General features: G+C 42.7%; 1 protein-coding gene and 1 pseudogene across 6 annotated transcripts; both read right to left on the bottom strand.

The window, feature by feature from the left end:
- Positions 1 to 14,614: 14,614 nt before the first annotated feature.
- On the bottom strand, positions 14,615 to 63,486 carry GSPT1 (G1 to S phase transition 1). 6 transcript variants are annotated; one of them, XM_025371166.1, is made up of 18 exons: positions 62,243 to 62,795; positions 55,021 to 55,034; positions 48,347 to 48,360; positions 46,980 to 46,985; positions 44,413 to 44,454; positions 44,261 to 44,302; positions 42,984 to 43,211; positions 41,363 to 41,396; positions 38,045 to 38,122; positions 34,237 to 34,417; positions 33,450 to 33,604; positions 33,144 to 33,284; positions 31,816 to 31,909; positions 29,698 to 29,778; positions 24,137 to 24,310; positions 22,510 to 22,599; positions 22,185 to 22,353; positions 19,171 to 19,662 (listed from the first exon to the last, which is right to left on the bottom strand). In XM_025371166.1, the coding sequence occupies exons 1-18, from the start codon at positions 62,540 to 62,542 to the stop codon at positions 19,610 to 19,612; spliced, it is 1,896 nt and encodes a 631-aa protein (XP_025226951.1). In that variant the 5' UTR covers positions 62,543 to 62,795; the 3' UTR covers positions 19,171 to 19,609. The 6 variants fall into 6 exon arrangements, with proteins under 6 accessions (XP_025226952.1, XP_025226947.1, XP_025226948.1 ...); XM_025371165.1 differs by lacking the exons at positions 44,413 to 44,454; positions 46,980 to 46,985; positions 48,347 to 48,360; positions 55,021 to 55,034 and adding exons at positions 56,825 to 56,832; positions 57,358 to 57,380; positions 60,322 to 60,333 and having other exon boundaries at positions 62,165 to 62,795; XM_025371164.1 differs by lacking the exons at positions 46,980 to 46,985; positions 48,347 to 48,360; positions 55,021 to 55,034 and adding an exon at positions 57,752 to 57,757 and having other exon boundaries at positions 62,173 to 62,795.
- On the bottom strand, positions 50,350 to 50,567 carry LOC112614539 (annotated as a pseudogene).
- Positions 63,487 to 70,361: the final 6,875 nt, after the last annotated feature.

Raw genomic sequence — 70,361 nt, 5'->3', positions numbered from 1 at the left:
TAATTTTTTTCTTTTTTTGTGTGTGTGTGTGTGTAACAGTCTCGCTCTGTCGCCCAGGCTGGAGTGCAGTGATCTCGTCTCACTGCAATCTCCCCATTTTCAGTTCAAGCAGTTCTCTTGTCTCAGCCTCCCGAGTAGCTGGAACTACAGGCGCACGCCACCACGCCCGGCTACCTTTTTTTTTTTTTCCTAGACGGACTTTCACTCTTGTTGCCTAGGCTGGAGTGCAATGGCGAGATCTCAGCCCACCGCAACCTCCGCCTCCCGGTTCAAGCTATTCTCTCCTGCCTCAGCCTCCCCAGTAGCTGAGATTACAGGCATGCGCCATCACGCCTGGCTAATTTTGTATTTTTAGTAGAGACAGGGTTTGTCCATGTTGGCCAGGCTGGTCTCGAACTCCTGACCTCAGGTGATCCACTCGCCTTGGCCTCCCAAAGTGCTGGGATGACAGGAGGGAGCCACTGTGCCCAGCCATATTTTTTTTTTTTTTTTAAAGAAACAGAGACTGGCTCTGTCACTCAGGCTGGAGTGTAGTGGCGTGACTATAGCTTAACTGCAGTTTGGAACTCCTGGGTTCAAGCGATCCTCCGGCTTCAGCTTCCCGAGTAGGTAGGACTAAAGGTTCTGGTCACCATGTCCTGATATCTTTTACAGTTTTTTTGTAGAGATGAGGACAGGGAGGAGTCTCACCATGTTGCCCAGGCTGGTCTCGAACTCCTGGCTTCAAGGGATCCTCCCACCTCAGCCTCCCAAAGTGCTGGGGTTGCATGCATGAACCACTGAACCTGGCCAAACTTACTTATTAGAAAAACACATATAGTAGCCTGGTATACCCATTGTTCCACACCTTGCTTTTTCTTCTTAACGTACCTTGGAGATTGTTCCAAGTCAGTACACAAAGCTCTGCCTCATCTTTTTAAACGGCTCTATGGCGTCCCACCATGCAGCAACACTACAGTTTATATAGGAACTTTTTTAGGCGCCTTCAGGATGGTTTCAAACTTTTTACAACTAGTCAGGTAAAGTTTTAAGAGATGGAGGAATGAGAGTAAGAGGCTTTCCCTCAGTTGCTTTCAGAAGGTGTTCCTTCCATGAAAGGATATTCTGCTAATCTCTAATAATAGCCTTGTGTTTAATCAACGTATAGAAGAAATGTTCTGAAATCATTGGCACCTGCTTCCCTTTGTGTATTCTAGAATCTAGTGTAAGAGTGGTTTCCTTTTAGCACAGTGTAATGAATTGTTACACTGGGCTTTGTGGATCCGTGTTTTGTAGTAGTATTAAGAGTATGGAGACTGTCAGATGTTCTTTCACCTGAACTTAAGTTTGAGAACCATGCTTGTAGGCCAAGGAAACAGTGTGAATGCCGGTGAACGAGTATGGAAGTGTTTGGAAGCAGTATGTAGCTAGAGCAGGAATGTGCAGAGGGGAGGAATGGGAGATGCAGGTTGGAAAGTAGGTAAAGGAATGAATTCATTATCAAGCTGAGGGTTTATACTCACTTTGGAGAAATTGTAAAGATAAGAGGTTTTTGAACTGGCAGTAGAGAAGAAAAGGTAGTGATGATTTATGCATTAGGTAAGTTAATAATGTGGTTGTGATATTGTGGTTTTAAAGATGTGTCCTATCTACTCATTGTTTGATAACTGTCCTCTCAGCTAATGAGGCTTCGTTTCCCTCCCCTTGAGTGTAGACTGGACTTAGTGGCTTGCTTGTGTCAAACAGAATATGGCAGAAGTGATACTATGTCACTTCTGAGATTAGGTTATAAAAAGACTGTAGTTTCATCTTTGATGTTCTTTCTCTCCTTGTTTCCCTCTCTCATTTACTCCCTCCCTCATTACTTGTAAGGCAGCCCTAGAGAAAGGGAAGCCAGCTGCCATGTTGTGAGGACACTTGGGCAGCCACACGAGTGAGCTTGGAAGTGGATCCTCCTTCGGTCCAGCCTTGAGATGACTGCAAACTCAAGAGGCCCTGAGCCAGGCTAGGCTGCTCCCAGATTCCTGACCCATAAAAACTGTGATATCATAAATGTGTGTTGTTTTGAGGCACTAAATTGGGGTAATTTGTTACCCATTAGTAGATAACTAGTGTAGATTAGTAGACTTCCTGTCTTTGGACTCATTGACACATTCATCTGTCTTCACTTAAAAGTCCTATTAGGACCTCATCCTCGGCAAGTCTCGTCATGAATCATCATCTTCTCAAACCTGCTCCTCTTGTGTGTGTGTGTGGTTTTTTTTGTTTGTTTTTGTTTTGAGATGGAATCTTGCTCTGTCACTCAGGCTGGAGTGCACTGGCACAGTCTCGGCTCACTGCAACCTCTCCCTCCCAGGTTCAAGCGATTCTCATGCCTCAGCCTCCTGAGTAGCTGGGATTACGGGCATGTGCCATGGTGCCTGGCGAATTTTTGTGTTTTAAGTAGAGATGGGGTTTCTCCATGCTGGCCAGGCTAGTCTCGAGCCCCTGACCTCAAGTGACCCACCTGCCTTGGGCTCCCAAAGTGCTGGGATTACAGGTGTGAGCCACCGCTCCCGGCCCCTTGTGTGTTTTCTGTGTCCATCATTGGTACCACCAAGCCAAACAGGGGAGTTATTCTTAACTCTTTCCTTCTTATCCCCCAAACATAGTCAATAACAAAGTCTTGCTTATTCTTTTTTTTCGAGACGGAGACTTGCTCGGTAGCCCAGGGTGGAGTGCAGTGGCGCAATCGCATCTCACTGCAGCCTCCACCTCCTGGATTCAAGTGATTTTCCTGCCTCAGCCTCCCGAGTAAGTGGGATTACAAGTGTGTGCCACCATGCCCGGCTAAGTTTTGTAGTTTTAGTAATGACGAGATTTCACCGTGTTGGCCAGTCTGGTCATGAACTCCTGACCTCAAGTGATTCTCCTGCCTTTGCCTTCCAAAGTGCTGGGATTACAGGCATGAACCACTGCACCAGGCCCTTGTTTATTCTTTTTAAATGTCTCTTGCATATATCCAATTCTTTGAATTCCTGCCACATGGTGGTAGAGGACATTATCATGTATTTGTTTTTTGTTTTTGCCTAGATTACTTAGGTTACTCCTCCACTTTTGCATCTTTTATTTTTATTTATTTTAGTTTTGGGACAAGGTCTCACTCTGTCATGCAGGCTGGAGTGTGGTGGGGTGATCACAGCTCATTGCAGCCTCAACCTCCTGGACTCAAGTGGTGGTCCCACCTCAGACTCCCAAGTAGCTGAAATTACAGGTGTGTGCCACCACATCTGCCTAATTTTTTAACTTTTTTGTAGAGATGGGGTTCTCCCTATGTTACCCAGGCTGGTCTCGAACTCCTGGACTCAAGTGATCCTCCCACCTAGACCTCCCAAAGTGTTGGGATTATAGGTGTGAGCCATCACTTCCAGCCCAATTTTGCATCTTACAGTCCATTCTCTACCCTTCAGATGGCGTGATCTTATTAAAATTCAAATCTAATCATATCAAACTATGCTGAATCACCTTCATTGGATTATTGTCATTGGAATGAGGTATATTCCTTAATTTGCCTTGTATGTATCACAGTTTGCATCTCTTGTCTGGTGTCCTATGTAGTTTAGTATTTGTCCAAGAAAATAGTGTTCCAGTTTGAAAGGTAAATCATATGGACCGGGCATGGTGACTCATGCCTGTAATCCTAGCACTTTGGGAGGTCAAGGTAGGATTGCTTGAGCTTAGGAGTTCAAAGCTGCAGTTAGCTGTGATTGTGCTACTGTACTCCAGCTTGGGTGACAGAGTGAGACCCTGTCTAAAAAAATAAATAAGTAAAAAATTTTAAAATGTAAGTCACATGGTAATTCTCAACACGGTAGTTACTCTTCATCTGGTCCCTTTCTTTTTATCTTCCTAACTTCATACCCTGCCACTCAATCCTTCGATCTTTAAGTCCTAGTTTCAACTCTGCAGTTTCTACTTTTCTTCATACCTTCCAACGTACTATCACTTCTTCCTGGAACACTATCGCCTTGTACCTCCATATGCCATCCCCACATTTATTAACTCATCCTTCTAATTTCTGCTTCAGATTACTTCTGGAGAATTGTAGCTTAGATAATCCTGTCCTCTTACCCCAAAATATTTATGGTTTTCCTACTGTAATTGCCTCTCCCCTGTTTGAGGATAAGCTCTGAGAGGGTAGGAGAGAGCCAATTAATGGTAGGAAAACTATAAATGGTATCTTCACTATTTATCCTTATTTATTTACTATAAATGACATAAGTAGTATTTCTTTAGAATGAGCAATGCATTAGAATGGCCTGAAACAGGGCTTAAGGAGATGAACATGGGAAACTATTGTGGTTTTTTAGGTATCAAGATCTGATGGTAGGGTGATAGTGAGGACAGGGTACCTATACTGCTTGACCTGAGCTTGGAGATAGAAGGAGAGAAGTTTAGATTACTTCCAAATTCTGAGAGCCTGAAAAACTGGGCAAATGGGTGGTATTAATAGAACTGGGGAAGAAAGGAGGAGCAGCAGATTTAGAGGGAAAACATGAGATTCCTTTTCAATAGAGTCATGTACCACATAATGATGTTTCTTTCAACAACAGACCTACATACATGGTCACATAAGATCATAATGGAGCTGAAAAATTCCTGTCGCCTAGTGATGTAATAGCCATCATAATGTCAGAGCATTCCTCACATGTTTGTGGTGATGTTGGTATAAACAAGCCTACTGTACTGCCCCCAAGTATGGCAAATATAGTTATGTACAGTACAGAATTACTTGATAATAATAAGCAACTATGTTACTGGTTTATGTGTGTACTATACTGTGCCTTTTTTTTTTTTTTAATAGATGGGATCTTACTACATTGCCCAGGCTGTTCTTGAACTCCTGAGCTCAAGTGGTCCTCCTGCTTCCTGCCTCCTGAAGTGTTGGGCATGAGATTACAGGGATGAGCCACCATACCCTGCTATACTGTACTTTTTTTTTTTTTTTGAGACAGAGTCTCACTCTGTCACCCAAGCTTGAGTGCAGTGGCATGATATCAGCTCACTGGAACTTCCACCTCCTGGGTTCAAGCGATTCTCCTGCCTCAGCCTCCCGAATAGCTGGGATTACAGGCGTTCGCCACCCTACCGTGCTAATTTTTGTATTTTTAATAGAGACAGAGTTTTGCCTTGTTGGCCAGGCTGGTCTTGAACTCCTTGCTTCAGGTGATCTGCCTGCCTCGACCTCCCGAAGTGCTAGGATTACAGGCATGAACCACCACGCCTGGCCTATACTGTACTTTTTATAGTTATTTTAGAGTATATCTCTTCTACTTATAAACAAAAAAAAAGTTAACTGTAAAACAGCCTCAGACAGGTCCTTCAGGAGATATTCCAGAAGAAGGCATTGTTAGTTATCATAGGAGATGACAACTGCAGGTGTCAGTGTCCTTGAACACCTTCTAGTAGGACAGATAAGATGTGGAAGTGGAAGACAGTTGATATTGATGATCCTGACTCTGTGTAGTCATAGACCTAGGTGTGTGTTTGTGTCTTCTTTTTATTTTATTTTAACTTACTTTCTTTTCTTTTTTTTTTTTTTTCAGTAGAGACAAGGTCGCATTCTGTTGCCCAGGCTGGTCTCAAACTCCTGAGCTCAAGAGATCCTACCACCTTGACCGTCCAAAGTGCTGGGATTACAGGTGTGAGCCACTGTGCCCAGCCTGTGTTTTCTTTTCTTTTTTTTTTTTTTTTTTTTGAGACAGAGTTTCGCTCTGTGGCTCAGGCTGGAGGGTAATAGCGCGATCTTGGCTCACTGCAACCTCCACCTTCCAGGTTCAAGCGATTCCCCTGCTTCAGCCTCCTGAGTAGCTGGGACTACAGGAGCATGCCACCACGCCTGGCTAATTTTTTGTACTTTTAGTAGAGACAGGGTTTCACTGTGTTAGCCAGGATGGTCTCAATCTCCTAGCCTTGTGATCCGCCCACCTCCGCCTCCCAAAGTGCTGGGATTACAGGCGTGAGCCAACGCGCCTGGCCTTTCATTTTTAATAAAAACGTTTTAAAAGGGTACGGTGGCTCATACCTGTAATCCCAGCACTTTGGGAGGCTGAGGTGGGCAGATCACCTAAGGTCAGGAGTTCTGAGACCAGCCTGGCCAACATGATGAAACCCTGTCTCTACTAAAATTACAAAACTTAGCCAGGAGTGGTGGCGGGTACCTGTAATCCCAGCTACTGAGGAGGCTGAGGCAGGAGAATCGCTTGAACCCAGGAGGCAGAGGTTGCAGCAAGCCGAGATTGCCCCATCGCACTCCAGCCTGGGTGACAGAGCAAGACTCTGTCTAAAAAACAACAAAACTTTAAAAACGAAGAAAAGGCCAGACATGGTGGCTCACACCTGTAATCCCAGCACTTTGGGAGGCCGAGGTGGGCGGATCACGAGGTCAGGAGATTGAGACCATCCTGGCTAACATGGTGAAACCCCGTCTCTACTAAAAATACAAAAAAAAAAAAAAAAAAAATTAGCTGGGTGTGGTGGCACGCACCTGTAGTCCCAGCTATTTGGGAGGCTAAGGCAGGAGAATCACTTGAACCCGGGAGGTGGAGGTTGCAGTGAGCCGAGATCGCGCCACTGCACTCCAGCCTGGGCGATAGAACGAGACTCCGTCTCAGTAAAAAAAACAAACAAACAAACAAAAAAACGGAAAAAAATAAAAAATTTCAAAAATAGAGAAAAGCTTACAGAATAAGTATATAAAGAAAAACATTTTTGTGCAGCTGAACAATGTGTTTGTGTTTTAAGCAAAGTGTTACTACAAAAGAGTCAAAAACTTAAAAATGTAAAAGTTTATAAAGTAAAAATGTTACAGTAAGCCAAGGTTAATTTATTATTGAAGAAAGAAAAATTTTTTAAAGCCAGGCTCAGTGGTGTGTGCCTATTGTCTTAACTACTCAGGAGGCTGAGGCAGGAGGATTGCTTGAGCCTGGGAGTTCAAGTTCAGTCGGGACAACATAGTGAGACCCCTGTCTCAGAAAAAAAAAAAGAAAGAAAAATTAGTCTACCTAAGAGTACAGTGTTTGTAAGTCTGCAGTGGTGTACGGTAATGTCCTAGGCCTTCTCATTCACTCATTCACCCAGAGCAACTTCCAGTCCTGCAAGCTCCATTCACGATAAGTGCCCTATACAGGTGTGCCATTTTTAATGTTTTATACTTTTTTTTTACTGTATCTTTTAGGTACAGTTGCCTACAGTATTTAGTACAGTAATATGCTGTACAGGTTTGTACCCCAGGAGCAATAAGCTGTATCACATAGCGTTGGCGTGTAGCAAGCCATACCATTTAGGTTGGTGTGAGTACACTGATACTCCCACAACTATAAAGTCACCCAAAGGCGCATTTCTCAGGATGTATCCTCATCATTAAGCAACCCATGACTGTATTTTGAGTTTGAAGTTCCAGTGGTACATCTAAATGGATCTGGAATGTGGGAGAATATTCCTGAACTAAAAAGAAGGAAATTAGAAGTCATTTTCGTGGAGGTGATGATTAAAGCTTTGTAAATAGGTGAGATTGCAAAAAAAAGTCTAGAGGAAGAATAAAGTTGTAAAGAAACCTTCAGTAACAAATGAGGAGGAAACAGAAATAGTTGAAGATGTAAAAGAAAACCAATTTAGGAGGCTGAGGCAGCCAGCTTGCTTGAGCTCAGGAGTTCAAGACTGCCCTGGGCAACATGGTAAGATCCTGTCTCTACAAAAAACAGAAAAATTAGATGGTTATGGTGGCATATGCCTGTGTCACAGCTACTCGTGATGCTGAAATGGGAGGATTGCTTGAGCCCAGGGAGTTGACGCTACAGTGAGCCACGATTGTGCCACTGCACTCCAGCCTAGCCAACAGAGCAAGACCTTGTCTAAAAAAAAAAAAAAAAAAAAAAAAAGAATGAAGGCTGGGCGTGGTGGCTCACGCCTGTAATCCCAGCACTTTGGGAGGCCGAGAGGGGCAGATCACGAGGTCAGGAGATTTGAGATCATCCTGGCTAATACAGTGAAACCCCATCTCTACTAAAAATACAAAAAGTTAGCCGGGGATGGTGGCGGGCACCTGTAGTCCCAGCTACTCAGGAGGCTGAGGCAGGAGAATCGCTTGAACCCAGGAGGTGGAGGTTGCAATGAGCTGAGATTGCGCCACTGGTCTCCCACTCCAGCCTGGGAGACAGAGCGAGACTGTCTCAAAAAACAAACAAACAAAAAACAAAAAGAATGAAAACCAAGAGGGTGCCAAGTTACAGAAGCCATGAGAGAGTGGAGGTATCTGAAGCTGTGTTAACACTGTTAAATATTGAAGTTGAGAAGAATACATACTGATAAAAGACCATATTGTCAGCACCACAAGACAGAGTGAAAAAATTAAAAAAATAAATAAATAGGCCAGGCGCGGTGGCTCACACCTGTAATCCCAGCACTTTGGGAGGCTGAGGAGGGAGGATTGCTTGAGGCCAGGAGTTCTAGGCTAGTCTGAATGACATAGCAAAACCTCATTTCTACAAAAACCAAGGTAATTAATTTCAATTAGTGAGTACCCAGTTCTCACTGATATCGTGAATACTATTAAGTTGTTTCTCTTGGAAGGTACTGAGATATGTCTCTTCAAACTTCTTGAAATTCTTTTTTGTAGTTAATTTTATGAAGGATTTTATAAATCAACTAATTGTAAAGAGCATTTGAATATGTTGCTGAATGGTAAACATAAAGTTCAAGAAACTTCACACTTAATAATGGAACTCATATTCTAGTTCAAAATAAATATTGTTACAATCAACTAGTAACCTTAGAAAACTATTAGACATCCATTTTTATATAGCACTGTTAACTCAGAGTTGTTACAAATGGCAGACTAACAAAAGAAATGCCACATAGTCAATTGGTGATGTCTGGATTATCTAAAGGTAATTTAATACTCAGCATATTCTTGGTACTGAAATCTGCTAAGTAATATTAACCTAAACATAATGGAATCAAGGGTGAAACAATATTGCCCAAATGTAGAATGTGACATTGTAAGGAAGGTACAAAGAACATAGTGTTTTGGGTCAGAAAGATCAGTCTGAATCCCAACTCCATGATTTACTAGTTGTTTAGCCTTAGACAAGGTGGCTAATCTCCCAAGCCTCAATGTCTTCATCTGTTAAATAAAGCTGGTTCCCTCGGATTCAATAGAATCTATCTTCACAGTGTCCATCTTGTGCATGATAGCACAAGGTTAGTTCTCTTCCCCTTCCCTTTGCTGAAAATAATGTAATCATTATTAAATGGATTGGAAAATGAAATTGTGCATCTTAGGGGCCAAAGAAGGCAGGAGGCAGCTTACCTGCATTCAAACAGGGAAGAAATAGCCAATCAGTAAATAAATTGATATTTGATTCTAATTTGGGGGCAGAGGGCTGGGGAAGAGAAACAAGAGAACAATGATATTACCGGAGAAAGAAATGTAAAGAGGTTTTCCGTAGAAAACCTAACTTTATTAACTTAAGTTTGCTGTTTATTTTTAACTCTTTGTCCTCATACAATCTATGTGGGTATCACAAGTACACCATTTTGCTGCTAGGTATCATAGTGCACACCAACCCCACTCAATACATGATTAACAAACAGATTCTTAATCCAGTCAACCTGTATTTAGAGTTATATTCCCCAAGGAATAGAATATTAAGGCCAATCTTAGAAGTAATTTCTACATTTAAAAAAAAATAGGTTAAATAGCATAAGGTTAGTTCTCTTCTCCTCCTTTTGCTGAAAGGGATACTATTAGTCTCTTTTTATCAATGACAATACCAGCTGATAACTTGCAGGACTGTGGTCTTCTAGCCAGTCCCAGTACATAACTGGTAAATGTTATAACAACTCAAAGTGCTACTTTATTCAAATTAGGAAAGTTTTTTTTTGTTTTTTTTTTTTGAGATGGAGCCTCTTTCTATTGCCCAGGCTGGAGTGCAGTGGCGTGATCTTAGCTCACTGCAACCTCTGCCTCCGAGTAGCTGGGATTACAGGTATGTGCCACGATGCCTGGCTAATTTTTGTATTTTTAGTAGAGACAGGGTTTCACCATGCTGGCCAGGCTGGTCTAGAACTCCTAACCTCAGGCAGTCTGCCTGCCTTGGCCTCCCAAAGTGCTGGGATTACAGGGGTGAGCCAGCGTGCCTGGCAGGAAACTTTTAAATAGCTACTATACTGGCCGGGCGCGGTGGCTCAAGCCTGTAATCCCAGCACTTTGGGAGGCCGAGACGGGCGGATCACGAGGTCAGGAGATCGAGACCATCCTGGCTAACACGGTGAAACCCTGTCTCTACTAAAAAATACAAAAAACTAGCCGGGCGAAGTGGCGGGTGCCTGTAATCCCAGCTACTCGGGAGGCTGAGGCAGGAGAATGGCGTGAACCCGAGAGGAGGAGCTTGCAGTGAGCTGAGATCCGGCCACTGCACTCCAGCCTGGGTGACAGAGCGAGACTCCGTCTCAAAAAAAAAAAAAAAAAAAAATAGCTACTATACTGTAAAGTATTATGCTAGGTCATCAATAAGGATCTATAAAAGGACTTAGAGAAAATAAGTTATTCATACACAGAATTGAATAAATCTACCAAAAAAAGAAAAAGAAAATGATTTAGCCCTGAAGTTTAAAAACAGTTATTTAGTAGAGGTGCAAGTCAGGTTAGTTCTGTAAGTTAGCTCTAGCAACATGAAAGTCATAGGGACAATCCAGTTTTAGAACTGGCCCATCATTTAGAAATGGCGCCTCAGGCCAGGCACTGTGGCTCATGCCTGTAATCCCGGCACTTTGGGAAGCCGAGGAGGGTGGATCACCTGAGGTCAGGAGTTAGAGACCAGCCTGGCCAACATGGCAAAACCCCGTCTCTACTAAAAAAAAGTTTAAAAATTAGCCAGGTATGGTGGCACGTGCCTGTCATCCCAGCTACTCAGGACACTGATTGTTTGAACCTGGGAGGTGGAGGTTGCACTGAGCCAAGATCCTGCCACTGCACTCCAGCCTGGGCGACAGAGCGAGACTGTGTCTCAAAAACAAAAAGGAAAGGAAAGAAATGGTGCCTCACAGGCAATACAGGGAAGACCCTCTTTAGGATTGGAAAGGGAGATGAGAAGGGAGCTCATGTTATTTCACCACCTATTAGGATCATTACATTATGTTTATTCTTGGTGAGTTTTATAAAAGTAGATGAAGAAGAGGTGAGACTTTTCTCTCTGGTTTTACTTCCTTGCATTAGAGAAATTCAGAAGAAAGGTATTTGCATTTGCAACTAACCTGTCAAAGAATGCTAATTGGAAAGCAAAATCAAATCTCCCTTCAAGGATAGATCATTTGAATTAGAAAGTATTCATAAAATGGAGTATTAGCAAAAAAAAAAAAAAAAAAAAAGAGAGCTGCTGATACACACAACATAAGCTCTGAAACGTAATGTGCCAAAGATGACAAAGTTGAGTTCAAGCTATGTGATTCCAGTTATGTAGAGTTCAAAAACAGACAAAACTATTATAATGGCAAACCAGTGAATGCCTTGGCAAGAGGGGATTGGTTGGAAAGTAGCAGAAGAGAGCTTTCTGAGGTGATGTGTTCTGCATGTTGATGGGGTGTTTACACAGTTGTATACACTTGACAAACTCATTGTAAAATTAAGATCTGTGCTTTTCACTGTATGCAAATTTTACCGTAATAAAAAATCCTCCTCTTTGTCATATAACATCTGTCTTCTGGAACTTCCTTACAAGTCATAATTACTCCTAAGAATCTAAATCTTGAAGATTCATTTTTTATCCTAAAACCTGATGTATTTGCCAGGGAATTAACAAAGATAGTGTTGTCGACTGCTTTTAAGTAACTTCTGTAGTTTTAAAAAATTGATTCATAATAGAGGTACAAATTTTCAAGGTGCATGTGATAATACATTGATATAATGTGTACCAATCAAATCAGGGTAATTGGGATATCCATCGCCTGTTTATCTCCGTGCTGGAAACATTCAAATTATTTCTTCTGTTTGGAAATGTAGAACTTGTGTAGTTGATAAGCAAATACAAAGTCGTTTGGGAGTGCTGTGCCCAGTTAAGTGGGATGAAATCCTCATTAAAAATTTCAACCTAAATATAACTACAAGGTACAAAACAAATGTTTTTTTTTTTTTCCATTATGCCCTCCTAATTATTTTTACCAGTAGCTTGACTCTTGACTAAGCTCAAACCAGAGAACAGAACTTTTAGTGAAAATGCTTTAAACATGTAAACTAATATTACTGTGTTTGATGATGATCATTTCCATAGAAGGCAAATGTTTAGGAATCACATGTGGGCAATGGGATGTTAAGAAAATGTGCAGCTAACATTAAATGTGACTCACTGCAGATAGGGGAAATTTTTGGCCGGTTTTTTTTTTTTTTTTTTTTTTGAGATGGAGTCTCACTCCCATTGCACATGCTGGAGTGCAGTGGTGCCATCTCGGCTCACTGCAACCTCCACCTCCCGGGTTCAAACGATTCTTCCTCAGCCTCCCAAGTAGCTGGGATTACAGGCTTGTACTACCGTGCCTGGCTAATTTTAGTATTTTTAGCAGAGACAGGGTTTCGCCATGTTGGCCATGCTGGTCTTGAACTCCTGACCTCAGGTGATCCACCCACCTCGGCCTCCCAAAGTGCCAGGATTACAGGCGTGAGCCACTGTGCCCGGCCTGGCATAATTTTTAACAGAAGGATGATATTCCAAATAATTCAAAAAGTACACTCCTCAGCTAGAGGAATTTTACTTGTTGTAGGCAGTCTCTTATTCCTAGCAGAAAACATATGAAAATATTTCTTGCATGTAATATGGGTGCACAAAGCCTTCAGAAGCAATTTGAAGGAAAGATTGACAGTAACAAGAATTTCACTTAAAAACAAAACAAACAAAAAAAACCAGCATCTCATTATGTTGCCCAGGCTAGAATGCGTGGCAGTTCACAGGCGTAACCATAACCCACTGCAGCCTCGAACTCCTGGGCTCAGGTGATCTTCCCAACTCAGGAGTAGCTGGGAGGACAGGCATGTGTCACTGCATCTAGCAAATTTCCCCTTTTTTTTTTTTTTTTTTTTTTTTTTAAAGAGTCTCGCCCTGTTAACAGGCTGGAGTGCAGTGGCGCTATCTCGGCTCACTGCAACCTCTGCCTTCTGGGTTCAAGTGATTCTCCTGCCTCAGTCTCCCCAGTAGCTGGGACTACAGGTGTGCGCCACCATGCTTGGCTAATTTTTGTATTTTTAGTAGAGACAGGGTTTCACCATGTTGGCCAGGATTGTATCGATCTTTTTACCTCATGATCTGCCCACCTCAGGCTCCCAAAGTGTTGGGATTACAGGCATGAGTCACCACACCCAGCTGGCAAATTTCACTTTTAAGACCAACACATTGAATTAACTCTAAAGAGGACAAAGTAAATATAAGTAAACAAAAAAAGGATGTTACATGACTTTTACAGTTCCTAATCCAACATCAAAATGGCCATAAAGGCTTAAAAATTGTCACTAATGGTTAAATAATTTTCCAGGATTTTTTTTTCACATGGCCAAAGAGGCTAAACTTGTGTTTTAAGACACTTTTAAGTTTGGTAAGCTTTAAAATTCTATTTTACTGTTGTTTGGTCTTTATTCTAGATTGAGATATACAATCTTTCACTATAGATTTACAGCATCCAAGGTATTAATGGCTATTTTTCGTGTTTTTTTTTTTTGAGATGGAGTCTTGCTCTTGTTGGCCAGGCTGGGTGCGTGGCGCGATCTTGGCTCACTGCAACCTTCGCCTCCTGGGTTCAAGCAATTCTCCTGCCTCGGCTTCCCAAGTAGCTGGGATTACAGGCGCATGCCTCCACGCCCAGCTAATTTTTGTATTTTTTAGTAGAGATGGGTTTTCACCACGTTTGCCAGGCTGGTCTGGAATTGCAGACCTCTTAAGTGATTTGCCCTTCTCGGCCTCCCAAAGTGCTGGGATTACAGGCATGAGCCACTGTGCCTGGCCTGAACCCCTACTTTAATAGCAAGCTTGGTCCCAAGTTTTAAGCTATGATTGGTTTAATGCCAGATACCTAGAGGCTGACTGCCAAAACCTCAAAGTGATTCACCTAAAGACAGTTCAAACAGGACCTTAGTGAGTACACAGGAATGAACTGCTGTCATTCAAGTAGCCACTGTATATATTACCTTTATCATTAATTTCTTCTTGCCCTTGCACATTGAATAAAATGGGCAAGCACTATTTGGTCTCTTCATCTTTATTAAAAATCCCCAATGTAGAGGTTCATAGTTCTGACAATTGACGTTTCCCCCAACTCTGCTATTCACATAAAACCACATACTGTGATCTAGTTATTATTCACCATCTCTAACTTCCTATAGGGTTATTTTTTGTTTCCTAAGGTTGTTGTATACATTATACAAAAGACTTGCATACCATATGCAAGCAGATGACGTTTGTGAATCCCTTATGTGACAGAGCTTATTAGATCCATCCAACAAACCTGTTGGTAGATGGTTCCAATAGCTGATACAAAAATAAAAGGATTGTACAGAAAAGGGCATGGATGGCTTTTGCTTGTTACAACACAGGTAATTACGAATGACAAATCCTTCAAAAGGGAAGATGACAACTTTTATTGTTATTACAAAAGCAAATTTAACTTGTCATTTGAATAATTGCAAGAGCAGACTAAGGGCTTAATCCTCACACAGGCACCAAGTCAGGCACAGTAGGTAGCTACAAATCATAAGAAAAAAATTTCTGTCCTACCTAGAGCACTCTTCCATGCTTTGGAATTAGGCTAAAAAACTCGCAAACCTGATCAGCTCCCTTTAATCCTTTTTTTTTTTTTTTTTTTTAAAGAGATCTAGGTATTAACCTACTGTCTAGCGAAAACTAGTCACTTAGTCACTAAGTCCTGGCCTGAGATACCCACATTTCCTTTAGAACAAACAGAACTAACAGGTGTGTACATTTCTGAGAGCCCGATGTGTGAGTCCTTAAAATGTAGACCTTGCAGGAGGCTCAGACCTCAGTTTCACCTAACGCATGTGGAAGAAATGGAGGTGAGAATAGTCACCTGAAGAGTGCAAGCGCTCCAGCTCCAACACACTCTTCCCCAGGCAGCAGGAAAAGGAGGTAGCAAGGACTTGGGCTGACATCTGAAGCACTAAGCTAATGTGCCTGGTAGAGGGGAGCCTCAGGAAGCACAAAATGTCGTTCCACCTGTGCTGTCCACAAACCTGAGGTTTCCACATCGTTTTAAAGGGCACAGTGGCAAATGTGACAAGGCAGAAAACAATAACCATTTCAAGGATCACTTAAGGAATCCTGGTGTTTTCTGCCTAATCAGACGTAGTGCCAATCTGCTTTTCCCTTATATTGGAGAACATAAAGGTTTTAATCTCCACTCCCACACCTTCAGGCCCTTGTAATAATCCTTAGTAAACAACTCAGCTAGCATTATTGTTTCAAGGAAGCATAGGATTAGAGGTATGTGAGAAGTGTATTTATTGAAGGGAAGGGAAGACTCAGTAAGTTCTAGGATATTAAAGTCAAGAATATCCTAGAGCCAAAAACCACCAAAAGTTGAACCAAATCTACCTGAACTGAATTCTGACAGTAAACTGGGTCAAATGGAATCCACATTATTACTACTAGAAAATAAAAACACTTCCTATTCCATTTACTATGAAACCTAATCTAACCACAACTGACTGCTATAAATGTAAACCTAGTTAAGTCTTTTGTGCTATGTGATTACACTTAACAAGTTGCTGCCATGGCGAGATCTCTAAAGAAAGAAACAAGATCAAGAATGTATAGATGGCATCTGCTAGAATCACTGAAAAAGTTAGCTGGAAGAAATAAAGCCTATTATTTGGAGACAGATAATTGTCCCCTAAAACCACTGGTTGCTCTCTCTACCTTACGTATGTCTGTGAGAGGATTAATGGCACAGTTTGTTGTGATAAGGTAGGCCAACAATGAATATAACATTTAAACCATCCTAAAATCAGAGCTATAGTGCTATAACCAGATTGTTCACAAAGGGTTTTAAAGTTGAAAGTTGCCTGATGGTAAGAGCTGTAATAAAACTGCATGTTTTCCCCTTGACTACCTTAAATCCCTACCCAAAGCAATTAAGCTATCATCCATGAAGTAGCGGTCCATGAGGAAGTCCATGCCAGTAAGGAAAGGTGCTAGAGTGCTGTTATGTATAATAGTCATCAAAGATCACGGAGTAATTACAGTCGTTACTAGTGTTCCTGAAGATCGCCAAGGGAGTTTAGCTGATTTTTTTCCAGAGTTCATCTTGGGATAAGTTTTTGACCATAGGTTCAACTTTTTTCTTGGGTTGCAAAACTGCATCTGGCTGCAAGTCTGACCCAAAATATTCGCAGCACATCAGCTGAGAGGATGCCGGCAACTGTTGAACTACATCACAGTTCAAAGTCCCATATTGTGAGAGCAGTACTTGTAGTTTATGTAACCAGCAAATGTGAGTTACCTCTTGTTACAGTGAACAACCTGCACTGTTAGAGTTTAGGAACTTTTGACATTCAGTTATCACATATTTCAAAGATTTTCAACTCAAAACAAAACAAAAAAAAAATACATGGGCTTAATTATTCAGTAACACTTTACTATTTGTCACTTAATCTCAAGACAATACACACTCAGTCCAACTCTTTTGGTTTGATTTTACATAGATTTTCACTTACTTTTGCAAAGTAAAAACAAGAAATGAGTGCTGTATTTCCCCCCTCCCACAGTAAGAAACAAGGGTTTAAAATGGCAATTACTTAGATGTTTATTTCAACATTTCTTAAATTCACTTTATTAATTTAAAAAACTAATTAAATAATCTAGCATGAAAGTTATATAAAGAACATCATTAATGTGAAAAGATGCAAGAAAAAAATCATTCTAGTAGAACAACGTTAAAGATAGAGAACAAATGCTTAGGTGATACCCTAAATATGCAGCCAACTACCCTATTTTTGCACTGTCGACCATCTAAACACGTTTGCATTTGCAGAAGACAGAATGACAGCACAGGAATTTGTATTGCTCTATAAAGGTCCAACGTCTCCACATAATGCCAAGTTCACCTTAGACATTTTAACTTCCTTATCCAAATGAATAGCCCGTGTAAGCAGGATTTGAAAATGCATCAACTTTAAAAAGATGAGAACAATTTTCAAAGCCCATAGAACTTATGTTGCTGGTTAATTTTAGCATTGAAATTTCTTTTGAATAATCTAATCTTGCAAATATGCAAGAATCCAGTGGAATTTTTACAGTTACATTTGTATTTGTATGACCTGTTACTTTTTAGAGGTAGGCCTTTCACAGTTGATATCCAAGTTACTTAAGAGTCTTGGCAACATGCACATAATATTCTAACAGTGCAAATGTTTTAGTAGCAAACATAACTTATTTTTTAAAAATGTGTTCAATTTAGAAAGGGAACTCTTATCTCTGGAAATGATTTCAGTGGCTCTTGAACTTTTAAATATTCATTAAAATTCAAGCAATTATTAGTATTTGTTTTTATTAACATGGAATTACAAAAAGAACTATTATGTTTTGATTAAAGCTCCTATATTTTCCAGAAAAATAAAAGCCCAGATATTTGCAGACATAATAAAATTTATTTAAATTTCATGCAATTTAATAGCCATAATTATAGTTTCAAGAATCTGTAGAACAATAACTTTGCTCTGTCCATAAGATGTAGCCTCATTCATGAAATGAATGGGAATTTCACAGTTAAGAAAACACTAGGCCAAGCACAGCGCCTCACGCCTGTAATCCTAGCACTTTTGAGAGGCTGAAGCGAGTGGATCACTTGAGGTCAGGAGTTTGAGAGCAGCCTGGCCAATATGGTGAAACCTCGTCTCTACTAAAACTACAAAAATTAACTGGGCCTGGTGGTGGGCTCCTGTAATCCCAGTTACTCAAGAGGCTGAGGCAGGAAATTGAATCCGGGAGGTGGAGGCTGCAGTGAGCCGAGATCGAGCCACTGCACTCCATTCCTAGGTGACAGAGTAAGCCTCTGTCTCAAAACAGAACAAAACACCCAATAGATTAAGTTTTATGTTCTGTGACTGGAAATACAGTCTGTCCAGGCTTTTCTTTTCTGAGGAGCAAAATTACAGGGAAGGGACTTGTCATTAAATATACAGTTACAAAGTACCTTATTTAGACAAAAATCACAATCTAAAAGAGGCTCTCTTTGATAAATGGCAACACTCAACATCAAGGGGGCTTCAGATAAACCTACAAATTGCCTCCATTCCTCATTTTTCTCATGAAAAATTTCAGAGTCATGATAATTATAGCACAAAGTCATTCAATCTAAAACCACCATAGTGCTGCACTGTGGTTCATCAAAAACATGGTGAGCAAATTTCAGCTTTACACTTAAGAAAACTCAGTGCATTTCAAATTGAGATAAAACTTACACTGTGCTTGATTCTACTTATCGATGATAATTTTAGTCTGTGCAGATTCTGATGACTCGAAATATGTTTATTTAGTTGCTGGGTTGAGATTTAGCTTTAACCAGCAAGGATCATCCAAACTTCAAAGTTATTGGTAAAAAGAGTAAACTGGGTAACTTGTAGAAGTGGCACTTGCAACTGATACGGTTTTCATACTAGAAGCATGCAGCTCTTATAAATACTAAAAGAGGAATTTTTGCCAGGTCTCAAACATGCTTTATTTGTTGTAAATTCCACTAATTTAACGAGTTAATGGAATTTTCTCTCGGGGTACAATTTCATTACGCTTTACTTACAAAAACTACAGTATGCTGTTCATTTTAAAACAACTTACTGTGTTTAAGAAATCATGTTACAATATAATTGGAAAAAAAAATAAATAAATAACTGAAAGACCTAGTAAAGCAGTGTCACATTTGGATAAAGGGATTTAACTGCATGTATGCATTAACAATCAAAAGAAGGGGTCAAACTAATCCTTTCCTTTAATACAAACTTGAACACTGTGAATGCCTCATTTATAGTGGGTCGGGAAAGAGTTTATAAAAGTCCAAGTAATAAAATGTATTCAATTACTTGGGAAAGTTAAAAAGCTAATGCAACAGTGTTACATCCAGATAAAAAACATTATTCAAAAGCAATTCAAATACCGAAAAGGATTTCAAATTGAATATTTTATTAACATGGTAGTTGCCTTTGTAACATGTGCACACACACTCGCACACTCAGAATGATCTGCCTGGGGAAAAAATACTAAATATGCCTAAGGGGAAAATGAAAAATAAAAAAATTCCTGTAGGTTTTCATTATTGTAGGCAATTATGTCCACATCACTTACAAAGCTATTGCCAAATCTGTCCAAGGAAGCAGAGTTTGAAGAGGGGGCTAGGGATGGGAATCTTGGGAAAAATTCAACAGTGGCATAGCAGAGCTCTCAATATGAGAAAGCTGACATAATGTGGACTTTTGCTGTGAATTTCCTCTTTGCAAAATATGGGGACAGGTTTATGGGCAGAAAATAAGAGAAGGCGGTGTGAAGTAGGCTTTTGCAGTCAATTTTCCTCACAGTATTGTGCAGGGTCATCAAGAAAATGCTTAGTCTTTCTCTGGAACCAGTTTCAGAACTTTTCCAATTGCAATGGTCTTACCTAGAAATGAAAATTTTAAAAAATCTTTCACTAGTTAACAGCAAGTCTATATAAGATACTAAAACTTATTATTTTAAATCACAAAAATATTTTTTACAATGTAAGTTACTAATTAACTAGCTTTACTGCCAAACCCATGATAATTCTATTTAGGTAGTCTTAATAAGTGGGTCTTATTTGGGGGAGCTGGTAAAGAGATGGTTCCCTGTATCAAAAACCTATCTCCCCCCGCCCCCCACCAAGCAATTCTCCTGCTTCATCCTCCCGAGTAGCTGGGATTACAGGTGACCGCCACTACACCCAGCTAATTTTTGTATTTTTAGTAGAGACGGAGTTTCACCACGTTGGCCTGGCTGGTCTCCAACTCCTGACCTCAGGTGATCCACCCGCCTCAGCCTCCCAAAGTGCTGAGATTACAGGCATGAGCCACTGAGTAAAGACAGAGTCTTACTCTGTCCACCCAGGCTGGAGTGCAGTGGCGTGACTTCGGCTGACTGCAACCTCCTCCTTCCAGGTTCAAGCAATTCTCCTGCCTCAGCCTCCCGAGTAGCTGATTATAGGTGCCTGCCACCATGCCCAGCTGATTTTTGTATTTTTAGTAGAGGAAGGGTTTCACCATGTTGGCCAGGCTGGTCTTGAACTCTTGGCCTCAGGTGATCTGCCTGCCTTGGCCTCCCAAAGTGCTGGGATTACAGGCGTGAGGCACCACACTGGGCCAAAAACCTCTGGATTAAAAAAAAAGCGGGGGCGGGGGGAATATCTGTATTTGTGGAATATCCACACAATGGAATACTATTCAGCAATAAAAAGGAATTAACAACATGTTACATGGTTGAACTTCAAAATCATACTAAGTAAAATAAACTAGACAAAGGACCACATACTTTATAATTCTATTTATGGAGTGTCTATAAAAGACAAATTGAAAAGTGGTTGCCTAGGGGTGGAGGTGGGAATAAGGGGTGATTATGAACAAGTATAAGGTTTCTTTTTAGGTGTTCCAAATGTTCTAACATTAGTATATGGTAATAGTTGTACAATTCTGGAAACTTACTAAAATTCATTGAATTATATATTTAAAACAGGTCAGTTTCATATTATGAAAATTGTATCTCAATAAAGCTGCTAAAAAAATCCCAAAAGCTATCCTTAAGTAACTGAAAAGACACAGCAATCGCCACTGACTACAATGCAGTGAACACATCCTTCTGGTGGTACTCCTGTGGACTGAAAGGAATACAAAACCCACTGGGTCTTGTGGAAAACCTAAAAGCCAAGTTATCTTTTTTTTTTTTTTAACCCAAGTTATCTTTTAGGGAAAAATAATTCTAGGGTTAAGAATTCCTGCTACATTAATTGCTTTTCTTCTGTCTTCCTGATTTTATCAGGTTCTGAGTGGTAAACTAAAACTATCATTTTGTTATATTAATAAGATAAACACAATAACCAGTTTTACTATCAACCAGAAGAGTTCTGGGCCTTTAAAGTAAAATAAACATTGTCTTTATACAATTTTGTCCAGTGTAAGGTTCAGGAACTGTATTCATCACCAGGGCTTAGCACAGTTCCTAAGACTTTGTAGATACAAAGTAGTTTTTGCTAAATGGAATTGGAATGAACATGTGAAATGACTATTCTGTATTGTAATGGAACTATAATGTTTTATGTAAAGTCTTCTATAGTCTTAAAATGGTTATCTAAGTTAGAAATATTAACAGCCGGGACAGGCTTGGCGGCTCACGTCTGTAATCCCAGCACTTTGGGAGGCCAAGGTGGGTGGATCACGAGGTCAGGAGATCAAGACCATCCTGGCTAACACGGTGAAACCCTGTCTCTACTTAAAATACAAAAAAGTAGCCGGGCATGGTGGCGGCGCCTGTAGCCACAGCTACTCGGGAGGCGAGGCAGGAGAATGGCGTGAACCTGGGAGGTGGAGCTTGCAATGCCAAGATTGTGCCACTGTACTCCAGCCTGGGTGACAGAGCAAGACTCCATCTCAAAAAAAGGAAAGGAAAAGGAATATTAACAGACCATAAGGAAACGTTTCATAACATTTTGTTTTTATGCCAAAGAAGTTCATGACCCCAAGATGGGAATATTAGTTGTTCTGCGTCACCGAGAGGTAGGCAGAAATGGATGCACACAAAAGGTCACAAACATTAGACCTCTGAAAAATTAGGTGTAAAAAAAATCATTCTCTATATCCCTTTTAATCTCCAGACATATTACAAAGGATTACATCATAGAAATGTCTTAGTAAACAAAACAGCCCTCCAAATCCACTACTCACAAAACATCAAAATTAAGATGTTTTACGTAGAACATTACTAGATTTGGCATTACTGCTAAAACACGTGGTCAATTCTGTTCAATACATTCAACTCAAAACATTCATATGAATACAGAATGTGAATCGAAGTTTTCTGTGAACCCACTGCAATGTGTACTGTACTGAGATGATGAAGATGACCAAAGCTAGGTATCCTGGATATACTACTAGACATCAGTTTAAAAACTCTTACCCTCATCTCTTAAGGTAAAACGACCCATCTGAGGGAAGTCTTTAAAGGTCTCCAGGCAGATGGTTCCTGCTGTCCTTAAGCGAGCAATGCATACTTGATCTTGTTTCACAAAACGGGGTCGGGTCTTACTTTTTTCTCCTGATTTTTTGTCTACCAAGCAGATTAAGGCCTAACCAAGAAAAGAGTATGAGAAAATCAGAATAATGCCAAATGAAATAATCTTTAAGAACAGGTATAGAAATAAAACTGCATCACTGTTGCTGATTAGAAATTATGAAGATAAAATGGTATTAAAACCGAAATAAACCAATTATCTTAAACTCACTGTTATTTCGACTTCCTCAATACAGGTATGAATATGCAGCACCGCATTATAGCCTGGGCAGATGATGGATTTGTGCTCTATAATCACTATCTGTCAAACAAACAAACACACACATTCTTATCTTTATCCTTAGGGTAAAAAAGAATTCAGTGTTCTTAAGCGCCATATAAATCCCAAGAATTAGTGTTACCATCTCAGTAGGACACCAACTTTTTTTTTTTTTTTTTTTTTTTTTGAGACGGAGTCTCACTGTGTCTCCCAGGCTGGAGTGCAGTGGCGCGATCTCGGCTCACTGCAAGCTCCGCCCCCCGGGTTCACGCCATTCTCCCGCCTCAGCCTCCCGAGTAGCTGGGACTACAGGCGCCCGCCACCTCGCCCGGCTAGTTTTTTTGTATTTTTTAGTAGAGACGGGGTTTCACCGTATTAGCCAGGATAGTCTCCATCTCCTGACCTCGTGATCCGCCCGTCTCGGCCTCCCAAAGTGCTGGGATTACAGGCTTGAGCCACCGTGCCCGGCCTAAAAGTGATTTTTGTATTAGAGGTGATAGGTTTGTCTTACTAATTTTGTTCACAGGATGGGGTCAGGCTGCTTGACCTCAAAGCATGAATTTCAATATCCTGTCCTCTATTAATGTTCTTGGTGAGTCCCTGGTCAACTTTCAAAACACAGCAGGCTGGCTGGGCACAGTGGCTCACGCCTGTAATCTCAGCACTTTGGGAGGCCGAGGCGTGGTGGGCAGGGGGAACACTTGAGGCCAGGAGTTCGAGACCAGCCTGGACAACATGGTGAAACCCCGTCTCTACTAAAAATACAAAACAATCAGCTAGGCCTGGTGGTGGGCGCCTATAATTCCAGCTACTCAGGAGGCTGAGGCAGGACAATCACTTGAATCCCGGAGGTGGAAGTTGCAGTGAGCCGAGATCGTGCCACTGCACTCCAGCCTGGGTGACAGAGCAAAACTCCATCTCCAAACAAAATAAAAGACAGCAGGCCAACTTTCTTCTTTGGGAAGCCTTTCCTCATATTCCCCAAGGAATTAAGCTAATCTTTACCGCTCAGAAGCTACCTAGATGTAAACTTATCCAGCTTTATCCATTTCTCAATATCCAAGGTCCAGTAAAGTAAACAACTTTACATCTGGCATCAAAATCTAACTTGATTAGTTGTCATACCTTAGAACAGAACTTTAAAAAATTCTGTTAACCACACCAGTCACTTACTCTGTCATTCTCCTAGGGAGGTTACCTTGTTAATAACAGGGAAACTTGTGTAATTTCTTGTCTGGAAAGCCATGTGCTGTGAATGAGCACATAAACCATGACTTCCACAGTAACAGTGCTCCGGTAAATATTAGATACTCTAAAATGTATCATCAGGAGATCAAACATAAAAAGGAACTTACAAAGAATACTCCTTATGCAGTAAGCACTTGTACCAGCTTGAAGATCTTGTATGAGGTGCCTATTGTGGTTATGATATATAAGTGGCTTATAATATTTCCATTCCCCTTCTATACACTAAGATGGGTTAACTGGCATGTCACCAATAATCAGGACAAAAGGCACTGATATTCCAATTTCATTTAGACATTAAAACCCACTATTACAACGACAATAATTTGTTTACCTGGGCATCAAATGTGCGTCCAGAATGACAAAGATTATTAGGATCACAAAGTATAAATCCGGGAAGAATCTCCTCTTCTTCAATTCCTTTCAGTCTGATTTTGAGGTTTTCACCTGGGGCTACAGTATCCGTTTCTACATCATCGGAAAGTATTCCAAGAACTTCCACGTTGTGCTTTAAAATAAAACAAGACTGGAGGTTTTCTGACACATTGACTGCATTATGGGACATAAAATGATCTGAATGTCTGCTCAATAAAGAGTTTCAAGATTTGACTGTAAACACTTACTATATCTGTATGGACATAAAATCTTAGCCTAGATATGATCGGTGAAAATCATATCCTAGAAGTATAACTGCCAATTAAAGTATTAACGTGTCACCTTTTAAATATCACATTCTAATCATTTCCAAATAGAACACGGTATACACTAGTATATTTGCCTTTTTTACTTTTTCAAAATCAAAAACACAATATTTGGATTTCAGTTTCATGGATATAATTTTTATTATTATGGAATTCTATGAAGGATTTAATAAACCTGTCTTCCATTACGTATCAATCTCCAAATATCGGAATTGTGTACTACTTAAAAGTTATTGAACTAAGCTTTAAAAGTCTAGCACCTATTTAATGAATACATAATTTCCTTTTGGTGTGATCAAATGCTCTGGAATTAGATAGTGATGATGGCTGCATAGGACTGTTGTTTTTTTTTTGAGGTAGACTTTTGCTCTTGTTGCCCAGGCTGGAGTGCAGTGGCGTGACCTTGGCTCACTGCAACTTCCACCTCCTGCGTTCAAGCCATTCTCCTGCCTCAGCCTCCCAAGTAGCTGGGATTACAGGCACCCGCCACCTCGCCCGGCTAATTTTTTGTATTTTTAGTAGTGACGAGGTTTCACCATGTTGGCCAGGCAGGTCTCAAACTCCTGACCTCAGGTGATCCACCCACCTTTGCCTCCCAAAGTGCTCAGATTACAGGCGTAAGCCACTGCGCCCAGCCTGAACTCTTTGTTTCTAACAAAATAGTCCATAGAGCTGGGTAGTCCACATGCCTTTAGCCCAGCTACTTGGAAGGTTGAGGCATGAGGATTGCCTGAGCCCAGGAGTTTAAGGCTGCAGTGAGCTACGATCACACCACCGCACTGTAGCCTGAGTGACACAGCGAGACCCTGTCTTTAAAAAAAAAAAAAAAAAAAAAGTTTTTAATGTAAAAATAAAATAGTTATGGAAGCCTCCAGTTCTGATGCCAGTATTGCTCCTCAGTACTTCCAATGCTGGCTGTGGCAGTAAGGTGAAGCAAAAGAACAAGTGATGTGAGAGGAGATACACATGAAATTTACCATCAGTGACATTTACTACATTTAACAATGCTCTGCAAGCCGGGTGCAGTGGCTCATGCCTCAGCACTTTGGGAGGCTGAGGCGGGTGGATCACCTGAGGTCAGGAGTTTGAGACCAGCCTGGCCAACATGGTGAAACCCTGTCTCTACTAAAAATACAAAAGAAAAAAAGCAATTAGCGGGGCATGGTGGCAGGTGCCTGTAATCCCAGCTACTCGGGAGGACTGGGCAGGAGAATCACTTGAACCCAGGATGCAGAGGATGCAGTGAGCCAAGATCGTGTCACTGTACTCCAGCCTGGGCAACAAGAGCGAAACTGCATCTCCAGGGGGAAAAAAAAAAGGACGGGGGGTGCCAGGCGTGGTGGCTCACACATGGAATCCCAGCACTTTGGGGGGCTGAGGCAGGTGGACCATGATGTCAGGAGTTCAAGGCCAGCCTTGCCAAGATGGTGAAATCCTGTCTCTACTAAAAATACAAAAATTAGCCAGGCGCTGTGGCGGGCACCTGTAATCCCAGCTACTCGGGAGGCCGAGGCAGAGAACTGTTTGAACCCTGGAGGTGGAGGCTGCAGTAAGCCAAGATGGCGCCAGTGTACTCCAGCCTGGGCCACAGTAGGAGACTCCGTCTCAAAAAAAAAAAAGAAGAAAGAAAGAGTTTAGAAGTCACTCACCTAAAAAACAATCTGTATTGGCTGGGCGCAGTGGCTCACGCCTGTAATCCCAGCACTTTGGGAGGCCGAGGCAGGTGGATCACGAGGTCATAAGTTCAAGACCAGCCTGGCCAACATGGTGAAACCCCGTCTCTACTAAAAATACAAAAATGAGCTAGGCATGTTGGCACATTCCTGTAATCCCAGCTACTCGGGAGGCTGAGGCAGGAGCATTGCTTGAACTGGGACCCGGGAGGTGGAGGTTGCAGTGAGCTGAGATAGTGCCACTACACTCCAGCCTGGCATACAGAGTGAGACTCCGTCTCAAAAAACAAACAAACAAACAAAAAACCACTATCTGTATCTCAGAACAGTTTCATAAAATATCAAAGTAAAAAACCAATTTTTAATTTAACCCATTAATTACTGTGGTTAAAATACATGTAACAAAATTTACCAGCATAACCATTTTAGGTGTACGTTTCAATAGTATTAGATACATTAAAATACTGTACAACCAATATTCAGAACTCTAAAATCTTGTTATCTTGCAAAACTGAAACTCCCCATTCCCCCAAACACTGGCAACCACCATCCTACTTTCAGTTGACAACTGTGACTATTTGAGGTACCTCATTTAAGTAGAATCATACGGTATTTGTCTTTTTGTGACTGGTTTATTTCACATAGCATAATGTCCTCAAGGTTCATTCATGTTGTGGCCTATGTCAGAACTTCCTTTTGAAGGCTGTACAATATTCTATTACATATATGTAACACGCTTGCTTTATCCATTCATCCTTTAGGGACACCAGGGCTGCTTCCACCTTCTGGCTAATGTGAATAATGCATCTATGAACATGTTTATACAGATATCTGAGACTCTGCTTTCAACTCTTTTGAGTATATACTCAGAAATGGTATTGCTGGATTACGTGGGAAATCTATGTTTGATTTTTTGAGGAAGTGCTATATTTTTTCACAGCACTTGGCACAATTTTACATTACCAACAGTGCACAAGGGTTCCAAATTCTCCACATCCTTGCCAACACATGTTACTTTGTTTTCCAAAAAAAGTTTTTAACTGAGATGGGATCTTACACATAGAGACCTGGCCTGGTCTCAAAATTCAAGTGATCCTCCTGCCTCAGCTTCTCCCAAAGTGCAGGGATGATAGGCGTAAGCCACCATGTCCAGCCCTGTGGATTTGATTTCTATTTCCCTAATGGTTAGTGGTGCTAAGCATCTTTTCATGTACGTTTTGGCTGTTTGTACATCTTCTTTGGAAAAATGTCTATTGCAGTCCTTTGCCCATTTTTGAATTGGGTTGTTTAGTTTTTTTGTTGACTTGTAGGAGTTCTTCATATATTCTAGTATTAACCCCATATTTAGATATATGATTGGCAAATGTTTTCTCTCATTCCATAGGTTGCCAACCCCATGAATTTTTTATTGTAAAAGTCTTGCCACTTTTTTATTTGATATTTGAGACGGTGTCTCGCACTGTTGCCCGTGCTGGTGTGCAGTGGTGTGATCTTGGCTCGCTGTAACCTCCACCTCCTGGGTTCAAGCGATTCTCCTGTCTCAGCCTCCTGGATAGCTAGGATTACAGGCACCCGCTGACACACTTGGCTAATTTTTTGTATTTTTAGTAGAGACGGCGTTTCACTATGTTGGCCAAGCTGGTCTCGAACTCCTGACCTCGTGATCCACCCACCTCAGCCTCCCAAAGTGCTGGCATTAAATGCGTGGCCCACTGTGCCAGCCGCCTCTATGTCTTTTAAACTATTCTAGCTCTGTTCCACTGAGATTCAGGAGGACTAAACTGAAGTGAGTTTTTGAGACTTGCTCAACTCTAGGACATTCTGTACCTGCCTAGTGATTAGTATCAAGTGACGGCTTCCACAGAGAACAGCCACTTTCTCTATACTAGCTACTAAGGCCCCTCACTTGCAAATATGTCTGGGTACTAACTTCACTTATGTTTAGAGAATCATACTTTTTTCTATTCTGGAAAAAATATAAATAATAACATTTAACTTTTAAACCATTTAGTTTGCAATTCAGTGCCATCTAGTGTATTCACCATGTTGTACAATCAATACCACTAATTCTAAAACTTTATTGTCCCAAAAAGGAAATCCTATACCCATTAAGCAGTCACTCCCTACTTTCCCTCCTTCAGCCCCTTGCAACCACCAAGCTGCCTTACACCTCCATAGCTTTTTTTTTTTTTTTTCGAGAAAAGGTCTTGCTCTGTTGCCCAGCCTGGAGTGCAGTGGTATGATCAGACATCATAAATCATAGCAGCCTTGACTTCCTGGGCTTAAGCAATCCTCCTGCCTCAACCTCCCAAATAGCTGGGACCACAGGCATGTATCACCACAAGTGGCTAATTTTATTTTTCAAAGAGACAGAGTCTCCCTACGTTGCCCAGTGTGGTCTCCAATTCCTGGGCTCAAGCTATCTGTCCACCTCAAACTCCCAAAGTGCTAGGTGTTAGCCACCCGGCCTGGCTCATCTCCATAATTTTTGTGACAACTCTACAGACAAAACTCAGTAAGGGCTGGGTGTGGTGGCTCACGCCTGTAATCCCAGCACTTTGGGAGGCCCAGGCGGGCAAATCACAAGGTTAGGAGTTCGAGACCAGCCTGGCCAACATGGTGAAACCCTGTCTCTACTAAAACTACAAAAGTTAGCCGGATATAGTGATGCATGCCTGTAATCCCAGCTACCCAGGTGGCGGAGGTTGCAGTAAGTCAAGAATGCACCACTGCACTCCAGCCTGGGCGATGGGGCTAGACTCCATCTCAAAACAACAACAACTAACTAAGAACTCAACCTGAGAATTATTTTCATTCAGATGTCAGCCTTCAAGTTGCAAAGATAATAGGAAAAAGCAGGCTTTAAAATAGAAACATTTTAGAAGATACTATATATTCTAATCTCCAATGCACAAGGCATCAAGAAGCGAGATAATACAATTTGTAAGGTGCCAATTATGTCTAAATATTACATTTGATAATGGATTCTTTTTCTAATTTACTCTGCCTGGAGTTAGCATGGTAAATAAATTCTCACTGAAATCTAGCAAAATCTCCATCTGAAGGTACTGATGACTCAAGTATATGGTCCAGCATAAGCAACATCTTTGGAGCTGTTAGAGAAGCCCTGCTTCAGGTTATCTGCAAACATCAGCAATTGAACAGTCAAAAATAACACAAAGGAGGTCAGGTATGGTGGCTCACGCCTGTAATCCTAGCACTTTGGGAGGCCAAGATGGGAGGACTGTTTGAGGCCAGGAGTTAGAGACTAGTCTAGTCAACATAGTGAGACCCCATCTCAATTTTTATTTAAAGAAAAAAAAAAAAATTAGCCAGGCAGAGTGGCACATGCCTATAGTCCCAGCTACTTGGGAGGCTCAGGTGGCAAGATTACTTGAAAGTTTGAGGCTGCAATAAGCTATGACTGTGCCATTGCACTGCTGCCTCAGTGACAGAACAAGACCCTATCTTTAAAAAAAAAAAAAAAAAAATCAATAAATAGATGGGAAACAGATTCTTACCTTGTTTGGCATCATCACAAGCTGCTGGCCTTTACAAATAGATCCTGATTCCAGCTTTCCCAGGACCACAGTGCCCATATCCTGATGAAATGTAAAATAAAATCCAGTTTCAGACTTACTGGTGCTGTATAACAGCTCAATAGCCCAAAGTGAAATTCTACACTGCTTATTCATAAAGGAAAATCATTTGCTTAAGTAGAAGGCTTAGGTTCATCTTAAACTCAGTAACAAATACTCTATAATAATTTGTCATAAGCATTTGTGTGATCATATTAATAATGCAGGATGCCTATGATTTAAAAAGAAAATATGGTGCAGGGTGGGTACGGTGGCTCATGCCTATAATCTCAACACTTTGGGAGGCAGAGGGGGTGGACCACCTGAGGTCAGGAGTTCGAGACCAGCCTGGCCAATATGGCGAAACCCCATCTCTACTAAAAATACAAAAATTAGCCAGGCATGGTGGAATGCCTGTAATCCCAGCTACTCGAGAGGCTGAAGCAGAAAAATCGCTTGAACTTGGGAGGCAGAGGTTGCCGTGAGCCAAGACTGAACCACTCAACTCTAGCTTGAGACAGAGCAAGACTCTGTCTCAAAAAACAGGCTGGGCTCGGTGGCTCACAAGGTCAGGAAATCGAGCCCATCCTGGCTAACACGGTGAAACCCCATTTCTACTAAAAATACAAAAATTAGCTGGGTGTGATGGTGCATGCCTATAATCCCAGCTACTCGGAAGGCTGAGGCATGAGAATCGCTTAAACCTAGGAGGCAGAGGTTGCAGTGAGCTGAGATCATGCCACTGCACACCAACCTGGCGAAAGAGCGAGACTCCATCTAAAAAAAGAAAAAAGAAAAAAAAAAAGGTGCAAAAAACAACAAAGAAATTCATGTTGGAAGATCTGAACTGATTGTACCAATTCAGGTTCTCCTGATCTCTAGGCCTGTTTCCTCATATATAAAATTGGAAAAAACAGTATTTGTTAAAGAAATTTAGAATGGAGCTAATTAAAGAATGATGTATTTGAGGAGGAGAAAACATTACATACACTGATACCGCAAAACTTAAAAAAAATTCAAGTTGGAAATCCAGTTAAAAACAAGGAAGTTTATTTTAAGATGAACATCCAGTGCTGGTGAGGCTGTGGTAAAACGAACACTCATGCTGCCAGTGGTAACAGAAGTTAGCACAGTATTTTTGCGATGCTATTTATCAATATGCATCAACTTTAATGAGAAAATCCTTTGAGCCCAGCAGTTACATCTATGAGTTTATCACTGAGATATGATCCCTGGCTCATCTGGAAACAGCTAAAATAAACTAAACTTGTGAATAAATTATGGTCTGTCTATACCACTAAAATAAAGCCAGTAAGAAAAAGACATCAATGTTATGTTGTTAATAAAGTTTCTGGACCAGGCATGGTGGCTCATGCCTGTAATCCCAGCACTTCGGGAGGCCAAGGCGGGCAGATCACCTGAGCTTAGGAGTTCGAGACCAGCCTGGCCAACATTGTGAAACCCCATCTCCACTAAAAATACAAAAAACAATTAGCCGGATGCAGTAGCACATGTCTGTACTCCCAGCGACTTAGGAGGCTGAGGCTGGAGAATCTCCTGAACCTGGAAGACAGACATTGCAGTGAGCTGAGATCACACCGCTGCACTCTAGCCTGGGTGACAGAACGAGACTCCATCTCAAAAAAAAAAAAAAAAAAAAAGAAGGCCAGGTGTAGTAACTCACACCTGTAATCCTGGCACTTTGGGAGGCCAAGGTGAATGGATCACAAGGTCAGGAGATCGAGACCATCCTAGCTAACACGGTGAAACCCTGTCTCTACTAACAATACAAAAAAATTAGTTAGGCATGGTGGCGGGTACCTGTAGTCCTAGCTACTCAGGAGGCTGAGGCAGGGCAATGGCATGAACCTGCAAGGCGTGACCTGCAAGCTTGCAGTGAGCCCAGACTACACCACTGCACTCCAGCCTGGAGAACAGAGTGTGAGACTCTGTCTCAAAAAGAAAAAAAAAGAAAGAAAAAAAGTTTTCATAATTAGAAACAAAATGCACAACAATGATTTCACCTCCCAAGAAACCCAATTTCTTTAACATTTTGGGTACCTTGTACTTATCCACAATTGGCAGCCTGATTGGTCCATCAACTGATCTACTGAAGTTTGGCAAATTATCCAGATATGGAATAAACGGTAATCCACTGAGAACATAACAACAATATCCATTAAAGAAAAGAAAGTCAACATAAATATCAAAATGTTAAGTTACATGACTATAACTTTAAACAGGTTATAACAATATTTTCATTCTACTCATGTATTTTTCCCATTCAACCAATTTATTATCCATTTCATCTCACTTATTCCACAGAAAACTAAAAATATTACAAAACTGCTCAGTATAAGGCTTCCTCATAAACTTATTAAAATTTAGAAAAGTATTTTACAGCAAATAACCTATATGTAATAAATTGACTATATTACTTAATTTTTATCGACTTTTCCAGTTTTCAAACCAAGATTCCATAAAATAATTTCCCCTTTAAACATATAGTACTGGCTGGGTGCAGTGGCTCATGCCTATAATTCCAGCACTTTGGGAGGCCGAAAAGCAGGTGCATCTCTTGAGCCCAGGAGTCCAAGACCAGCCTGGGCAACATGGTGACTCCCCATCTCTACTAAAAATACAAAAATCAGCCAGGTGCGGTGGCATGCGCTTATAGTCCCTACGACTTGGGAGGCTGAGGTGGGAGGATCTCTTGAGCTAGGAGGTAGAGGTTGCAGTGAGCTGAGATCATGCCACTGCACTCCAGCCTGGGCAACAGAGTGAAAGCCTGTTTCAAAAAAAACCAAATAAACAACAACAAAAAAACCAGAAACACAGAGTCCAAGAATAAACTCATATTTATGGTCATTTGATTTTCAATGAGGGAGCCAATTCAATTCAATGGAAAAAGAATAGTCTTTTCAACAAATTGTGTGTAAACAATTAATATACAAAAACAAAATGAACCTAGACATAGACCTTACATCTTACACAAAAGTTAACTCAAAATAAAATACACACCTAAATGTAAAAAGCTTCAACAATAAAACCTTTTGTGCTTCAAAGGACACCATCGAGAAGTGAAAAAAGGCAACTCATAAAGTGGGAGAAAATACTTGCTATAATCAGATTGCAGCTGATAAGGGACTGGTGGCCAGTATTAAAAAGAACTCTTAGGACTCAGCAACAAAATGATAACCCAGTTTAAAAATGGGCAAAGATCTAAGTATTTTTAAAACCAAGGTTACAGTTAATATTCTCTTAAACTACTTATAAAGATGTATGCTCAATAGCATATGTTAACATGTTACTCAGCGTATGTCTTTATAAGTAATTTAAGTAGTAACATCCTTTTCCTTTTTAAAAAAAAGGAAAAAACAGTTACTTACATGTACCAAGGACAGAAATCCGACTGCTCTTTGAGATTTGCTCCAGTAAGTCCTGAGCAGGGCATAAAGTGAATGTCCTTTTTGGGATTGAAGCCAACTTTTTTCAAAAATGGCACTAGTTTCTCTTTACATTCTTCATATCTACAATTATAATATAACCAAAATAACTCAATTACAATGTAAACCAAGAACTCTAGTTTCCTAAGTAAACAGATTAAGGTTTAGAAAAACCCTAGAGAAAAAGGCGTACAATAACAAAACCATCCTTAGTCCCACTAACATAAAATACCAGACATCTACGCTCACCTCTCATTGCTCCAATTTACTGTTGGATCATCCATCTTATTAATTAGCACAATTAGGTGTTTTACACCTGCTGTCTTTGCCAACATTGCATGTTCTCTTGTCTGTCCTCCTTTTTCAAATCCAGTTTCAAACTCTCCTTTCCTGGCTGAGATTACCTAATTCCAAGAAAGGAAACAGTTTACTCCTACGCCTTCAGGCATACCCTTATGGCAGTAAAACATCTTTCCTTTCAGTTATATCACAAGGTTTTTTGGCAAGAAAACAGAAGAAAATGAGTTATGACGTACTTGCTTTTGAATGCCACAAATCAAACAATGTCTAAATGCTTCCAATCCCCCACATTCCCAAAATCTAGTATACCTGCATATTTTAAAATTCCAACATTTACTTTCTAGACCTTGTAACTACAAAAAAAAAAAAAAAACAAAAAAAAAGGGATCTACTACCAGTATTTTGTGAAAATTGCAAAACGACTGAAGACCATATGAAACAGATGGTTTCCTATTCATCTTTTACCCATGGTGCCTAACGGCGGACTTGGCATTTAATAGAGACTAAGATCTGACATGGTAATAGGTAACAGCAACAGGAGAGAAAAGGTAAAATATACTTTCAGAAGTAAATCAAATTTTGAAGATTTCTTGAAGAGATTAGTATGATGAAAACTGACCGTGTACATCATTATATTTCACTACAACCTGAATTTGAGCTTTTAGAAGATAAATTCAAATTTAAAGACATAAGTGGGACTACTAACAAATTAGACGGACTGGAAATGTCTTCTTACCAGCACAGCCAGATCAGCTTGAGAGGCACCACCAATCATATTTGGGACAAAACTCTTGTGGCCAGGGGCATCTAGAATTGTGAAATGCTTCTTTTCGGTTTCAAAATAGGCACGACCCACTTCTACTGTTTTACCCTTGTCTCGTTCTTCCTGATTTGTGTCTAAGGCCCAAGACAAGTACCTGAAATAATTTTTTTAAAAAAGAGTAATATTCCTAAGAACATCAGAGTTTTTAGGATATTCTTCACCATTAAAGATATAATTGACAACATCCAGCTTTATGTCGATCACACAACAACTAAATCATGAACAAGACTGGTGAAATTAAAACTGAGCCGGGCACGGTGGCTCACACCTGTAATCCTAGCACTTCTGGAGGCCAAGGCGGTGGATCACGAGGTCAGGGGTTTGAGACCAGCCTGACCAACATGGTGACGCCACGTCTCTACTGAAAATACAAAAATTAGCAGGGTGTGGAGGCGCCCAACTGTAATCCCACCTACTTAGGAGGCTGAGGCAGGAGAATCGCTTGAACTCAGGAGCTTGCAGTAAGCCAAGATCGTGCCACTGCACTCCAGCCTGGGCAACAGGGAGAGGCTCCGTCTCAAATTAAAAGAAAAAAAGTAAACGAAGAAATTGAAAGAATAGGGCTGGGTGCGGTGGCTCATGCCTTTAATCCCCACACTTTGGGAGGGCGAGGCTGGCAGATAACCTGAGGTCAGGAGTTTGAGACCAGCCTGGCCAATACAACAAAACCTCATCTCTACTAAAAATACAAAAATTGGGCATAGTAGTGCATACCTATAGTCACAGCTATTTCAGAAGCTGAAACAGGAGAATCGCTTGAAGTTGGGAAGTAGAGGTTGCAGTGAGCCGAGATCGTGCCACTGCACTTCAGGCTGGGCAACAGAGCGAGACTCTGTCTCAAAAAAAAAGGGGGGTTGGGCACAGTGGCTCACGCCTATAATCCCAGCACTTTGGGAGGCCGAGGCAGGCGGATCACCTGAGGTCAAGAGATCGAGACCATTCTGGCCAACATGGTGAGACCCCGTCTCTACTAAAAATACAAAAATTAGCTGGGCATGGTGGCGCGTGCCTGTAGTCCCAGCTACTGGGGAGGCTGAGGCAGGAGAATCGCTTGAACCCAGGAGGCGGACATTGCAGTGAGCTGAGATTGCACCACTGCACTCCAGCCTGGTGACACAGGGAGACTCTGTCTCCAAAAAAAAAGAAAACTGAAAAAATGTATTATTTTGATTCAAACCCTTGGAGGTTTTATATAAACACAGTCAATTATACAGTCTAGAACATTATTTTATGGCAAGTTGACAACATACACAGAAAAACTAAGTACAAATGCCAGTATCACTGTGTGTTAAGTGATAATGAGCTCCCTTATTACTTCATTTTTATACTCACATGGCACAAAATACAACACAAATAATGGATGTCTTGAGAGTCAAAGGGTAATACAACTTTTTTGGATGGGCACGGTGACTCACGCCTATAATCTCAGCACTCTGAGAGGCTAAGGTGGGCGGATCACGAGATCAGGAGATCAAGACCATCCTAGCTAACACAGTGAAACCCCGACTCTACTAAAAATACAAAAAATTAGCCGGGCGTGGTGGCGGGCACCTGTAGTCCGAGCTACTCGGGAGGCTGAGGCAGGACAATGGTGTGAACTCGGGAGGCAGAGCTTGCAGTGAGCGGAGATGGAGCCACTACACTCTAGCCTGGGCGACAGAGCCCAGGCCATGCCTGGCCCCTTTTTTTTTTTTTTTTGAGACAGAGTCTCACTCTGGCCCAGGATGGAGTGCAGCGGCACCATCTCGGCTCACTGCAACCTCTGCTTCCCAGGTTTCAGCTATTCTCCTGCCTCAGGCTCCTAAGTAGCTGGGATTACAGGTGCCCACCACCACACCTTCCTAATTTTTGTCGTTTTGTTTTTTTTGGAGATGGAGTTTCACTCTTGTTGCCCAGCCTGGAGTGCAACAGCCCGATCTCGGTTCACTGCAACCTCCGCCTCCCGGGTTCAAGTGATTCTCCTGCCTTAGCCTCCCCAGTAGATGGGATTAGAGGCATGTGCCACCACGCCCAGCTGATTTTGTATTTTTAGTAGAGACAGGGTTTCTCCATGTTGGTCAGGCTGGTCTCGAACTCCTGACCTCAGGTGATCCGCCTGCCTCGGCCTCCCAAAGAGCTGGGATTACAGGCATGAGCCACTGCACCCAGCCATTTTTGTAGTTTTAGTAGAGACAAGGTTTCACCATGTTGGCCAGGGTGGTCTCGAACTCCCGACCTCAGGTGATCTGCCTGCCTTGCCTCCCAAAGTGCTGAGATTACAGACGTGAGTCACCACACCTGGCCCAATAAAAATTGTTGTATTTTTTTTTTTTTTTTTGACAGGGAGTCTTACTCTGTTGCCCAGGCTGGAGTGCAGTGGCGCGATCTCGGCTCACTGCAAGCTCCGCCTCCCAGGTTCATGCCATTCTCTTGCCTCAGCCTCCCTAGTGGCTACGACTACAGGCGCCTGCCACCTCGCCCAGCTAATTTTTTGGATTTTTAGCAGAGAAGGGGTTTCACCTTGTTAGCCACGATGGTCTCGATCTCCTGACCTCGTGATCCGTCCGCCTCGGTCTCCCAAAGTTCTGGGATTACAGGCGTAAACCACTGTGCCAGGCCTAAAACTTTTTAATAAAATAAAAAATAACTGTCCTCAGATATTTTTGAAAAGTGAAAGCCACTAACGCACCATGTGGGAGCAATGGCTACTTGCTAAAAATTGCTTCAATATTACACTGCCAAGTAAAAATTTATATAAATTCAAACCATCCATAACAGTAAGCATTAATTTAGCTTACCTCATCATCTGTACTTCATAGCATGTCCTCAATTTTTTATAACACTGACTAACATTTTTCCCGCTTATTATAGAGGAATATAATTTTATTTTTTCTTAAATGACCACCAATATCCCATTGAGATAAGGCTTGCTAACTTTTTAAAAATAAAAGTAGTAAGGTTAGAAAACAGAAAAAAGGGCCGGGCGCGGTGGCTCAAGCCTGTAATCCCAGCACTTTGGGAGGCCGAGATGGGCGGATCACGAGGTCAGGAGATCGAGACCATCCTGGCTAACACGGTGAAACCCCGTCTCTACTAAAAATACAAAAAACTAGCCGGGCGAGGTGGCAGGCGCCTGTAGTCCCAGCTACTCGGGAGGCTGAGGCAGGAGAATGGCGTGAACCCGGGAGGCGGAGCTTGCAGTGAGCTGAGATCCGGCCACTGTACTCCAGCCTGGGCGGCAGAGCAAGACTCCGTCTCAAAAAAAAAAAAAAAAAAAAAGAAAACAGAAAAAAGTTGACTGTCTCACCATTCAAAGGCAACCACTGTCAATAATTCCATTCCATTTTATTTCCAGCATTTATTTACATAATGGTCATATCTTAAGCACAAGGATGTTTCCTGCTTCCCCCCAACTGCCACCACAATGCAAGTTCTATTCATGGTTACTACAAATTATGTAAATGTAAGTTTTCAGTGGTTGCAGAATGACCCAATTAAATGGATGGTTTATAATATTTTCAACAAGTCTATCACCAAATGTATGGATTGTTTCCAAATTTCTCTGTGTTAGTTATTAAGTCATTAGGAACTCATCTTCTGTGTATTATGAGGAGAGGGGAAATTTCCTTTGTTGTGATACCATTTCAGACTTCAACAATTTATATTTTAACAGGCTCCAAAAGCAATAAGTGGGCATCGTTTCCTTAAAAGTAATTTATAATGTCATTAAAGTTTACTATACCAAGTTTCTCTGTTTTTCTCTTTAGCTTCTCTTTCATACTTTTCAAGTGTCCTTTTGTCAACCATTCCAGTCAAATACCTGAAAACATTTAAAGAAAAAAAAAGTAAACAATTATTCACGAATTACTCAGTGGAATTAGGAAAATGTGAAAATCGCCGAGGGGAATTTCAACTCCAGAAAATAGTTATTTTATGTGTGTGTGTGTGTGTCCATCTCAAAATAGATGTATTAAAAATATATATTTAAAAAAAAATATATATATATATATTTTTTTTTTTGAGACGGAGTTTCGCTCTTGTCATCCAGCTGGAGTGCAATGGCACAATCTCGGCTCACTGCAACCTCTGTCTCCCGGGTTCAAGTGATTCTCCTGCCTGAGCCTCCCGAGTAGCTGGGATTACAGGCATCCACCACCATGCCCGGCTAATTTTTGTACTTGTAGTAGAGACAGGGTTTCACTATGTTGACCAGGCTGGTCTCAAACTCCTCACCTCAGGTGATCCACCCGCCTCAGCCTCCCAAAGTGCTGGGATTACAGGCGTGAGTCACTGCGCCTGGCCATATTTTTTTTTTTTTTTTTGAGACAGGGTCTCGCTGTGTTGCCCAGGGTAGAGTGCAGCGGCGTGGTCTCAGCTCACTGCAACCTCTTCCTCCTGGGTCCAAGTGATTCTCCTGTCTCAGTCTCTCAAGCAGCTGGGATTACAGGCATGTGCCACCATGCCAGACTAAGTTTTTGTATTTTCAGTAGAGACTGGGTTTCACCATGTTGGTCAGGCTGGTCTCGAACTCCTGACCTCAAGTGATCTGCCCACCTCGGCCTCCCAAAGTGCTGGGATTACAGGTGTGAGAGCCACCATGCCTGGCTAGAAAATAGTTAAAGGTACCACTGGTGGATGCTAAAATTATGGAAAGTGTAAGTGGAAAAAGGATATTTACAGTCTCAAATTATCAGACAAAGTGGCCTGGTGTGGTGGTTCACGCCCATAATCCCAGCACTTTGGGAGGCCAAAGCAGGCGGATCACAAGGTCAGGAGTTCGAGACCAGCCTGACCAACATAGTGAAACCTCATCTCTACTAAAAATACAAAATAATTAGCCAGACGTGGTGATGCATGCCTATAATCCCAGCCACTTGGGAGACTAAGGCAGGAGAATTGCTTGAACCCTGGAGGCAGAGGTTGCAATGAGCCAAGATCGCGCCACTGCACTCCAGCCTGGGCGATACAGTGAGACTCAGTCTCAAAAAAAAAAAAAAGAAAAGAAAAGAAAAGGAAAAACTAACCTTATAGTGGACAATCTTGACAGATGACACCTTAACCAAGTAATTATGACTAATTTCACCAGTAATAAGGAAGTTCTGATGAATGACTATGGTTATAAGATGTTTTAACATCAGGGCAGGATGAATGAAGGGAACTTTCTGTACTGTTTTTGCAATCATTCCGTAAATCTAAAATTATTTCAGAATATAGAAGGTTTTTGTTTGTTTTTTAAAGTAAATATAAGGTGGGCATGGTGGTGCAAGCATGTAGTCCCAGCTACTTGAGAGGCTGAGGTAGGAGGATCAGTTGAGCACAGGAGTTTGAAGCTACAGTGTGCTATGATCCCCCCTATAAATAGCCACTACGCTCCAGCCCGGACAACACAGCAAGACCCTGTCTCTTAAAATAAATATAGTTTTATTTTTATTTTTTATAGCAATGAGGGTCTCACTATATTGCCCTGGTTGTTCTTGAAGCCTGGGCTCAAATGATCCTTCCCCCTTGGCCTCCCCAAAGTGCTAGGATTACAGGTATGAGCCACCATGCCTAGCCAAGTAAATTTAAAAATAAAATAACAAGTAAATGTAAATGTAGGTACTATAGAAAAGAGAAAAAATTGCAACAATGTTGTCTAGGCAAGTAAATCTTATTACTTGTCAAAATGAGATAATAATTTTAAAATAGTTCGTTAGTAACGCATACTTCCTTTGACTCAATCCAATTCAAAGCCCTTTCCCTATAGCTTTCATGTGTTCTCCACATAGACATCTATAGTGCAGTGCACATAAGCATTTGCATGTAGAAACCCAGTGTGATGCCACCAAAACTTACAGTCCATCAGCAAAAAATATACACTGTCCTGAAACATAACATCATATGGCTGTGACACTTCAACCACAGAGACCTGGTGAAGGACCCCTGTTTAACAGCCTCTCTTAGGGTCTCTGTTGTGGAAACGTTCAGAAGTAACTGGCAAGATTACCAATTACCATTAGCCAGGTGTGGTTAATCACACCTGTATCCCAGCACTTTGGGAGGCAGAGGAGGGCAGAACACTTGACCCCAAGAGGTCAAGACCAGCCTGGGCAATATGAAGAAACACCACCTCTACAAAAAACACAAAAATTAGCCAGGCCTGGGCCTGGTCACATGCACCTGTAATCCCACCTACTTAGGAGGCTGAGGTGGAAGGACTGCTTGAGCCCAGGAGGTCGAGGCTGCAGTGAGCCAAAATCATGCCACTGCACTCCAGCCTTGGTAACAGAATGAGACCCTATCTCAAAAAAAAAAATTTAACTAGGTAAGATGATGGCAAGCCCTCTAGGTCTTCTGATGACACAGTTTGAAGAAATGGGTCTAATTTAGAGGAGCAATTAAAAATTTAGGACTTTTTAGTTATCAAGATTTGTCAATACTAAAATGCATTACTAAAAGCCAGCCAGTCATTTCATACCTAGGAAATTCCTATCATACGATCAAAAAATTATCTTAGCATTTTAGCTAGTCTACCTGTCTATTAAATCCATATACATTTAAGGAGCTAATGAATGAGGAAAAAACAGTTCTGCCATTCACCAGATTCAAGAGCTGGTTTTCATTATTCCCATGTATGTTATATGCAAAGCAGACTAAGATTTTCCATAATCTAGAGTTTTATGTTCATTTTTTATTTTTAAAAAATGTAAAAGCTTTCAGAAACACATTTAACAATAACAATAGTCACATTACAAAAACTACTACTTTTTTAAAAAAATTAAAGTAGAGACAGAGTGTCACTGTCTTGCCCAGGCCGGCCCAGGCTGGTTTCAAACTCTAGACCTCAAGTCAAGTGATCCTCCCACCTTAGCCTCTCAAAATGCTGGGATTAGAGGTGTGTTCCACCACACCAGGCCAAAAATCACTTCTTAACATCAGTATTACGTCTCAGTAATTTTATTTTTAATTTTTCTTGGGGGAACCCATTTTATCTCCTTTGTGTGACTGTATGAAAGTTTACAATGCCTAAAATTCATTCAATCAATTTAACTCTGTTATTTAACAAAAGATACAGACTTACATTATTTGTCCTCCAATGGTTGACTTGCCAGCATCTAAAAGTAACATCAACATGCAAACCATAGGTTAAAACCAAAAACCAATGGCTACATATGCAAGCAACAGTGCCCTTTAACATACATAATTAAATCTTCCATATGAATTTGTGGCATAAATCCTAGTTCATTACCCTTCTGCTTTTGAAAATGAGGCTCAAGGCTGGGCTCGGTGGCTCACGCCTGTAATTCCAGCACTTTGGGAGGCCAGTGAGGGCAGATCACCTGAGGTCAGGAGTTCAAGACCAGCCTGGCCAACATGGTGAAACCTCATTTCTACTAAAAATACAAAAATTAGCTAGGCATGGTGGCGGCCACCTGTAATCCCAGCGACTTGGGAAGCTGAGGCAGAAAAATCGTGTGAACTTAGGAAACAGAGGTTGCAGTGAGCCGAGATCATACCATTGCACTCCAGCCTAGGCGACAAGAGTGAAACTCCGTCTCAAAAAAAAAAAAGCAAAAGAAGAAAAAAAAGAAACATTTAGAAATACTTTACTGATAAACGAAAGAATTTTTTAACAGATTACTCCGAAGGCACAGCAGCAACTGACTATAAATTCCCCAGGAGGAGTTTCAGAGAGCAAAAGCAGCTAAAGAACTGTGAACTACATTTAGGTGCTTTCACTTATAGCAAGTAAGGTATGTGCTCCTTTACACTTTTTTTTTTTCCTCCCAGACAGAATCTTGCTCCGTTGCCCAGAGTTGGAATGCAGTGGCGCTATCTTGGTTCACCGCAACCTTCACCTCCTGGGTTCAAGCAATTCCCCTGCCTCAGCCTCCAGAGTAGATGGGATTACAGGCTCATGTCGCCATACCTGGCTAATTTTTGTATTTTTAGTAGAGACAGGGTTTCACCATGTTGGCCAGGCTGGTCTTGAACTCCTGACCTCACGATCCACCCACCTTGGCCTCCCAAAGTGCTGGGATTACAGGCGTGAGCCACAGTGCTCAGTCGCTCCTTTACACTTTCAAAAGAGTTGTTGCTACTAAAAGAAGGAGTATGGTGTTTCATATTCGGGGGGAAGGCAGAGACAGTAGAAATGAAAGACACATAATTCTGTATTTTTTTCTCACAATTCTGGGGATAGGTCATATAATCAGATAATATCTGAATAAATTAAATAAATTTGTTCTTGTGTTTTTTGCTAAACCAGCAACCTGGCAAGCATCCAGAAGTTACTCCAAATTATTGATTTCCTGCTTCACACAAAATTAAGATATCTGGTAAGGTCAATCACATTAAAATTAACAAAGTTAACTGAGGTTCATTAAAAAAGGGCACATTTTCTAAGATATTGATATTATCTATGCTGAACCACCATCAATGGTCAATAGACTAATTATATGTTACATACAATATACTGAGGTTTTTCTTCCAGCATCTATGCTATTACAGAATTATTCATTTGCCTAAACTTCAAGAAAAGTACTTGCATTTTTTTGCCAGCTAAAAAAACTCTAGCAAGTTAAAAATCAAGACATTTTCAATTAATTTGCTTCAGTTTCACTAAACATCTCCAAGTAGCTAAAAAGGATGTTCTATGTTTCATGTATCCAGTAACTTTAATTGCTATGACAGCAGCTTACCTACATGCCCAATGAATACTACATTTACATGCTCTTTCTTAGGAGCACCTGGTGGTGCAACCACAGACTTAGGTTTTGGGATCTCCTCTTCCTCCTCCATCATTTCATGGGCACTTTCCTCTGGCGGCCTTCCATCTCCCAAGGAACCAACCCCTGGCTCTGCTTCACTTATTTCTTCTTTGTGCTCCCATGATTCTTCTGGAGACATTTCTGTCTCTCCATTTTCTACTGAAGGAAGACATTTTAACTTAGTATTCTGAAAAAGATTTATAATCTATACTTTAAAATACACAAGCTTTAAAACAACAAATGGGACTTTGCATATGTAGTTCCATTTCCTAATGCCTAGTGACACATAAGCAGGAAAACCTCTTTCGTAACAGAAATGGGTGACAGCTTTCAAGGCAGACTCACTGCTGGTATCAGATCAGAGGGCACTGACTCACAGGCTGAGATTGCTATTTTAGCAAAGCTTCATTTTCATGAGGACAAACAAAATGTAAACAAGAGTCCTAACATTCCCAACAGCCTAGTTATTCCAGTGTTGAGACACCCTGATAGTAAGAAAAAAAGTAAAGTTTAAAATTGTGACACACGAAAAGAATGAAAGGATTTAGGAAATATTTTCTTTTTCCTCTTAAAGTAATAAAACTTTGGCATCAACTTTAATCACCCTGGGAACATGAAACCCTTAAGAATTAAGTTATAAAAAGGAAGAACATTTTTCACCAAAAAAACAGAACATGTGGCCTGGCAATGGTGGCTCACACCTGTAATCCCAGCACTTTGGGAGGCCGAGGTGGGCGGATCACGAGGTCAGGAGTTCCAGACCAGCCTGACCAAGATGGTGAAACCCCATCTCTACTAAAAATACAAAAATTGCCAGGCGCTGTGGCACCGCTTGTAATCCCAGCTACTCAGGAAGCTGAGGCCGGAGAATCATTTGAAGCCGGGAGGCGGAGGTTGCAGTGAGCCGAGATCACACCACTGCACTCCAGCTTGGGCGACAGAGCGAGACTCCATCTCAAAAAAAGAAAACAGAACATGTACAGGTATTTAAATTGACTTTACCATTCCTCCACTCAATTTTATTTGCAATCACTAAGTTTATCAAGACAGTGTTAATGCCTAGTTTGTTCTACTTTCTAAATACTAATAGCAAAGACTCAATATGACTTAAATGTAGGCATTACAATAATCATAACACATTTGCACCTTAAATCTTGAGAGTGAAAGAGTTTCATTTACTGTATTAATATGATCAAAAATTTTCTTACCAATAGGTTCTGAAAGTTCCATGCTAACAGCTGAATTTGAACCTAGACAAGAGATTGAAATATAATATCTATTTACAAAACAGTATCTAGCTTTATACAGCATAGACAACCTAATGTTTTCTCAAGTAGACTTTCAAAGACAGCATCATTACCTTCACACAATGACTGTTCCTCTTGAGAGGATTCCACAGGTGCTGTTTAACAGAAATAAGTTCTGTTAAAAATTGATACTTATCCATCCATTTCACTTATCTTTTAATATGTAGTAAAAACAGAAGTTCAATAACACAACACAAGCCTCAATCAATAACCCCAGATCAATGGCAGCTAACTCAGGCCTTCAAATTAGAAGTCTCTGCTTAACCTACTTTTCAAAATTCTACTAATTACAGCTAATTTTGAAACATTTTCACTAGTTTCAATGTATTCATAAAAACATGCTTATTCTTTTGATTTGCTTTATAAACTTTTTCTTCACAGATACTGTCAAAGTAATCTGCAGCTCAGCACAGATCAGATGTGTTCAACAAATACACATCTACTTCCCATGATTCTCTCTTGGTAAGCTAGCCCAAGAAAGCTGTGATTAGCTTTTTTTTTTTTTTTTTTTTTTTGAGACTCAGTTTCACTCTTGTTGTCCAGGCTAGAGTGCAATGAATGGCACCATCTCGGCTTACCACAGCCTCCACCTCCCTGGTTCAAGCGATTCTCCTGCCTCAGTCTCCTGAATAGCTGGGATTACAGGCACATGCCACCACGCCTGGCTAATTTTGTATTTTTAGTAGAGACGGGGTTTTGCCATGTTGGTCAGGCTGGTCTTGAACTACTGACCTCAGGTGATCCACCCACCTCGGCCTCCCAAAGTGCTGGGATTACAGGTTTGAGCCACCGCGCCCGGCCTGTGATTAGCCCATTTTAATATTCCATACTCATCAAAATTCCTGAATAAATTAGATACCTGTAAGATAAATGACATTTGTATAAAGTCCTGAAATACATATAAGCCATTTAAAAAACATCTGCAGAAAAGGTGATTCCAGTGATGCCAGTTTTTTCCTACACTAGAACTCTAAGACCAAGCAACAATCCAGTTTCCAGTTGCCACACTGCAAATTTATTTATGACATTACTGGAAGAGATGTGGAAGAAATACATACTAATAACCAAATATCTAAGTCTGCTTTTTGGATTTTAGTTTGTCAGATACAGACAAACCTAAATTATACTCCAATATGAACGTGCCCCTGCTGTAAACAATCTCCACCATAGAAAAAGACACCAAAGAATTAAATCATATGAATCATGCACAGCAAGTATGAAAAAATAATGAATTTGTAACCTGTAAAATCATTACCCGGAAAGGATCAATACCTTTAAGAGTCAAGAGAGAGTGTTTTGGGCCCAACCTTCAATAGCATCAAATGTTGAGTAAAGTAATTTCCTGTCCCTGATAGGTAAAGGACAACCAAATTGTTTTTCTTTTCTATTTTTTAAGTGACAGGCTCAGATTGTCACTGAGGAAGATCTGTTTCTTGCAGCTTAAACTACATGAACTAGAGTGGGCAAGACCCCACAAGCAGGAAGACCCACATCACCACTACAAGAAAGCATGCCACGGGGACAACCAAGCAATACAACTGGAAGGGCAGGCGGGCTACACCTGACAGGAGGTGGGAGAAAGGGAGAGTACAAGGTCTAAGATGACCCCAAGCTGTGGGATGAGCAGGACATTAACAAACAGGGGGGAAACCCATTTGAACCTGGTTTGGAAGGAGACCGAAACTGTACTTCAAACACAATACAGATTTAACCTTTTTTTGCTTTTCCATTTTGAAGAAAAGTTTAAGGGTAAGGTAAGGAAAAATTACTCAATTTTCAGAGAAAGCCAGGCAGTACTGAGAGAATCAAGTTCACAGGCCACCCTAAGAAGGAGGAGACAGCATGGGGTACTCTCAAAGCCTGGAACTAAGCTGACTCCTAGGCTTAACTCCTGGCTTATGACAAGCTGTGAATGCATTTATTCCATTGAAATTGTGGGAATGATATACCATCTACCTGAGAGGATTGTTGAGGGGTTTATGGGAGGAAATGGGAGAATAATTTGTTTAGTGTCAGTTAAAGAACTCCTGGCATATTCAACAAATGTCAGTCTCCATCTGCTATGTAACTACTCTAACTCAATCCTATCAATATGTATTGAGTATCAGTCAGACACAGTGGCTCACACCTGTAATCCCAACACTTTGGGAGGCCAAGGCGGGGGGATCATTTGAGTTCGGGAGTTCAAGACCAGCCTGGCCAACATGGCAAAACCCTGTCTCTACTAAAAATACAAAAAAATTAGCCGAGTGTGGCGCACACCTGTAATCCCAGCTACTCGGGAGGCCGAGGCAGGAGGATCACTTGATCCCGGGAGGTGGAGGTTGCAGTGAGCCAAGATCACGTCACTGTACTCCAGCCTGGGCAACAAGAGTGAAACTCCATCTCAAAAAAAAAAAGAAAAACTAATAAAAATGCGTGTGTGTGTGTGTGTGTGTGTGTGTGTGTACTGAGTATCTATTATAGGCCAGACAAGGATAAAAAGTACTCACGAATCCATATTGTGTAGGGGGTGGGTGGTGGTGGTTGCAATTTGTTTTAACTAATTTTTATTGAGCCCTATGTGCCGACTGCTAGCTCATCCCCACCAAAAGCCCTAGGAAACAGATCCTGTAATCACTACCATCTAACATACAGGCACATCAGAATCAACTGCAGGCATTTCCAAGTTATGCAAGTGCCATCTTCCCCTTCCTCAGATAACCCCTGCTGAAAATCAGTATTCAAGTAAAGTAAGCTCTGGTGGACATACAGTTATGATGTACTGTATTTTAAAGCAGGAAAATGACTGGTATGGTGGGCTTCCTCACCACTCTCAAGCGCATCACTAACTGTAACAGCTTTTCAAAACAAAACAGTACTTACACCTGACCACTTAGTTCCTGGCACCAGCTATTAGATTTACAATACAGATGGCTCCTCAACTTACAATGGATTGTAAATTGCAAATGGGTTGGGCATGGTGGCTCACACCTGTAGTCCCAAACCTCTGGGAGTCCAAGGTGGGAGGATGGCAAGAGTTTGAGACCAGCCTGGGCAACATGGCAAAACCCCATCTGTACCAAAAAAAAAAAAAAAAAATTCTGTCAGGAGTGGTGGCACACGCCCAGAGTCCCAGCTGCTCGGGGGGCTGAGCCCGGGAGGTCAAGGTTGCAATGAGTAGTGATTGCACCACTGCACTCCAGCCTGGGCGGGACAGTGACACCCTGTCTTAAAAAATAAAAATAAAACTGATATATTTCTACCCTGTCTTCATTCATCCACAGTAAACCCTTACTTCTTCATTCTTCTCTGGTCTTATTCATGATGCATACAACATCCAGATTTTACTGGCTACTAATGAGCCTGGGCTTAGAATCTTCCTAGGTTGAACTGTTCATGGCTAGGAAATAGATGATTAGGGTGTAATTTCTCACATCCTGCATGGTTCACAGCTGCTAGTAAAAGAAGTTAGAACCCTCTCAAGGAATGAAACTAGAGTTTCAAATTTTCCAACGTTATCTCTATGTTTAGAAACACACCGTTATTAACTATTTAAAAATGGAACAATTTTTGTAAGTGGAAAAGCTTTTCAGAGTTTACCACTGAGTGCAAATGCCATGCCCCAAATTAAAAGGAAAAACTAAGTTTGAGACCAGCCTGGGCAACATGGCAAAACCCCATCTCTACAAAAAATATATATGTATAAAAATTAGGCTGGACATGGTGGTTCATGCTTGTAGTCCCAGCTACTTAGGAAGCTGAGGCAAGAGAATTGCTTGAGCCCGGGTAGCAGAGGTCGCAGTGAGCCAAGATTGCACCACTGCACTCTAGCCTGGGTGAAAGAATGAGACCCTGTCTCGGCCAGGCGCGGTGGCTCAAGCCTGTAATCCCAGCACTTTGTTGGGAGGCCGAGACGGGCGGATCACGAGGTCAGGAGATCGAGATCATTCTGGCTAACATGGTGAAACCCCATCTCTACTAAAAAATACAAAAAACTAGCCGGGCGAGGTGGCGGGCGCCTGTAGTCCCAGCTACTCAGGAGGCTGAGGCAGGAGAATGGCGTAAACCCGGGAGGCGGAGCTTGCAGTGAGCTGAGATCTGGCCAGTGCACTCCAGCCTGGGCGACAGAGCGAGACTCCGTCTCAAAAAAAAAAAAAAAAAAAAAAAAATGAATGAGACCCTGTCTCAAAAAAAAGAGGAAAAATTAGGCTGGGCATGGTGGCTCACACCTGTAATGCCCGCACTTTGGGAGGCTGAGGTGGGCGGATCACCTGAGGTCAGGAGTATGAGACCAGCCTGACCAATATGAGGAAACCCCGACTCTACTAAAAATACAAAAATTTGCCAGGCATGATGTCTCATGCCTGTAATCCCAGCTACTTGGGAGGCTGAGGCAGGAGAATCAGTTGAACTTGGAAGGCGGAGGTTGCTGTGAGCTGAGATTGCACCATTGCACTCCAGCCTGGGCAACGTGAGTCAAACTCCGTCTTAAAAAAAAAAAAGAAGCAAAACTAAAACTAATAGTATAATTTACAATAAAGGAAAATTAATGAATTGGCTGTGATACTTGGTACATTACCACAAATTTTAAAACATGAAGTGAAAAGATTTTACCACAAGACAGCAGAACACTAGTACTGCCTGTGATACAGATGATAAACTGGATCTTGTTTTTTTTTTTAGAGATGGAGTCTCGCTCTGTCGCCCAGGCTGGAGTGCAATATCGTGGTCTCGGCTCATTGCAACCTCCACTTCCCAGGTTCAAGCGATTCTCCAGCTTGAAGTCCCGAGTAGCTGAGACTACAGGCGTGTGCCACCATACCCAGCTAATTTTTGTAGTTTTAGTAGAGACAGGGTTTCACTATGTTGGCCAGGCTGGTCTCAAACTCCTGACCTCATGTGATCTGCCCACCTCAACCTCCCAAAGTCCTGGGATTACAGTCATGAGCCACCGCACCTGGCCTTAAATTTTTTATAGAGATGGGGTTTCAATAGGTTTCCCAGACTGGTCTCCAACTCCTGAGCTCAAGCAATCCACCCACCTCAGCCTCCCAAAGTGCTAGGATTACAGGTGTGAGCCACCGCGCCCAGCTTCCAAAATACTTTAATAACCCAAAAGGAAACCCATATTCATTTAGCAGTTACTGCCCACACTCTCTCCTAGCTTCTGGCAGCCACCAGTAAGTCTCTTTTCTGTCTCTGTGGATTTACCTCTTCTGAATATTTCATATCAATGGAATCATAGAATATGTGGTGTTTGTGTTGTTTCACCATAATCAAATTCTAACTATCAATTTTAAGATCCAGTTATCAGGCCAGGCGCGGTGGCTCACGACTGTAATCCCAGCACTTTGGGAGGCTGAGGCAGGCAGAGCACCTGAGGTTGGGAGTTTGAGACCAGCCTGGCCAACACCATGAAACCCCGTCTCTACTAAAAATACAAAAATTAGCTGGGGTGGTGACAGGTGCCTATAATCCCAGCTACTCAGGAGGCTGAGCCAGGAGAATCTGGGAATCTTGAACCTGGAAGGCAGAGGCTGCAGTGAGCTGAGATCACACTACTGCACTTCAGCCTGGGCATAACAGTGAGACTCTGTCTCAAAAAAAATAAAAATAAAAATTAGCTGGGCGTGGTGGCACATGTCTGTAGCGCCAGCTACTTGGGATGCTGAGGTGGGAAGATCACTTGAACCCGGGAGGTGGAGCGAGGTTGCAGTGAACCAAGATGGCACCACTGCTCTCCAACCTGGACGATGGGGTGAGACCCTGTCTCCCCCCCAAAAAAAGAAAATGCTTTAGAACTAGCTAGAAATGCTGGTTGTACAACACGGTGTGAATATACTAAATGTCACTGAATTGTTCACTTTAAAATGGTTAGTTTTATTTATTTATTTAATTGTTTATCAAGAGGAACTATTTCTTAGCCCACATATTCATGTGTTCAGGAACACGAGTCAGTGACAAACTTCTAAGTAAACCAACCTGAAGAAATTCTTTATATTCCAAGATTACTTTACACTCTGACAGATACCAGCCTTCCTCATCTCCTCAAAATCTCATCATTTCTGTAGAAATCTGCATATGCCTTCTTTCTTGGTTCAGCCACACCAAACTTATACAAAGCTGCAACCCCCAGGGATACCATGAATGCTCCAAACATATGAAATTGCAGACGCTTGGCCAAAAGGCCAGGCATCTGAGGCTTTGGCAACACTTCGGGAACCATGGTAGTTACTGTCCTTGATATGTGCGCCAACCTCAACACCAATGTCCTTCCTGACTCATGTTATTTTATTTTATTTATTTTGAGACGGAGTCTTGCTCTGTCGCCAGGCTGGAGTGCAGTGGTGCAATCTCGACTCACGGCAACTTCCGCCTCCCGGGTTCAAGTGATTCCCCTGCCTCAGCCTCCTGAATAGCTGGGACAACAAGCGTGCGCTACCACGCCTGGGTAATTTTTTTATTTTAGTAGAGATGGGGTTTCACCATGTTGGCCAGGATGGGCTCAATCTCCTGACCTTGTGATCTGCCCACCTAGGCCTCCTAAAGTGCTGGGATTACAGGCGTGAGCTACCGCACCCGGCCAGTTTTATGTTATGTGGATTTTGCTTCAATTTTTAAAAAGGGTATACAATTATTTTTAAAGCTTTGATCATGGATCAAAGGACTTGAACATGGAGAATCCTACTTGGCCAGCACATCCACACAGCACACGTCAGTCAAGGCCACAGACATCATGGCAGGTTAAAAAAAGCTACGATTTGATTCAAGTTACATGTTTTAAACACAAATGTTTGCCTAATTCTTAAAAAGTGCCTGATGCATATATTTCATAAATCAGCAATTTAAATTCATACTGCTTTAGACACAAAACTAATCTTTAGGCCGGGTGCAGTGGCTCATGCCTATAAAACCAACACTCTGGGAGGCAAGGCAGGAGGATCACTTTAGGCCAGGAGTTTGAGACCACCCTGCGAAACACAAGGAGACTTCATCCTTACAAAAAATTTAAAAATTAACTGGGTATAGTGGCACAAGCCTATAGTCCCAGGCAGGAGAATCACTTGAACCTGGGAGGTGGAAGCTGCAGTGAGCAGTGATCACACCAGTGCACTCCAGCCTGGGCGACACAGCAAGACCCTGTATCAAACAATAACAACAAAACACAGTCATCCTAAGTAAAATTGTAGTTTTGTTAGCTAAATGGGGTGTTAATTAAAGAAAAATACGATTTCAGAGCTGTCACAGAAGTGTCTCACATTGCATGAAAGTGAGAAGTATGTGTGACAAAAATCTGTCCAAGTTTCTGTAGTGATGGAAATGTTTTACATCTGTGCTGTGACATGATAGTCACCAGCGACATGTGGTTATTAAGCACTGGAAACACGGTTATTACGACTGAGAAACTGAATTTTAAATTTAATTTTAATAAATTTAAATAGCCACATGTGGTTTTCGATCACACTTTGGACACACAGTTCTAGCTCAAGGATTCTCCTAAATTGTAGTACACACTTGCCTACCTAATCCCCCATTTCTATCCCATTCCCTGTCCATCCCCCAGCCTGAAGGGCTAACGATCACTCCTCTCAGACATGACACCTCTTTAAATTAGAGGCACACGCGGGGACTGGGTGCAGTGGCTCACACCTGTACCTGTAACCCCAGCACTTTGGGAGGCCAAGGCAGGTGGATCACTTGAGGTCAGGAATTTGAGACCAGCCTGGCCAACATGGTGAAACCCCGTCTCTACTAAAAAATTAGCCGGGTCTGGTGGCACACACCTGTAACCCCAGCTACTCAGGAGGCTGTGGTGGGAGAATGGCTTGAACCGGGGAGGCGCAGGTTGCAGTGCGTTGAGATCATTCAGTCACTGCACTCCAGCCTGAGTGACAGAACAAGACTCTGTCTCAAAAATAAATAAATAAATACATACATAATAGGTACACATGTATCTTAGCTCTTGTTCCCTAGATTATAGACTTCCAGAATTAACTGTAGATGGATGGATTTCTGAAACATGGAGACTTTTTTCTACTTCGGTAATCTCAACAAGTTGGCATGATGTATTGTATAGAATAAATACACAGTCAATTTTTACTGAATTAGCGTATTTTTCTTTGACTTTCACACTGGTTCCTTCCAGTCACATCAGTTCACTTTTTCACTTTTCTTTTTTCTTCTGTTTGAGATGGAGTCTTGCTCTGTCGCCCAGGCTGGAGTGCAGTGGCACTATCTCGGCTCACTGCAACCTCCACCTCCTGGGTTCAAGCATGAGCTACCGCGCCTGGCCTCACTTTCCTTTTCTGACCAGGATCCTTAGCCTCCATCTGTACATTCATTGCATTTCCATTAGGGTTCAAGAGAGTTGAAAACAATTGTAAATGTGTCAACTTTCTAAGAAGGGGTTAGGGAAGCACTACACTCAGGAGGTGTTGGGCCAGGTGTGGTGGTTCTCACCTATAAGCCCAGCACTTTGGGAGGCCAAGCTAAGAGGACTGCTTGAGGCCAAGAGTTCAAGACCAGCTGGGGCAACACAGCGAGGCTTTGTCTCTACAAAAAAAAATGTAAAAATTAGCCAAGCGTGGAGGCATATAGTTGTAGTCCCAGCTATTTGGGAGGCTGAGGCAGGAGGATCCCTTAAACCCAGGAGGTTGAGGCCGCAGTGAGCTCTGACTGTGCCACTGCACTCCAGCCTGGGCAACATGAGACCCTGTCTCAAAAAACAAAATTAAAAAAAGAAAATTTTAAATTAACTATGTGGTTCATATTACATTTCCATTGCATTATGCCAGGGTGGTAACGATAAAAAAGCAAGATTCATTTATCTCAGGAAGAAAATTAGGCTGAGATGATAAATCCAGCAGCCAGCAAGTCTTAATAATTGGCACTTATCTGGTAAGATCACATGAGACAATGTTTCTTGAAATTTTTTCACGAAAATCCCTCCAACAGCAAAGAATGACCCCATCTCTGAACAAAAATTTGCAAGCTGAGGTATTTTTTTTCCCCATAGACAATACTGAAAAACAGTAAAAGCAAACACCAGAAAGAAAAGTCAGCAGAACACATAAAAAATGTGGATGGTTTTGCCTTAATTACCTAACAGTCTAAAAATAAAAAGGCACAGTGGTACAGACAGTGGTGAACAGAGCAGTTTTAAAGTATTTTACATCAACATTTGCTAAAATGTAAAAAGAAGTAATTTCAAAATATTGCTTTAAATCAGAGCATTGCCTACTTATGACAAATATCATTCTGCTACCACTGAGACAGAACACGGAGAAATGCCACAGTCCAAGCTCACGGGCCCAGTTTCTGGAGAGTCTCAGTCTACTTTAATACAAAATCACAGGGAAAGCACTAGCAGTCACTACTAGAACAAACTTTGAAATGACCTAGATTCTAAGCCTCGCTCCTCTCATGGATGTGACCTAAGTTATTTAGCTTTACTGAGCCCTTATTTTCTCATCTGTAAAATGGGTCAACAGTACCTAAACCTCAAGAGAATGTTGTGAAGACTAAATAACTGAGAAGGGGATATTAAGCAGTGGTGGTAACTGCTCAATAAATTTATTACAGCAAGCATTTCAAAGCCCCAAAATAATTTCAAAAACCTTTAAGAAAGAAACATGAGGCAAATGCCAAGGCCACTCTCAGAAAACACATGCCAGTTGTAGTAATTAGCTCTAAGCATGCCCTTCCCCTCCCCTGCCCCCGACCCCGCCCGCCCCCTCCCCTCCCCCGTTACTAAAGAGCATGATGTGGCAGATCGAACACTAAACTAGCAGGTGGCAAATCTGCATTCTAGACTCAACAGGGTCATTAACTCTGTGAGTGACCTTAGGCATCTACTTAGCATTTCTAAGGCTCCAGTTCCTTTATCCGAAAATGAGGAGATTGTACAAGTGCTAGGGTCATATCCAGCGCTAACATTCTAAGAACCTCTTTATTCAGACACTAAAGGAATACCACATTATCAACCTGATTAGACTTTGCATAGAGTAACTAAAATTCTATTCTGTTTTTCAAACAACCCTGAAGGATAGTCTTACAGCTACATCCTGACTACTTCAAAAACAATTTGAAGCCAGGCAAGGTGGCTCACACATGTAATCCCAGCACTTTGGGAGGCTGAGGCGGGCGGATCACTTGAGGTCAGGAGTTCGAGACTAGCCTGGTCAGCATGGCAAAGCCCTATCTCTACTAAAAATACAAAAATTAGCCAGGCGTGGTGGTGCACGTGTATAATCCCAGCTACTTGGGAGGCTGAGGCAGGAGAATCACTTGAACCAGGCAGGCAGAGGTTGGGGTGAGCCAAGATCACGCCAGTGCACTCCAGCCTGGGCGACAGAGAGAGATTCATCTCAAAAACAAAAAAACAAAACAAAAAAACCATTTAAATAACATTTAAAATACACAAACCAAAACCATTTCAGAAAGCCTCAAAAAAAAGTACAAAAATAACAGAAAGAGCAGGGTGCGGTGTCTCATGCCTGTAATCCCAGCACTTTGGGAGGCCAAGGTGGGTGGCTCACTTGAGGTCAGTAGTTCAAGACCAGCCTCGTCAACATGGCGAATCCCTGTCTCTACTAAAAATACAAAAATTAGCAGGGCATGGTGGTGCGCGCCTGTAATCCCAGCTACTCGGGAGAGTAGGGCAGGAGAATCGCTTGAACCCGGGAGGTGGAGGCTGCCGTGAGCCGCGATCACTACTAGACTCCAGCTGGGGCAACAGAGGGAGACTCCGTGTCAAAAACAAAAAATAACAGAAACATTTTTCTGCTACCAAAATGAACCACCCAAAGGCAATGGAGAAGTAGTATGGTAACATACTGGAATTCCACAGAAATACTCAACCAGGAAATTACCCAGTGAAATTCTGCAGAATGAGTTTTTTTTTTTTTCAAGTGAAGTGACAATTACCTAATGGGAATGTGGTTTGGAAGTGAGTGTCACCAATGTTAGGTCAGGTGCTCAAGAAAGCCTTAATGTGTTCTTCTCCCTTTGAAAGTAGAATTATGACGGGAAACTGGTTCAACATGCAGTACTGTAACAACTAGGTTTCCTTAAAACAAAGCCATTTACAAAGGAGCCATATAAATCTACATCCTCGGCTCTACTGAAAACAAGGCAGAAAATTATAAGCCTTGAAACAAATCAACAGCTAAAAACTGTCAATTTTCTTGATTGTTCTGAGGACCTCAGACCCTTCAACTAGTAGCCAAATTCTTGCCTCCCGAAGATATTTTAAAACTAAAGGTAGAATGATGAAATTCTAAACATGCCCCAATAGATACACTAGCCAGACTCATAGTAACTGAACTCACTGCTGTTTAATGCGAAATAGACAAGTACTGTAAAAAGATAACTAGTGCTCTACCTTCAGCACACTTGAAAAACTTAAAAATACGAAACCTGGCCAGGCACAGTGGCTCTCGCCTGTAATCCCAGCACTTTGGAAGGCTGAGACAGGTGGATCACCTGGGGTCAGGAGTTCGAGACCAGCCTGGGCAACATGGTGAAACCCCGCCTCTACTAAAAATACAAAAATTAGCTGGGCATGGTGGCAGGCACCTGTAATCTCAGCTACTTGGGAAGCTGAGGCAGGAGAATCGCTTGAACCTGGGAGGCGAAGGTTACGGTGAACCGAATTACGGCGAACCGAATTACGGCCACTGCACTCCAGCCTGTGACAGAGCGAGACTCCATCGCAAAAAACAAAAACAAAATCTTAGCCAGGCGTTGTGGTGGGTGCCTATAGTCCTAGCTACTCAGGAGGCTGAGGCAGAAGGATCACTTGAGCCCAGGGATTTGAAGTAACAATGGGCTATGATCACACCACTGTACTCTAGCTTGGGTGGCAAAGTAAGATCCTATCCTGTCTCTAAAAATAGTAAGTAAAAAGTTTTTTAAAATACACACAACCTTGGTGTTCAGGCTTTGGCTACAACTCTGGCCCAGGAGGCCAGAAAAAAAAATACACACAAGGCATTCAGAAAGAACAGTGAGTAGATAATAAATCTTTAATTTTATTAGAGTGACAAGACTGCAATGTTTTACATAAGGGATTGCTGTTCTCAGCTTTGAAAGCCCTCTCTACACTCTCTGCAGGGCTCGCTTACCACGCTGTGACTTCCACTAGAGTACACTGGGCATCTGATCCCTTTATAGATTCCTTCAGGACCACAACTGATTCATCTTGGTGTTATTTCAAGTGCCTAGCACAGCACCTTACATTCAGTGGACTGCTAAATGTTTGTTAATTAGTTGCCAGTACACATATCTGAGCAAAACCAGAAATTCGCATTTCTGGAAAAAATTCCATTCTAATACTGCTAACTCAACCCAGAAGGTTATCAAATCTTTTTCATTTCTTTCTCTCCAACCAGAAAGAAAGTATTATGTGAAAACTTTCAGACATTTCTTCCCCAGCAAACCAAAGCAAGCAAATCAAGGCTTAAAGTCTGTCCTCTACATTACCTCCTAAACTTGTCCAAACTGAAATTGCTGTCTTTTCACGCACTACAACTTCAGAAAAGGTAAAAAATAAAGAACAGAAGAATGCAATGAGATATGTACTAACAGCACTACGTAAAACCTGCTTCAAAGAGGGTTTATTCCAGTCAAAATTTCTAACAGTTTAAACAACTGCACAACTTGGCACAGCATATCCCTAGATGATGCCTTCGCTTGTTCCCTAAATCCTCACTTTCAAGCCATTCATACATGTAAAACCATGAAACAGACAAAAAGGTCAGCCATGGCAGGAGAAGTAAAGAAAGGCTGTGTAATACTTACTACTGTGATACTCCAGGGATACTGTGGGGCCTCTACTCTACCCCATCTGCTGTCCCATTGAAGCCTAAAAACGCCTTTATATGAGCACAGTTCTTGCAGGCACTTCAGTCTCAAAAACGGATTCTCAAATATAGAATTTTCGCTATCGTCTACCTCAACAGACAGAATTTAACATAATAAAGTATAAGGGCCTTTCTGGATTAAACAACCATTACTTTGATTTGGGATCCTCTCTACTCTGGTGGCCCTGAAGAGGTCACTTCTGAGATGTTCCAGCTTAAAACTGAGAATATTCTAAAAAGTATCTGCCAAGTGGTGATGGTTGCATAACCTTACAAATATACCAGAAGCCACTGAACTGTACACTTTACTTTTCTTTTTGGACAGTGTCTCATTTGGTCACCCAGGCTGAGTGCAGTGGTGCCATCATAGCTCACTGCAGCCTCCAACTCCTGGGCTCAAGAGATCCTCCCACCTCAGCCTCCCAAGTAGCTGGGACTACAGGCTTATGCCACCACACTCAGCTTTTTTTTTTTTTTTTTTTTTTTAAATGGAGTCTCATTGTCACCCAGGCTAGAGTGCAGTGGCGTGATCTCAGCTCACTGCAACCTCCGCCTCCCAGGTTCAAGTGATTCTCCTGCCTCAGCCTCCCAAGTAGCTGGGACTATGGGCGTGCACAACCACGCCTGACTAATTTTTATATTTTTAGTAGAGATCGGTTTTGCCATGTTGGCCAGGCTGGTCTCGAACTCCTGACCTCAGGTGATCCATCGACCTCGGCCTCCCAAAGTGCTGGGATTACAGGCATGAGCCACTGCGCCCTGTTGTATTTTAGTGTTTGTGGACACAGGGTCTCAGTCTCACTATGTTTTACAGAGACCTCAGGCAACCCTCTCACCTCAGACTCCCAGAGTGTTGGGTTTATAGGTGTGAGCCAATGCACCCAGCTTGTACAGTTGAAAAGGGTAAATTTGGCCGGGCGCGGTGGCTCAAGCCTGTAATCCCAGCACTTTGGGAGGCCGAGACGGGCGGATCACGAGGTCAGGAGATCGAGACCATCCTGGCTAACACGGTGAAACCCCGTCTCTACTAAAAATACAAGAAAATTAGCCGGGCGAGGTGGCGGGCGCCTGTAGTCCCAGCTACTCGGGAGGCTGAGGCAGGAGAATGGCGTGAACCCGGGGGGGCGGAGCTTGCAGTGAGCCGAGATCGCGCCACTACACTCCAGCCTGGGGCACAGAGCAAGACTCCGTCTCAAAAAAAAAAAAAAAGAAAAAAAAAGAAAAGGGTGAATTTTACAGTGTGTAAGTTAAATCTCAATCAAAAAAAAAAAAAAAAAAAAAGCTGGGCGCAGTGGCTCACACCTGTAATCCCAGCATTTTGGGAGGCCAAGGTGGGCAGATCACCTGAAGTCAGGAGTTCAAGACCAATCTAGCCAATATGGTGAAATCTCATCTCTACAAAAACACACACAGAAAAGAAAAATAGCTAGGCATGATGGCAGGTGCCTGTGATCCCAGCTACTTGGGAGGCTGAGGCAGGAGAATCGCTTGAACCTGGGAGGAGGAGGTTGTAGTGAGCCGAGATCATGCCACTGCACACCAGCCGGGGCAACAGAGCGAGACTCCGTCTCAAAAAAAAAAAAAAAAAAAAAAGGCCTCCTCCAATAAATAAGGCATTCAGCAAATGAACGCTACAAAACAGAATGTTTCTCTTTAAAATTCAAGTTCCACAATACAATCTGCTAAGTTTTGGAGACAGTGCCTCCTCTGAGTAAGTACTGAGGGCTGCTGGTTTTATTCCATGCTTATTTCTTAATGGCATTGAGTTTTGAGAGGCATTAACGGTGGGATGATGCAAAGAACACCACATCATTACTTTAGAAGCTCTGGCTGTTCTAGAAAGTCCAAATAACCCTAAAAATAACTAAACCAGTTTCTTACCTAAGAATAAAAAAAACTAGTTGCAAATTACAACTTAAATACATCCTATCAGAGAAAATGCTTGCTCTAATACACATTAAACCTTGTCTTCTACATTGTCATTCATTTGGGGACCTCAATTTTTAAGGAGAATCTCTTGGCCAATTTACTTGGCTCTAGAGAACTGCGCTTAAATGAATTACACTTAATTACACTTACATGGGTTCCACTTAATTATTTCTTAGGAACCTGTATTCTTTAGTTTTCAAAGATATCCAATGTCAACACTGAATCCCAAGGTCTGACTCTCCAGGCTCCTTCAACAGCTTTACTGGCAAGCAGTTTAAAAACACACCCACCACAAATTTCAGCTATGGCTTAACTAAAGAACAAAATGTGCTGCTAGCCCTATTGTCCACTTCCTCACTATCAAAAAAACCTTGCAAACTTTTTGGTTCCCCTTTTGTAAATTTCAATCCAGGTGTTATTTCCTAATTTTCCCCCTGCTTTTTACAAGCACTGATTGTTATCCGATGCTGGCTTTTTATGGACTGGAACATGCAATCCAACAGTCTCAATATAACTCTGGACCTCAATTTAGAAAATCAGTTCTTTTCCAAATAGACATCTTACGTAGGATAATTTTTTTTTTTTTTTTTTTTTTTTTTGGGACGGGGTCTTGCTCTGTCACCCAGGCTGGAGTACAGTGGCCGGATCTCAGCTCACTGCAAGCTCCGCCTCCCGGGTTTACGCCATTCTCCTGCCTCAGCCTCCCGAGTAGCTGGGACTACAGGCGCCCGCCACCACGCCCGGCTAATTTTTTGTATTTTTAGTAGAGACGGGGTTTCACCGTGTTAGCCCGGATGGTCTTGATATCCTGACCTCGTGATCCGCCCGTCTCGGCCTCCCAAAGTGCTGGGATTACAGGCTTGAGCCACCGCGCCCGGCCGGATAATTTTTTAAAAACATTAACTGGCATCTTGGTAGAAGCAGTTGGTAAACTCAGTAACACCAAAATAGTTTTCTGATTAAAAACAAGAAAGCTGACCATGATGTAGGGATTTTCTTACTGACAGCTACTTCCCTACAGGTTTTCACATCTCCAACTTCTAGCATTGTTAAAGAGAAAAAAATTAGGTCTAACTACAAATTAGCAACTATGAGGAAGAGAGAAAGCCTGCATAAAAGGTAATACCTAGTCACCAACAGGCACCAACAGTGACTATTTTAGACCAAGGATGGTTATCCCCGGATGACTGGCTGGACAGGCTGTAAATGGAATCCTGAGTCTAGTCAGAGTCCTGAGTCTAGTCAGAGTGGTGCTGGCGGCTCCACAGAAAGGAGGAAGAGCCAAAAAAGAAAATGGCTGGATAAACAAAATCTGCAAAATAAGGTAGGGAATGGGCACTTTTAGGAGCTGAGAAGTGAACTAGGTTAGGCAGTCAAAATGGCTTGATATATCAAGTCAAGAATTACAAGCTAAGCTTCCTTATTCAAAAGGAAAACATCGTCTACGGCCATACCACCCTGGACGTGCTCCATCTCCTCAAATCTCCTCAAAAGAAAACATCAACCATCCACACAAACAAAAGAAATGCCACTGTCAATAAAACCACCAAATCAACCGTGTTGACGTACATACGTCATCAGAGTGTTTCTCCAAACGCTATCCTTTTACCACAAAAGAGCAAACGGTGACAAGTCTCCGTAGAAACCAAACTCCTAGAGCACTTTTATAATGTCCACTTATCTAAGAACCACAATACAGAACTTTATTTTTTTATATGAAAAACATAAATGTATTTCTCATAACACAATACAGAACTTTAAAGAGACAAATCAACAATATGTTCTCACTTAAAATGCGCTGGAAGTCATGACCCAGCCCATCAATGTCCTGGCTAAATGATGAAAGGACGTTCAGCCTTTTCCTTCCTTTTTCATTTTCTCTTTAAGGAAACACTGACAGTTCCTAAAATAAGCACCATTAGGAAGAGAATACTTAAGTTCACTCATTTGACATTCCTCCAAAATCAGTACCTGAAAGCATGCTACCTACCACAAAATAAGCACCATTGTAAGAATACTTAAGTTCACTCATTTGATATTCCTACAACGTCAGCACCTGCAAGCAGGCTACCTACCACTTAAGCAACCCCTAAGTAGTGGAAGATGTTTAAAAACCAAAGTTAATTCGAAATCACAGAATGTATGTCTACTAGCTACAGTCAGAAAGACACGTGACAACTATTAAATTATAACAAATGCTCAAGTGTCTGAAGAAGTAGACTGAATTACTGACACACGAACACAGTGAGTTATTCCAAGCAATCTGAATAAGGTCAACGATTTTACAGCAATGAAAATTCTCTAAACGTGTCGCTGACAAAGGAGAAAAGTGTAAGCCTCACTTAAAAAAGACAAATCAATATAGTCTCCTATCACACATTAAGTGAGGAATCCTAACTTTGCGGCACTTTGTAAACTTTAGAAGCCTACACAATGCTAAAGGTAAAACAGATCTTGGTATTGATAGCCAAGTTTCTGCCCGATCACAAGGCTGCAATGCATCTTGGGATCCCTTCAGGACGGTTCAGGGCCATGGATAATTTAAAACGTAATTACAGTTTCAACAGTAGGAACTGCAGCAGGAGACGCTCTCTCAGCTGGACCTAAGGTGAAAGGAAAACTCGGGCATTTGTCTTTCCCCACTCCTCCGATCTCTAAACGCCCACCCGACTGATTCCTGGCTCCATCTGCGCCTCGTGGCGGTGATCCGCCGCGGCCCCCACTCTGTCCCATACGGTTCACATCTCAAGCGGGTAACTGCGGACTCCAGAGCAGGGTAGGGGCGCGGAAGGGCGGCACTCGGGTCCGGGTCTTTGGGCGCGCTACCCGCTGTCCGCTCCCCGCCCGGCCACCGCCGCGGGCCGCCCCGCGCAGGCCGGCTCCCGGGCTCGGGGCGCCCCACCTAGGCGGACGGCGCCACTGTCAGCGCCCCACGTGCCGGCCGGGCTCCAGGGCCGCGCGCCCCCGGGCCGCACCCCTACGCCATGTGGGCTCCGGCGCCCTGCCTGGCTTCCTCCCGCGTCCCCGGGGCTGCCCAGCGTCCCGGGCCTTTACCCGCAGGGCCTCCCGCGCCGCTGCCAGCTCCGTGGTTGGTGGCGGCGCCGCCAGCTGGGGGTGGCGGCGCTGCCGGGCCCCGCAGGAAGGACGGCACGAACTCGGCGGCGTGGACGTTGGGCACGAAGGGCTTGGCGTTGACGTTGAGTTGCCGGCTGAAGGCCGCGCTGAGGTTCTCCCGCTGGGCCTCGGCCGCCGCCGCCAGGGAGCCGCCGCCGCCGCCACACGGGCCCGGCCCGGGGGCTTCCATGTCCGCCTGGTCCCAGCAGTCGGGCGCCGAGTCGCTGCTGCTGCTGCCGCTGCTGCTCCCGCCGCCGCCGCCGCCGCCGCCACCGCCGCCACTGCCCGGATCCATGATCGGGGGGGCCGTGTGTGTGGTGGACAGAAAGCGGGAAATGGAGGCAGGGGCGCCCGGCCGGGGAGGAGTGGGCCGCGCTGACCGAGGGAAGGCGGCGGGGCAGAAGGGCCGGGAGCTAGCGACAAAGATTCCCGGCGTCGCCGCGGCAGCAGCTCCAGTCCCGACTCCACACTCGCGACGACGACAGAGGCGACGGCGGCGGCTGCGGCTCAACCCTCCTCCTCGTGTCTGCGAGCGGATCTCCTCCTACCTAACCACCTCCGACTGCCTCACCGCCAACCCCACGCCCGGCGCGGATTGACCCCTCACCGCTACCCGTACCTTCGCCTCGGTAGTTCTCTGTTCTGGCCGCCCCCGTTTCCGGCTATTTAGCACGACGGGAGGCGGAACTACAAGTTCCGGCAGCGCCCGCGCGACCTCGCTGCAGTTTTCCCGGGGGCCGACGGGAGTCGGAGTTCAGGGACTGGGCGCAACCGGAAGCCGCTCCGGCTCCCGGCAGGCAACGCAAGGAGGGGGAGGTCTTGTGGCCGCTCGACTGCCCCACCTGTCACCGGGTGGGGGGCAGGGGCAGGCTCTGGTTGGTGCAGCTCTGGGCTGGGCCGAAGACCGAGAGTCTTTTAGCCCATAGGAGGGGTCCACTCTGGCCTGTGGGACACAGGGTGCGGGAAAACGGACAGCATCTATAACGTGGGGAAGAAAAATACACTCAGCTCCCGAAAATTCCTGTACTCTCTTTTCACCACCTTTCCTGCGTTCTCTGTCTCACAGTCTCCCTACCTTGTTCTCTCTCCACCTTCTTTCTCCCTACCCCCAGCCAGATTTTGCCCTACATTTCAAAGCCGGTGCCGATTTCAAAGCTGATTTCATTTTATGTAATCATTTGGTGGAAGAGACAATAAAACTGTGAGATGTTCCAGCTTAAAACTGCAGTGTGGCTCATAAATCGCTGGGGCCCAGGCTCTGCCCAGGCAGAAGGGATCGTTAACTGGAAACTTTCAATGACTCACTGTTTGTTTGACTAGTCATATAAAGCCTTCACCCAAATTTTTCCATCCTTTCCTCCTCCCTGCCAAAGGGTTTGCAAATTAAACAGAGGATTGCCATATTCCGTGGTGTATCCGGCTGTACCTAACTAACAGGGTTATTTGGTGAGTCCAGCTTCCTTATGCACCATTAGGTGAAGTGCTTTCCTCTTGAATGGTCTGATTTGCTCAAGAATTCCTATGGTAGTTTTCATTGACTGCATCTTACACTTACAGATTGCAATTAGGTAAACCTGGGAAAAGAGCAAAAGCAAAAGAGAAATACTTAGAGTTCGCATTTAGGCTCTTCATGAAGTAGGAAAAATGTTGCTCTGAGTACCTGTTAAGTTTTCCTGTAATTCACCCATATGGAGCCCAAGACAGAGAAAAACATATTGTTAGTATTTTTCTGAAAAGAGTCTAGACAGGGTGCAACTAATCTGCCTAGAAATTACAGAGTAAAGGAAGTACATACATAGAATAGATGTTTCTGAACAACCTTAGGTTGTTTAAAAAAAAAAAAAAAAAAACAACTGGCCGGGCGCGGTGCCTCAAGCCTGTAATCCCAGCACTTTGGGAGGCCGAGACGGGCAGATCACGAGGTCAGGAGATCGAGACCATCCTGGCTAACACAGTGAAACCCCGTGTCTACTAAAAAAATATAAAAAAACTAGCCGGGCGAGGTGGCGGGCGCCTGTAGTCCCAGCTACTTGGGAGGCTGAGGCAGGAGAATGGCGTGAACCCAGGAGGCGGAGCTTGCAGTGAGCTGAGATCCGGCCACTGCACTCCAGCCTGGGCGACAGAGCGAGACTCTGTCTCAACAACAACAACAAAAAAAACTAACAAAATCTCGATCTAGATCTGTATTTTAATTTTAAACCTCTGTATTGTAAAGATAAGAGACAACTCAGCCTAATGAGATAGGTCACAAACGACGCTCTCAAGTATTTTTCAAAAGAGTCCTAGGCTACAGTAGTTTGAATTTAATTTTAAACTACCAAGCTTTATGGATTGAAAAAACACATACTGGCCAGGCGCAGTAGCTCATGCCCATAATCCCAGCACTTTGGGAGGCCGAGGCAGATGGATCATGTGAGGTGAGGAGTCCGTGACCAGCCTGGCCAACATGGTGAAACCCCGTCTCTACTAAAAATACAAAAATTAGCTGGGCATGGTGGCACATGCCTGTAATCCCAGCTGCTCAGGAAGCTGAGGCAGGAAAATCGCCTGAACCTGGGAGGTGGAGGTTGCAGTGAGCCAACATTGTGCCACTACACTCCAGCCTGGGCAACAGAGTGAGAGTCTGTCTCAAAAACAAACAAACGAAAAAAAAAAAAAAAAACTTGATCCACCCTCCTCAGCCTCCCAAAGTGCTGGGATTACCGGTGTGAGCCACCGCGCCCGGCAGAGTTTGCCTCTGCTTAATAGGAAGTTTTGGTTATAGCACATTATTATACCCGAAGACCTAACTGAATCATACTTAACAATGTCCATTTTAAAGTTGGTGTTAAGTAACTGTCAGATTTACAGAGAACTTAACAACTGTTATAAAAATTAGAACTTCATTTATGCGAGACCTGTATTGCTATTGAATAAAAGATGTTCACCTTATATTCACAAGAAAAAATACAAGGTGTTCAAAATGAAATGCCTTCTCTTTCCAGATTTTCATTCCCCATCCACCCACTCCTAAGAAAATGTCAACACAATCAGCGGGCTCAAATAATGAACTACACATCCTTCTCCAAGCATTTTGTCTTTGAATACTGCTCTCCTCTTTGTAGCACCCCTACAGCACTGAATGGTCCCTTTCTCACAGGTTAGTTCTTCACATCTAATTGAATTAGCGGAGTTTCCTTCTGCCTGGTTCTTTTTCTAGGGACAAAGGCAGAAACTGTTCAGACTGCTGCTTAGAAAAGCAGTTGATGTCATTAATTTCCTTGTCTCTGAACAGGATAATTATGGTTATTCAGGAAAAAATCCACTCCATTGGATTTCCAAAGCTTTGACCTGCCAGACAGACCTCCAGCAGAAAAGGGAAAAATCCTTCTTGTTAGTTGTGCTAAGACTGAGCAACTTGAGGGCAGGGTCTTACCTTAATCTTCTTTACATTTCTACTGCCTAGAATAATGCCCCGTATATAAAAGGGGCATTTTATATCAATTTAACTGGCTGATACTGTCCTTTGATACTCATTTAAGACTGTTGAGACGTAGGGCTAATTTTATTTATTTATTTATTTGTTTATTTATAATTTTTCTTGAGACAGAGTCTCGCTCTGTCGCCCAGGCTAGAGTGCAGTGGCGTGATCTCAGCTCACTGCAACCTCTGCCTCCCAGGTTCAAGCGATTCTCTCCCCTCAGGCTCCCGAGTAGCTGGGACTACAGGTGTGCACCACCACACCCAGCTAAGTTTTGTATTTTTAGTAGAGACGGGGTTTCACCATGTTGACCAGGATGGTCTTGATTTCTTGACCTTGTGATTCGCCCTCCTCAGCCTCCCAAAGTGTTGGATTACAGGCGTGAGACACTGCACCTGGCCTGTATTTTTTTTTTTTTTTTAGTAGAGATGGGGTTTCACAATGTTGGCCAGGCTGGTCTCGAACTCCTGACCTCAGGTGATCCACCTGGCTCGGCATCCCAAAATGCTGGGATTACAGGCGTGAGCCACTGCACCTGGTCCAGAAATAAAACAAATTTAATATGCGTGTTTGTTGCCTCCTTGACCACCAACCTAGTCCAATTCTGCCTCTTCAAAAAAGGCAACCACATGTTGCCTCTTCCTTTTCTCCCCAGAAAAAAATTATCTTTATTTATTATTTTTTTTTTTTTTGACAGAGTCTCACTCTCTCTCACTCTGTTGCCCAGGCTGGAGTGCAGTGGCACGATCTTGACTCCCTGGAATCTCCACCTCCCAGGTTCAAGTGATTCTCCTGCCTCAGCCTCCCGAGTAGCTGGGACTACAGGCATCTGCCACCATGCCCAGCTAATTTTTGTATTTTTAGTAGAGAGGAGGGTTTCACCATGTTGGCCAGGCTGGTCTCGAACTCCTGACTTCAAGTGATCCACCCACCTTTGCCTCCCAAAGTGCTGGGATGACAGGCGTGAGCCACCGCACCCGGCCTTTTTTTTTTGAAACAAAGTCTTGCCCTGTTGCCTCGGCTGGAGGGCACTACATGATCACAGCTCACTACAACCCTGACCTCCTGGGCTCAAGCGATCCTCCCACCTCAGCCCCTGGAGTAGCTGGGACCATAGGTTCAAGCCACTTACTTTTTACATTTTTTTTGTAGGGGGTGAGTCTCACTATGTTGCGCAGGCTGGTCTTAAACACCTGGGCTGAAATGATCCTCCTGCCTCAGCCTCCCAAAGGGTTAGGATTACAAGAGTGAACCGCCACAGCCAGCCATACGTTGCCTTTACAGCGTGGGCAAGTGGGAACTTATATCCAAGAAGCAGGGAGGGGGCAATAAATGGAAACAATTAAGAGGAAACATCGGGGTAAGGGGGATTCTGGCTAAGCCCATCTAACAGGATTCTTGCTGAAGGCAGGTCAGGGTGACCAAATATTACCTAGAGGATGGTGGAGGATGAGGAACCTGATCAGCTATGGAAGATGATCAGATATCAACGGTGGGGGGTTCTTGCTAAACTGACTTAGCAGGGTTCTTTGCTAAAACTGGATTTAATAAGGAAGTGCACAGATGGGCTTTGCAGAAGATTCAGAAGCCTGACTAAAGTTTGGCCAAACAAAGAATCTTTGTCATGTGTGAGATTAAAAAAAAAAAAAAAGGTAAGGAAGCCGGGCATGGTAGCTTACACCTGTAATCCCAGCTACTTGAGAGGCTAACGCAGGTGGATGGTTTGAGTCCAGGAGTTTGAAACCAGCCTGGGCAACATACCGAAAGACTGCATCTCTACAAAAATAAATTTTAAAAAAAGACAAGGAAAGGCTGGGGGCGGTGGCTCACGCCTGTAATCCCAGCACTTTGGGAGGCTGAGGCGGATGAATCATGAGGTCAGGAGTTTGAGACCAGTGTGGCCAACATGGGGAAACCCCGTCTCTACTAAAGATATAAAAAATTAGCCGGGCGTGGTGGCGCGTGCTTGTAATGCCAGCTACTCAGGAGGGTGAGACAGGAGAATCACTTGAACCCGGGAGGCAGAGGTTGCAGTGAGCCGACATTGTGTCATTACACTCCAGCCTGGGTGACAGGGTGAGACTCCGCCTCAAAATAAACAATAAATAAATAAGGAAAGGCTGAATGGGTAGCAGATGGTGATGATAATGATGATGCTATTGTTAAAACTTGGTAATGCCAACATGATCAAAATGACACTGAGCCCCAGAGCTCTGTCTTAAAGGACAGTCAATTGACCAGTTCATGTGCCAGAACTGGCTTCCTTGTCAGCTCCTGTGGGTTAATTGCCTTTTCAATGAACAGCTACAAAAACCAGTTATCCTGGTTTCCCCAGGAATCAGAGACGCTTCTGTGAGTCAATCTTTTACGTCACTTTGCAGGTCTCATTTTCTGAGTCCATCCATCTGGAGGAAGAGATCTTAGTCAATAAAATCACGGTGCCTTCTGTCACTAAAACCCAGGAGGCATTAACACTCATTTACACCCCCTGGGTTTCCCTGTAAATGGACTTATCCCCCGCTGGTAGAATGAAGCTACCAGGATCACTCTAAGAGTTGCCAATTTCCTACGCCAGCATAGTGCAGGTCTCCTCCCTGTACTGGCAGAGCTAGGCCCTTGAAAGGTATCTGAACAGCGGCTGTCCCCAGGTTGAACAGGCTTGTTGATTTACGTTGGAAATAGCTGTCTTGCTGTAATGATTGTCCCAGTACATCCACTTTGTGCATGTAGAAGACTCATAAGAGCATGGAGAAAGCCTGATCATCAACGTATGACTCAGATGAAAAGTTGATTTATTCTGCAGAGACCAGGGTTCATTGTCATTTTCCATTGTCAAGGGAAGAAAACAAAGTTCAGAGACGTTGAATAACTTGAGATATTGACATATTGCTTGGCATGTTTTTTTGTTTTGTTTTGTTTTTGTTCTTTTTTCTTTTTTTCTTTCTTTTTTTTTTTTTGAGATGGAGTTTCATTCTTGTTGCCCAGCCTGGAGTGCAATGGCTTGATCTTGGTTCACTGCAACCTCTGCCTCCTAGGCTCAACCGATTTGCCTGCCTCAGCCCCTCAAGTAGCTGGGATTACAGGCATGTGCCACCACACCTGGCTAATTTGATATTTATAGTTTTATTTTATTTATTTATTTGTTTTTGAGATGGAGTCTCACTCTGTAGCCCAAGCTGGGGCGCAGTAGCGTGATCTTGGCTCACTGCAACCTCTGCCTCCGGGGCTCAAGTGATTCTCGTGCCTCAACCTCCCGAGTAGCTGGGACTACAGGAGCCTGCCACCACGCCCAGCTAATTTTTTGTATTTTAGTAGAGACAGGATTTCACCAGGTTGCTGAGGGCGGTCTCGAATCCTGAGCTCAGAAGATCTGTCCGCCTTGGCCTCCCAAAGTGCTGGGATTACAAGCATGAGCCATGACACCACAGTGCCCAGCTTAATTTCATATTTTAGTAGAAACAAGGTTTCACTAAAAAAAAAAAAAAAAAAAGGAATGGAACTGCTGGATGATGTGGATATTACCTTTAATGTTACTTTAAAATGTGTTTACCTTTGGCCAAGAGCAGTAGCTCACACCTATAGTCTCAGCACTTTGGGAGGCTGAGGTGGGAGAATGGCTTGAAGCCAGGAGGTAAAGACCAGCCTGGGCAACAAAGTCAAGATCCTGTGCCTACAAAAAATTTAAAAATTATCTGTGTGGTGGTGCATTCCTGTAGTCCCAGCTACCTGGGAGGCTGACGTGGCAGGATAGTTTGAGTCCGGAAGACATAGGCTGCAGTGAGCCATGACCGTGCCACTGCATAGTCTTGGTGACAGAGGGAGACCCATCTCAAAACAAAAAACAAACAAACAAAAAAACCTGGGCACAGTGGCAGCCATCTATAGTCCCAGCTACTTGGGAGGCTGAGGCAGGAGGATCACTTGAGCCCAGGAGTTTGAGGCTGTGGTTAGCTATGATCAGACAGTCCTCTCCAGCCTGGGCAACAGAGCAGCACCTTGTCTCGAAAAATATTAAAAAATAAAAGTAAAAGAAAAATAGGCTAGTCGCAGTGGCTCACGCCTGTAATCCCAGCACTTTGGGAGGCCGAGGCAGGCGGATCACCCGAGATTGGGAGTTCAAGATCAGCCTGACCAACATGAATAAACTCCGTCTTTACTAAAAATACAAAATTAGCCGGGCATGGTGGCATCTGCCTGTAATCTCAGGTACTTGGGAGGCTGAGGCAGGAGAATCACTTGAATCCGGGAGGCCAAGGTTGTGGTGAGCCAAGATCACGCCATTACACTCCAGCCTGGGCAACAAGAGCGAAACTTTGTTTCATTTAAAAAAAAAAAAATGTGTGTGTATATATATATACACACACACACACATACATATATATATATTTATTAGAGATGGAGTGTTGCTGTATTGGCCAGGCTGGTCTCAAACTCCTGGCCTCAAGCTATCCTCCTCCCTTGCTCTCCTAAAGTGTTGGGATTACAGGCATGAGCCACCATGCCCAGACAAAACTTTAAAAAAAAATTTTTTATTTACCTTTAACATCACAACAGCCCTGAAGGGCTGCATGTGTTATCTCCATATTATCAAGATGAGAAAACAAAAGTTCACAGAGGTTGAATAACTTGAAGCCAGTTCTATCAGACCGCGAAG

This window comes from Theropithecus gelada, chromosome 20, assembly GCF_003255815.1.
Source record: "Theropithecus gelada isolate Dixy chromosome 20, Tgel_1.0, whole genome shotgun sequence".
NCBI lineage: Eukaryota > Metazoa > Chordata > Mammalia > Primates > Cercopithecidae > Theropithecus > Theropithecus gelada.
The sequence above is the reverse complement of the archived record's forward strand: the minus strand, read 5'-3'. Positions and strand labels throughout refer to the sequence as shown.

Coding starts and splice junctions, on each gene's coding strand:
- GSPT1 (XM_025371165.1), bottom strand. CDS start 62,542: ATGGATCCGGGCAGTGGCGGCGGTGGCGGCGGCGGCGGCGGCGGCGGG. Junction 41,397..42,983: donor AGTATTCATTGGGCATGTAG/GTAAGCTGCTGT, acceptor TGTTACTTTTAG/ATGCTGGCAAGTCAACCATT. Junction 34,418..38,044: donor GAGAAAAACAGAGAAACTTG/GTATAGTAAACT, acceptor AAATTATTTCAG/GTACTTGTCTTGGGCCTTAG.